Consider the following 72,089-nt stretch of genomic DNA (forward strand, 5'->3'; position numbering starts at 1 on the left):
AACTAACATAAAGTGCACTGTGGTTTGGGTAGAGACAGCATCACAGGGGCAATGAGAAAGAGAAGCAACTCAGGAACCAGCCAAGGGAAAGGCAACTAAATGATGAACCATATTTAATCTTAGCCTTGTCAAGTAAAATCTATGCTGCAAATTAACAGACCATATTAAATGAATTGTCGTGCCTGAAGCGTTAAACGTTTGCATATAACTGATGATTAATCTCGATCTGAGAGATTTTTCAATTCTGATCTCTTTTCTTTGGTAAGCAAATATCTCTTTTACCCTCTCTTTAGTCTGAGTGCCTATGCCTTCAGGATCGTTGAAGAGAATGCTCAGGCCTAGGTTACAGAAGGCATGTTTAACATACGCCAGCCATGGAATAGCAGACATATTGTCAAGATTTAAACAATCCTTCAAAACTTCCCTCGAAAAACCAGATCTAGGAGTACTACATAACTTCACCCAAAGTGGTAAGGAAGTTCTAAATCAAGCCCTATGTTGTTGGCAAATGCACAGTATGGTCTGCGTTGATGGAGTACATTGCTTTGACATTGACCTGAATGTATGCTTAGACAAAAAGTAGGCATCCAAAATATTACATGGGGGGGTGTGAGACACGCTTTTGAGTAGCATCCCACAATGGCTAATTTCAAGGGGTTTTCAGTTCTGCTTTGAAACCATACCATTACTTTATCTGTACTTTCCAATTAATTTCTCTTTTTTTCCCATAGGAATGCTAAAGTTTTAGCGTTTCTTGAATCATAATGTTTTAATTGTATTTTTAGTGAATTTCTGGGTTTGTTTAAAAGAAAACACACAATAGCATTCTATCATGCCTCTAGTCCCCATACCACACAGGTGTCAGCTGTGCACAGCAGACTTTGGGTGCAGGGCCTGGCCTGTAGCTATGTTTAGCATCCACCCATTCATGTGTCCCAGCGGTTGGATACAGGGCTTGGTCAGGTTGTCCAACTGGCCATAAATGTAACCCCTCCTGCACATGATTTTCAGCTATGCACATTGGATGTTAAATGCAGGACCTGTACCTGACTGCTGATGCATTGAACGCCACTTTATCCGGCTTATGGACGAGGACATAGGGGGATGGACGGGTGTCCTGAACACTGTCAAAGCCCACCTCCTGCCTGCTATTGCATCCTAAATGGTTGGATGCACACCCTGTACCAAACTGAACTTTTTCCCCCTGGATGGATCTGCACAAAACATTATTAAAATTGAGCTGGATGTAGAGATTTGTCAAACAATGCCAAACTTATTAGCAAACCAAACAAGCATTTGCAATGCAATAGGTCTCGCAATTATAAGAGTTTGAGCTATTGGCATTGTAAAATTACAATTCCTTTTATTTATGTTTTGGTCTTAAAACAAACAAAAGGCATTGTCATTTACAATGTCAGTAGCATAAACTCGCATAAAAGCAGTGTGGGGAGTGCAGCAGTGTGCGGCGTGCAGCATTGTGCGGCGTGCAGCAGATGTGGGCAGTGTGCGGCGTGCAGCAGTGTGCGGCGGGCAGCAGTGTGTGGCGTGCAGCGTCATGCAGCAGTGTGTGGCTTGCAGCAGTGTGTGGCGTGCTGCAGTGTGTGGCGTGCTGCAGTGTGTGGCGTGCAGCAGTGTGCGGCGTGCATCAGTGTGCGGCGTGCAGCAGTGTGCGGCGTGCAGCAGTGTGCGGCGTGCAGCAGTGTGTGGCGTGCTGCAGTGTGTGGCCTGCAGCAGTGTTTCGTGTAGCGGTGTGCAGCATTGTGCGGCATGCAGCAGTGTGCGGCGTGCAGCAGTGTGTGGCGTGCAGCAGTGTGTGGCGTGCAGCGGCATGCAGCAGTGTGTGGCGTGCATCAGTGTGTGGCGTGCAGCAGTGTGTGGCGTGCAGCAGTGTGTGGCGTGCAGCAGTGTGTGGCGTGCAGCGGCATGCAGCAGTGTGTGGCGTGCAGCAGTGTGTGGCATGCAGCAGTGTGTGGCGTGCATCAGTGTGTGGCATGTAGCAGTGTCACGGTTGCAGCAGTGTGCGGCGTGCAGCAGTATGTGGCATGCAGCAGTGTGTGGCGTGCAGCAGTGTGTGGCGTGCAGCAGTGTGTGGCGTGCAGCAGTGTGTGGTGGCATGCAGCAGTGTGTGGCGGCATGCAGCAGTGTGTGGCGGCATGCAGCAGTGTCTGGCGGCATGCAGCAGTGTGTGGCATGCAGCAGTGTGTGGCGTGCAGCAATGTGTGGCGTGCAGCAGTGTGTGGCGTGCAGCAGTGTGTGGCGTGCAGCAGTGTGTGGCGTGCAGCAGTGTGTGGCGTGTAGCAGTGTTACGCGTGCATCAGTGTGTGGCGTGCAGCAGTGTGTGGTGTGCAGCGGCATGCAGCAGTGTGTGGCGTGCATCAGTGTGTGGCATGTAGCAGTTTTGGCCTTTAAACAACATGTCCTCCCCATTTGTAGGGTTTCTGTGCTCTGTGTTAGGCAGGCTAACCATTCAAACCTGCTCTGTAAAGCTTCAACATGATAAAAGCCCCGGCACCTCTTTGGTTACAAATTAAGCACTAGGAAAGTGGCTGTAGCCAAGACACTATTAAATTTTAGTTTATATGCTCTGTGTTACGCAAACTAAATAAAGACATATACAGTGTAAAGCTGCTGCCTCATCAAAACACCGGCACTTCCTTTGTTACAAATTAAGCACTAGGAGGGTGGCTGTAGCTACGTGTTTGCAGCTACACACAAATAAAAATAATAACGTAGCTCCACTTTAGGTCATATTTATGTTTGTGTCTATAGAAATATCAACTAATTTGTCCACAATCACAGGCTATTAAGCATATTCAGACATTAAAACCTGGTTTCAAAACTCGTAGGTTAGCAGTAGTGGCCTTTAAAGAACATCCCCTCCCCATTTTTCCGGTTTGTGTGCTCTGTGTAAGGCAGGCTAAACAAAACAACATGCTGTGTAAAGTTGCCACCTAATCAGAGCCCCGGCACCTCCTCTGTTACAAATTAAGCACTGGGAAAGTGGCTGTAGCCAAGCCACTATTAAATTACAGTTTATGTCCTCTGTGTTACGCACAATAAAAAAAAAGTATGGCGTGCAGCAGTGTGTGGCGTGCATCAGTGTGTGGCATGTAGCAGTGTCACGGTTGCAGCAGTGTGCGGTGTGCAGCAGTGTGCGGTGTGCAGCAGTGTGTGGCATGCAGCAGTGTGTGGCGTGCAGCAGTGTGTGGCGGCATGCAGCAGTGTGTGGCGTGCAGCAGTGTGTGGCGTGCAGCAGTGTGTGGCGTGCAGCAGTGTGTGGCGTGCAGCAGTGTGTGGCGTGCAGCAGTGTGTGGCATGTAGCAGTGTCACGATTGCAGCAGTGTGCGGTGTGCAGCAGTGTGTGGCGTGCAGCAGTGTGTGGCGTGCAGCAGTGTGTGGCGGCGTGCAGCAGTGTGTGGCGTGCAGCAGTGTGTGGCGTGCAGCAGTGTGTGGCGTGCAGCAGTGTGTGGCGTGCAGCAGTGTGTGGCATGCAGTAGTGTGTGGCGTGCAGCAGTGTGTGTCGTGCAGCAGTGTGTGGCGTGTAGCAGAGTTACGCGTGCAGCAGTGTGTGGCGTGCAGCAGTGTGTGGTGTGCAGCGGCATGCAACAGTGTGTGGCGTGCAGCAGTGTGTGGCGTCCATCAGTGTGTGGCATGTAGCAGTTTTGGCCTTTAAACAACATGTCCTCCCCATTTGTAGGGTTTCTGTGCTCTGTGTTAGGCAGGCTAACCATTCAAACATGCTCTGTAAAGCTTCAACATGATAAAAGCCCCGGCACCTCTTTGGTTACAAATTAAGCACTAGGAAAGTGGCTGTAGCCAAGACACTATTGAATTTTAGTTTATATGCTCTGTGTTACGCAAACTAAATAAAGACATATACAGTGTAAAGCTGCTGCCTCATCAAAACACCGGCACTTCCTTTGTTACAAATTAAGCACTAGGAGGGTGGCTGTAGCTACGTGTTTGCAGCTACACACAAATAAAATAATAACGTAGCTCCACTTTAGGTCATATTTATGTTTGTGTCTATAGAAATATCAACTAATTTGTCCACAATCACAGGCTATTAAGCATATTCAGACATTAAAACCTGGTTTCAAAACTCGTAAGTTAGCAGTAGTGGCCTTTAAAGAACATCCCCTCCCCATTTTTCCGGTTTGTGTGCTCTGTGTTAGGCAGGCTAAACAAAACAACATGCTGTGTAAAGTTGCCAGCTAATCAGAGCCCCGGCACCTCTTCTGTTACAAATTAAGCACTGGGAAAGTGGCTGTAGCCAAGCCACTATTAAATTTCAGTTGATGTCCTCTGTGTTACGCAAAATTTAAAAAAAGTATAAAGTGTAAAGCTTCTGCCTCATTAAAACACCAGCACTTATTTGTTACAAATTAAGCACTAGGTGGGCGGCTGTAGCTACGTGTTTACAGCTACACACAACAAGTAACATGATACCTACAACAAGTTAGGACTATTGGCTTTGTCAATCGTTGTTAGTTGCATAAGATAAATTAGCAGTAACTGTGGCTTGTATATAATATTGAAAAAGCATCCACTTGAAGCCCTAGTGACACCACGACAATGTTACTGCTCCTGAGTTACAAAAAGAGGCACAAGAATCCAGAGCAGACATGGCGAGTAAGTTGGCTGAAGAGGTGGGGGTGGCAAATGGTGTTCACGGGCGCTTTAATGTCCTCAGTGGCCGCGCGGCTCACTGAAAACATCAAAGCGCCCTCGAAATGTAAGTGATCGGCTGTGTGACAGGCGAAAGTGAAAGACGAGTGCTTTCAGGCTGCCAAATGGTGCGCGCGCCCGGCACACATGCACAGTAGTTGGCGGCCTGAAAGCACTCGTTTGCACTTCCAAAAGTGCTTACTATAAGTCTCGCCAGAGCAGCGCTAAAGCGCTGTCTCAGGCGAGACCTAAAAATGTCTTTGAATGGAAAGTGTGGCTGAACCATCACTACAGAATCCCTACTACCGATATATACATAATTAACGGTACAGCATAAACATTGTATGCTGATGCACAGGGACTAGTATGCTCTTTAATGCCATTGTTGAGTCTGCAGAGGGGCCATAACTCACAGGAGGCAAAGTGGGACATAATGCGTCTCCTCTTCGTCAACAATAATGATAAAGTGTAAATTACACTGAGTGGATCTGCATGTATACTTTATGCCATGCTGGTCTTTGATGTGCATTACATATAAACAAAGGTACTTAACCTTAACCCGAACACAAGAGGCTAAATCCCTGAAGTGAGATCGCACACAATAATTAGGGCTTGCGAGTATGGCCCCAATTGTTTTCATCTGTAAAGTTATTCTAGAACGGAACCTGTGAGACATTAAACTATGTTTTCTGAAGTGGTTGCAACATATTGTAGTAGAACATGGAATCTGATGTTTGTACTTTAGTAATACATTTGTAATGCATGTTTATCAGTACAATTGTTTCAAACAACATGTTATTTGTTCCCATTTATTTTCACTGGCATGGCATAAATATATTCATTCATCAGCCAAAAACTAATAATAAGCAATATTTTAAAACACTTTGACTGGTGCACATTACTTGATAGCGGATTAGAAAACTCACTCTTCTTGGAAAGGTTCTACCTAGCAGTAAACATTATAGAATGAAGGGAGCTCACACAAATGAACATACTTGGGTCTGGAGGTAAAGACCACTGTCAGAAGCCTCTAAATAACCCTTTTTGTTTCAGGGGATAGGGATACGGCATCAATGATTGGCAGGTAGAATAGCAGACATTGGAAAAAGCTCATTCTGTTTTCCAAAGGCTGCTGTTTTAATGTAATCAACAAACGAGAATCGGAGAACAAGTGATACTGGAGCTATGTCTTGTTAGCTGTCATGTTTAACTTCCAAAGACTGCAGAGGCAGGTAGCTTGTGGACACTCCAGACAGAGGGAACATCAGGGTGGCAGAGCGGCAGAGCAGAAGTATCAGCCGGGTAGACTCATGTCCAACTTTGCAGCTAGTTTGGCCTTACATACCTCATTGCAAGGTTATGATGATCAAAAGCCCCCACCTGAAGGAACATACATCATGTTTGGTAAATGAGCACACAAACCACCCTTCTATTAACAAAAAGATTGTGGATGTTTAGCGATAAGGCTTTGCAGTAATTATGACAGAAAACGTTTCTGACTTTGACCACTAGATTTCACCTTGTTTCCAAGAGTATTGCCAAATTGTTGCTTTACATTTTTTTTGGATAAAAATTATAGCTGGTCACCTGAGGAATGGCCAGTGGTGCCAGAGAATCATCAGCATCGAAGGACCACTAGAGTTCAACTTTTTTCCCGAAGTAATGGCAAAAAGTGGCTTTAAAATTTTTAGATAAAAATAACAGCTGGTTACCTCCAGGGCACAACTGGTGCCAGAGAAGCACCAACATTGAACAAGAAACTGATGTTTTTCAATCTTCTGTGCTAGGTGAAAGGTGAAATTAAAGATTAAAGATTTTGAAAGGTACAATAGATGATAAAGGTCTACCTTTTTTCCACAAAATGATCTGCTGTGTTTTTGAAGTGTTACACTGGAGATAACTGGATGACATGCATGTTTGGATTTGATCTAGGGAGTGGTCAAGGACTGAGCCTAGATAGGGTCAGCAGAGAGCTGACCCTATCTAGTTTGTTAACATTTTGTTAAGTTTGTTAGCATACAAATGTGTATATAATGGTCTCCCCTTGAAAATGTTAGAGAGCGGTCACAGGTCAACATTAAAAAGTATTGGAGATAGGAGCGACCCCTGAAGAATGTCACAGTACAATTTACAGATTTCAGAAGTTAAAGGATCTAATGTGACCTACAGGCAATGGGGATCTAGATACAATTCAGCTGAGGCCCACACTCAGCTGGAAACCGCTCTACCAAAATGCGATGGTTCCTCATGTCAGAGGCTGGAGAGAGATTTAGACGTACCAGCAGAGTTGAAACCTCAACTATAAAATTCAGGATGTTGTCAAAAAATTCCACAGGGCATTCTCTTTCAATGGCGAGGACTAAAGCTAGAATGCACAGGAGACAAGGTAGCAATCAAAGAAATAGTTGGGCCAGCATTGGAAGATTTCTGACTGGTTGAAATGTGGACAGTTCATAGATGGAAAGCTTATTCTTTTCTGGAGCGACGTCACTATATGTTTTTTAAGTTGGATGGCCATGAAAATTACGTATGGATAGGTTAATAATATAGGTTATATTCATGGTAAAAAGTGATTCTTGTTCCTGCAGCAGCCATGTATTTGTGGGCTCCCTAGGTGAGTTGGTAGGTTTAAGTACTATTAAAGGTCCCAATATCCTCAAAAGACGGTTCCTATAGGCTACTGTTCACCTTTGTGAAGACTTGCCTCTGATCAAGTAGAAATCGTTGATGACCTGTCACTGTTTACAAGTTCTATGACAGAATATTGGTACTAACAAAATTGTGACACCAGAATATCTTTTGAAATATACCAGAATATTTTCTCAAAAATATCATCCACAAAAATATTGAGTTCATGCATATTGTTTCCACTACATAGTTTCTAGCTGATATATTCCTTGTATATTTATAACTTCCTTTGCCTAGGCAATACACTATTGTCCCATGACTTGGAGGTTGGTGACACTTCTCTGAATGCTGTATCTTAACCCTAAATGAGAGATTTCAGCATAGACCCCATTTCTAACATCAGGCCTTTAATCTATTTTTAACATGCATATTGTGCATGCCATATTTCACATTCTCCATTAACGTGTGAAGGGGATTAGCCTTGAGATTGCCTAGACTACCAAGATATAAGTCAGAGGTACCTTCGGAAGGCATTGGTCCATCACTGTTTATGAGTATCTGTGTCATGGTACAGTGGGGCACTCAAATACTTTTTTATATATGTCTGTGAGGCCAGTGGCTGCCTTAGACTACATTGAAATCAAATATTTTCTGGCACTAGACCACCCCAACCTATTTCTGATGAACTGAGACTGGGCTCATTCCTAGTAGCACTCCTATCATAACCAATCTGGCTTCTGTAAACTACAGGCTCTTGCACCATGACAGAACCACTGGGGTGGGAGGTTGGGTAGGTCAGCTTTTTCGACTCTGTCTGCCTATTTCAGTACTTCCACACCAACCCCATCTCCTATCAAGTTTGGGAATTTGTGTTTGCTACATGTTAGTTTTCCCCACAGAATTGTACCATCTGGGCATTAAGATATTAACCATCTGGACAAAGTTAAAACAATCTTCTGGTTTTCTTCATCTTCTGGCCATTTTGGCTGCTAATTACTACTCTATAATCTTTAAAGGATTAGCAGATTTTAATATCTGACTAGATGCACCATCTGAGCACCATGACTACAACTTTAAATTGTGACCTAGCCAATCTTATTTTTTCTCTTGAGCTCCATGGGTCTAAGCACATTCACGAGCAATCTCTTGTCACTATTGTCCACAAAGAGCCCTGTGTGCAACATCACTCTATCATACCTGGGATCTGGTCCAATTACATTTTCATTCTATTTTCACTAGACTGATCAGAATGTACAACAGGGACTTCCTCACTCAACTATCCTATCTTTACAAAATGTGACCACTTTGTCAGGGAAGACTAATTGAAATAACCCCTTCTTACTCGCCTAGAGGTTATGATTAATAAGAAATTACATTCAGAACCTCCCTTTCAGACATTAGTTCCCACTTATGACATTACTACCACGTAAATAACTTTTTCTTAATTTCACAATGACTAAAGGCTCATTATGGAGTTAAAGTTTATGAAAAGCAGTACTGATTATTAAAAAAGATAGGGCCTACACAATCCCACCATTCAAAGAAGAATATCAAATGTATTTAAAAGCATAAAAAATGTTTCCTGACATACAAAAGGTCTTCCTGGCATTCTGAAATTAATAAATTCAACAATCAGACAGCCGCACTATTCATACTACTTACACCCACTTTTAACAGTGCTAGCATTTTTTTACAAGTGATTCCATCTGCAAAGCTGCTACATGGTACAGCCTTGGTGAACAGGTAAATGACACAAATATTGTTTCAGATGTATCAAGCTGCAAATATATTCTCAAAAAAAATTGTCAAGTCAAAAATCTCCAAGAACAGAATAAAGAAGGTAAGAGCATCATTTTATGTATATAATAAAGCTGTTCAAAATGCCATTTTATCTAATATCTTTTACGCTAATATAGATGTGATAAATATTGTTTTTAAATTAATTTAATATATTAGTATTATATTAATCTTAGGTAGTAGCAATAATATTTACTTGATTTCTTCAGTATAGTTTGTCAGTTTTAAAGTGCAATACATTTTTTCCTTAAATTAGTCATTTATAATTAAGTAGTAGGTTGGTGGGTTTGTAGGGGACTAGAAAGGTAAGGTATTTAAATGATGAATTTATGTTTTTTTTATTTTAAATTATTTGTTATGTCAATTATATATTTAATTATAAATATGGAAATTGTTTGACTGCTTAATTGTTGTTTCTCTGGTTTAATTACAAATGTATCATTTATTAGTGGGTTTTGGGTTTATAGGGAAATATAGCGAGAAGACATTTAAATGATAAATTAGTATTTTTGCTTTGTTTTAAATTATTTTTTAATGTTTGTTAAACCTTTAGTTTGCAGTTAAATACCTAACCTATTGAATTGATTCATAATGTTTAAGTTTAAACAATATATTTATTCAGCTTGAGATGACATACAGTAGGATAATACAAAGCAATCAAACAAGAAATACAGAAAAAGAGACAAAAAACAAAAAAAAAAGGAAGAGGCATACAATGCATAAGAAATTACAGTCTGATTATTTATCAACTATACATATTAGAGGAAATATAATGGAATACTTTATATAAATGAGTCATAAAATCATGAAAGGGAAGTCAGGGAGGCTGTAGAACTTCCTAGAGAGGTGAGGGGGCAAACGTTGTGATAGCAGAATAATCGAGAAACTGAGTAACAGGTGTCCAAAGGGCCTTTCGTTTTAAAACAAGAGATAAAGGCTGCATATATGCAGTATCCAATCAATGATTGTGATAAACTGCAAACCACCACTCCTTAAAAGATAATTGTGTGAAATATTTCCAATTAAAAGTTATTTGTTAAAAAGTAAGTGCTAATAACAGGTCTATGATCTGCATGTTAAATGGAACATTGACCCAAACCTCTGATACGCTACCTAAAAATACATTGGAGATAGAGAAAGGAATAGTACTCTGGAAAATAAAAATACTTTGACGCCAAACTTGTAACCAGAATGTAGAGACTAGGAAACAAGTGAAAAGTAAGTGTTTCAAGTCAGCTGATGACGCAGAACAAGTCCAAGATCTTTCTCCCATGTAAGTTCAGTCTTAAACTTGATTCTCACAGTGGGAGCCTCAAGTAAAGGGGAATAAATAAGGCAAGCCTTAGGACACATAGGTAAAATAACAGCCAAATGTGTGGGTGATGAAGTACCAGGGGACAGAATAGATTTGAGAAAATTAAACGCTTGAACTATAGCCCCCTGTAAAAGAGGAAATTTGACTTGGAAAATAGACAGAAGGCTAAAGAGATCCTGAACTTGAGGAAAAGTAAGTAATGAGTCTCGATCAAATCATTGATGCACCTAAATTAACCCTTTAGTTCTCCAGGGATGCCACCTGAATAAATTGGTTATTCCATATAGCAGAATTAAGAAATGAGCCCAGATCCGTGGGAGAATGGGAAATTACAGAAGATAACAATTTGCAGGTAGTATTTATAATAGGAGTAGACATTTTTCGAGGTTTTTGCATGAAGGTCAGGAATTCTGAAAAAGAATAAGGAGATAAAAAAAGCTTTCTCCAAATCAACCCATAACAGAGTATATAGCAAGGAGGGTGCACTCCAATGAGAAGACTGTCGTGAAAGGAAAGACTTATGATATTTGGGGAAATCAAGAAAGTACACTCCACCTTCAACTTTAGGTCGTTTTACATAGCTAAACACATATGAGGCTTTATGTTATTCCAAAGGAATGCAGATAGTATTGAATTTAGTTTCTTGTAATGCTTGAGAGGGACATGTAAGGGAATATTAGAAAGAGTAAACAGAATAATAGGAACCAGCATCATCTTAATGGTGTCAAGACGACTCCACCAAGACAGGTAAAGAGGATGCCATTTACTATTTAGACATGAGATTGTCTGAATGCAATTGTTGATAATAATTTAAATGGAAGAGGTGAGGAAGGAAGATAATTGGAGGCCAAGATATTTAAGTTGTTTAGATTGCCATTTGAAAAGGGAAGAAGAAAATCATGACTAAAAGTGAATTCTTTAAGGGGCAAAATTTCGCATTTGTCGGTATTCAGCTTATAACCTGAAAGAGATGAATAAGAAACAACTTATGACGTGAAAGCAGGGAGTGAAGAATGAGGTATAGATATGAATAGTAAAATGTCATCAGCAAACGCAGCCAATTTAATCTGTTATGAATCATGGATGAAACCATGAATATTAGAATTCTGATGAATCCGAGATAGAAGTGGTTCTAATGTTAAGTTAAAAGGGAAGGTGGAAAGGGGACAACCCTGGCGAACCCCTCTGTGGAGGGTAAAACAAGAAGACGTCAGGCCAGTAACACAAATGTAAGCCTTAAGGGAAGTATAGAGGAGAGAAATGTTAGCAATACATTTTGGTCCAACACCAAACCATGCTAAAGTATGAAATAAATAAGACCAAGTAATTTGGTCAAAAGCCTTTTCGGCATATAAGGCAATGGTCGCTAAAGAATCAGGCAAACTTGCAGACCTAGAAATAATATTAAAAAACAAACGAGTATTGTCCGAAAGATATCTACCCTTGACAAAACCGGATTGTTATTGTACTAAGAGATCAGGAAGAAACAAATCTAATCAAAAAGCTAATGCTTTAGAGAAAATGTTATAATCCAAGTTAACTTAAGTGACCCTCGGCCTTCTCTTTTTTAAGGGAAAGCAATTCAAGCTGAAGTTCTATTTGAGTAATGTCTGTCTTCAGGGATGAGAAATCATTTTGAGAATAAGCTGTCTTAGAAATAGAGGATAGATAACTTGAAATTGCAGAATCTGAGGGTAGACATTCCGGTGTGTAGAGATTTGTGTAAATTTGTTGGAATTGAGCTAGAATATTCTGGTATCGGTGGTGAGAAGCACCATTATCATCAATAATTGATTAAATGATTAATCATTATTTTGTTTAATTTTAAGATAATTAGCTAGCAACTTTCCAGATTTATTTTGGGCTCCATAATCCTTAGTGCTGAATTTGAAAAGGTAAGAGGCAGCATTATCAGTAGATACTTTATTAAAATGAAGTTTGGTTTTGATTAGTTGATTTAGAGAGTGTTGAGAATGGGACATATAGTAAAAATGCTCTAAAAGTTTAATTTCATTAAGAATTAGTTTAGACTCTAATTGAGATAGTCGTCGTTGTCGTTTTAAAAACAAAATTAATTATAAAGTCTCGAACTGAGGATTTAAATGCATCCCATACAGTATGAAAGGGAACATCTTCCATCTGATTAAAGAAGAAAAAATCTTCGGCAAAAGCAGTAAAAGAAAAGGTGAAGGAGAAGTCCAATAATAGTGAATTATTAAATCTCCATCTTGTAGGAATAGTAGATTTGGGCATGATGTCTAAATGTACGGATACCGGGGCATGATTGGAGATCAAAATGGAACCAATATCCACTGAATGTAAGGATTGAATTAAGTGGTGTAAAAAAAAAACATAGTCGATTCGAGATTGTATACAATGCACTGGGGAAAAACATGTGTACTCCTTTAAAGTGGGATTGCATAAACGCCAAGCATCAGTAAGGTTGCATCTTTGAAAAGCTTGTGTGAACGTTTTTTGTGACTTGTTTGGATTATAGTGAAATGAGGAGTGTCTATCTAGGAAAGGATCAACAGGTAAGTTGCAATCTCCAGCCAGAACTAGATTGTCATCGGGATACTGCAAAAGCTTCTGTGAAATTAGAGACCAAAATTGACAATCTGGTATATTATATCCATTTATGTTAAAAAGAGCAATTGGAATCTTATCATAATACGCTTTAAGTAATACCCATCTCCCCTTCTCATCTTTTTCCTAAGAAACCACCTGAACGTTTAAAGATTTCTGACACAATATTACAACTCCGTGTTTTTCCCCATAGCAGGCGAAAAGAAAACTTCACCCACCCTTCACCTCCGCAATTTGATAGATTCTATTTCCGAGAGATGATATTCCTGCAAAAAAAGCGATGTGAGCATTACGTTTTGATAGATGAATTAGAACACGTTGTCTTTTAATTGGAGAATTCAGACTCCTGACATTCTAGGAAACCATTGTCGAAAAACAGATTGAAGAAAATAATCAGACATTAAGTGAAAAAGAATACAGCAAAACCACAGAAGGCGTAGAAAAAGGATTTTTCTACAAGAAATAAGACAAGGTAAAAGATCCAAAATAAGAAAAAAAATTGAGAAAGAAAGAAGGAGGAAAAAGAAAAGAAGAAAAAGAAAGCCATATAGAGAAAGCAAATACATTGAACACTAATACAGCATAGACAAGGCAAACAAACAACCAGAAAGGATACCTAACAAAAATCTGATGAAGGTAAGGGTGGGACCACATGAAGAAGACATCGCATCCAATCCAGTGGGGGTGTCATGGCGTGAGCGGGGCAGTGTGACAAGCCATGGGGAACAAAGACAACCATAACAGAGAAAACACCTATAGGGTAAGAAAGAACAATATATAACCTTAAATCGAAAAAGACGCCCTCAATTATTATACTGGAACAATAAAACTCATCAACAAGAATAACATACTATACTCCTGACAAGATGGGTCTTCATAGGTTGTTGTTTTATTATTGTGGGTGACTTTGAAAAAGCAGGGATGGAAAAGTCCAAACTGGGCTCCCATGGAACGAAGGGCAGGTCTCATACTCGGAAAGTCTTTTCTCCAGTCTGCTGTGGCCTTGGAATAGTCCTGAGAAAAATTTAAAGCATGCCAAGAAAAGGACATTTGTTTAAGGCAACGAGCAGCAAATATAACTTGCATTAAATGCGTATATTCCAAAAAGTACAGGATGACACCTCTTTTGGGAGATGAAGCAGTCGAAGGAGGGCGACCCAATCTATGAGCTCTCTGGATGTTTAGTTGCAGACTTTTTGGTAACTGCAAAATCTGAGGCAAATATGATTTGAAGAAAGAGATGGAGTCAGCCCCTTCTGTGCCTTCGGGAAGGCCATAAATGCACAGGTTATTCCACCTTATTTGACCGGTCTCTGTAAAGAAGAAACATGTAGCTGCAGGGAGTTCACTTTAAGAGCTGTGTCATTAAAATGCGTGATTTGTTGCTCTGCTGAAGACAAACGTTCCTCCATGAGTGACCATCTATCACTGAGAGTTTGCAATTTAGGAATGGTGTCCTCCATAAAATGGGGCAGAGCTCTAATTTTTTCCAAAAAGAGGTGCAGAGAAGCTCCAGGTACAGATTTTATAGGCAAAGGAGGGTCTTGTTAAAGCCTCTTCATGTGTGCCTTACTGACATGTGTTTGAGATTAAACTGCAGATGAAATATGCGAAGAGACCAAATGTGACCCTCTATTTTAAGTGAGATTCTCCATTGCGACAGGAACAATCAATGCCGACAAGTGCGTAGCGTGTTTGTGATTTACCTACTGGAGATTGGAGTATAAATTGAAGAGCTTTTGACCTGCCCATGTATTAGAGTCACGCAAAATGGGCGTAACAGCACAGCCAGTGCAAGGTACTATTGCTCCACCACATATACTCCTAAAACTGAAGCAGCAGCTAGAAATCTCAAAACTAACATCTCAGCAAATAGGAGACGCAGAGCAAAGACTGAAATTCCTCTCAAAACTTCCACAAAAGGCTGCTACAAACCTTTTTCATGCTGGCGTAATGCCCGAACAGTTGAAGATTTTTTTTTAAATTCAGTAGAAAGCTATTTAAGCGAGGAAACATCCATTACATGAGAGAAAAAAACTTCCCTTAAATGGAGAGTCAACTCAGGTATAGAAAATGCCTTTAAGGGAGGAGTTTGCCAGTCATTTTTGATGAGGAGTAAGCTGGCTCCTCTCGCAGCTAACATGGCGGCTGGTTCTGAGGGAGAGCAGCAGCCCGCCTTTGTTGTATCGTAGAAGCCTCGCCGCATCATTAAAATTATGGAGAGCTGAACCACTGTGCATACCCCATCAAGAACGTGCCACACAGTGAAAAATGAAGCAGGGGGGGTCACCGCCGCACTGCCCACATCCACACCGCTCTCCGGAGCTTCAAGGAGACACGGCCATCATCAGCCTTGATTAATTATTTTAATTACTGAAGTGTGTGTTCTAATTTGTAATATGTTATTTAGATTTTCTGTAGTTGAATTACTAATTTATAATTTAGTAGTAGGTTGTTGAGTTTCTTGGGGAAAACGTTTCCTCATCGCCACACTTTTCATGGCGGTGCGACTGCCATGAAAAGTGTGGCAGTGAGGAAACAAAGGGGACCCTACAGGGCCCCCTCATGCCTCACGCCATGTAGATGCACACAGGGAGCACAACATGTGCCCCCCGTGTGTATTCACACCAGTACCTGCACGGCATAGACTGCAGTAGTCCATGCTGTGCAGGTACTGCCTTGGACGTTCCCATTGCAGTGCCTATTTTATAGGCACAGCCCTGGGAACACCAAAGAACTGCCCGCCAAACAGGAGAAAACTACTGATCTGGTGGGCGGTTCCTACATGGGTTTGGCAGTGTGGGAGCAGGCGGTCCCACTTCCGCACTGCCAAACTCTTAATAAGGCCCTTAGAAGTCAATACAAATTAACTATCTATTATACAGAAGGTGATTATAGAAGGAGTTAGGAGAAGAACTGAAGCCCTCAATAGGTTAAATGTGTGCTTCTGGTCTTGATGTTAAGCATGATGAAAATGCTAAGGCAAGAGACATTGGAGTTTGACAGTTGAATGAGATTACACAGTCAATACATTGATCATCCCTCTCATTGAGGCACCTCTTCTGGTGGCATCCATCAAATTGGTGAAAAGCCAAAGAAACTGTCCCACAGCTCCCTGGTAATCACAACTGTTAAAAGATTTCAAGAAGAAGTTCCGGAAACAAGAAAAAGTTTGCAGGAGTAATAATTTCTTAGTGAAAAGGGCAAAATGCAAAGCATTTATTCAGGAATATAAATCCCTGATAAAAGCAGAAAATATTAAGTTCTTCTCAGATAAGATTAGATTGGCCAGCTAACTCTCCTAGAGAATTATTCCAAATGGTTCATATGTTGTCACGCCTGTCCCCTGTTAGTCCAATACTCCCAAGTAAACAGCTCTGTGGTGATTTGGCAAACTTTTTTAAGAAAAAGGTTGAGGATGTCTATGATAAGTTAAGTGTGATCCAGAGGTAAGGGTGTCCATTGGACAAGGAACATCCTTCGGAAGAAAATCGTTTGACTTTCCACAATTTTCCACTCCTGACACCTGAGCATGTAGAGGAGTTTATATTGACCATCAAATCAGGGGGAACAGTAGATCCATGCCCTGCTAGAGTGCTACATGAGATTGTGGGATGTATTGCCAAACTTCTTGCTGCACTGTTGAATACTGCTATTAGGGCATTTCCTAAGAAATGGAAACAGGCATCAATCCTTACATTATTAAGAAAAACCTCTTTAAACCCCATATGAAAAAAGAACTGCCGCCCAATATCGCGTCTCCATTTTGTAGCAAAACTTTTAGACAAACATTTAAATAGTTAAATCTCAGAATTCATAAATCAAAATGAGATCTTGGACCAGGCCCAGTTTGGGTTTAATAAATCCCACAGTATGGAATCGGCATTGGTGGCAGCCATGGAGGATATTTGAGACATAATAGATAAAGGTGGGAAGGCTGCGGTGGGCTTGTCCCCAGCATTAGACACTTGACAGAAGTAGGAATTGGAGGGTCAGCTTTCAGTCTTCTCTGTTCCTTCTTCGATAATAGGAAGCAATCAGTTGCCCTAGGAGATTTCTCTTCTAAATCCTTTACCTTACTGTGCAGCTTCCTACAGGGGTCATCATTAAGTCCCATGCTATTTAATATGTATGTGGCTCCTTTAGCCGAATTGATAAGAATGTTCGCTTTCTTCACTATATCCTATGCAGATGATACCCAGATAGTGGTATCTATCACCAACAGCATAGAGGAAGGAGCTGAGCGATTTACAACTGTATGAGAGCCACAGTGAAATGGAGTGAGAAATGTGGGTATTATGTTTGATTCCAGACTCATTTTTGTGGAACAGACCAACCAGATTATGTCATCATGCTTCTTTGGGGCCGATTCCAAACCGGCCGGAAAAACTACGAGCCGTAGGCGAGTTTTCCGCCCGACTCGTACAGCTGTACGAGCGAGCAAGTACGATGCAAGCTATGTGAAATTCACCGACCGAGTCATTTCCGGGTCCGAACCGCTCTCTAAGTCTCGATCATAAGCTAACCGTGGCATGCAATGGTTGCGATTTACGACCGAGCCTGTACGATGCATGCGTGCGAGCCGTAGTGTCCGGCTCACAAAACGTCCGGGTGGTTGCCTTTGGCGGTCCGCATCGGACCCCCTGTCACCCACAGCCCTACGACTTGGACACAGGGGGAGACCCAAGGGTCCCCCCAACACAGACATGTACGGTGCAGATGGCACTGACGCGTACCCACTGTAGGGGGGTGCCCTTGAGCGAGACGTACCCATTCAGTCAAAGGGAGCCCATGTAGGTATCGTACGACCGGCTACCATTGACTTCTATGGGAGTCCGACCGAACAGAGTCCGGCAGCATACGGCTGCATCGTACTCGCTCGGTCGGACTGCAGGACTCCGTCTCGGTCGGAAAACACTCCGGATCCGGCTCGGTCGGAGTGCTTTCCGACCCAGATCGGAATCGGCACCTTTGTGTTAAAAACCTTAAAGAAGGTTCTCCCCTTTATACTATATGATCTAAGGAAGACTTATCATTACTCTATTTTTTTCGAGAATGGATTACTGCAATGCTCTCTATCAGGGCATGCAGCAAGGGCTGTTACAAAAACTGCAAAGAATTCAGAATGCAGCAGCATGTTATGTTATGTTAAAAGGATTTATACAGCGTATGGCTGCCCCAGCCACGGGACGTCCCAGTGCTACCCAGGTACGCGTTGCAGGATGAAAAAGCATAGGGAGTAAAGTTAAGTCAGGAATAACCAGGTTTTTATTGCCTTTCTAAAAGCTAGATGGTTCCCAATACCTCCGATGGACACAGGAAGAGAATTCCAGAGTCCTGATGCCAATCTCTTAAAAGAGCGACCCCCGGCTCTTGCTCGTAGGACTCGGGGGGTGCAACCTAAATACTGATCGGCTGAGCACAATGTACGTCGCGGTAAATACGGCGCTAGCAAAGCACAATGTCTTAAACTGGATTCTTTTATCAACAGGCAGTCAGTGTGGCTTAGGTAAAAGCTGTGACACTGAACAAGATTTTGGGAGAGCAAAAAGAGTGCGTGCTGCTGCGTTTTGTACCCTTTGTAGGCGCTGAATCCCAGATTTATTAGAGCCTAGGTAAAGGGAGTTACAGTAATCTATCCTAGATAAAATCGTAGCTTGGATATTAGTCTGGCGTGTTTGCTAGTCTAAAAACCCTAAAAGGGGCTTGAGTCCTCGCAGAAGCCCAAAACAAACCCCGCAACCACTTTTGTTTGGGTTTCAAAGGACAGCCCACTGTCAACTCATATTCTCAAATTTTTCACTGCCTCCTTTGGCAGGGGTGCAGACCTCAACTCATCAGGCCACCATTGCTCTGACCACAAATTACTGTCTCTCCCAAGCAGTAGACTTTCAGATTTACTGGCATTTAACTGCAGGCAGTTTGCTGCCAGCCAGTCTGCAATAGTCAGCATGTCCGCCTTAAATTTAAAGAGGTTATTTTTGCATTTTTTGAAAATTGAAATAACCAGTTGGGTGTCATCAGCGTTAGATCCTTTGCTTTTTGCTACCACTGCGGGGGATATTAAAGAGTGTAGGGCTCAATATTGATCCCTGCGGATCTCCGTAATGGATGGCGGACTCCTGCGAACAGTGGGGTGGTACATTGACCTGGAATATTCTACCATCCAAAAAGGATCTGAACCAGGCCAAGGCCACACCTCCAATACCTATCCCCTGCAGGCAGGGCAATAGGATCTCATGGGATACAGTATCAAAAGCGGCGCTTAGGTCAAGGAGTTTCCTTCAGCCAAACTGCTTTGAAGTTGCTCCGTCACTGCCAACAGGGTGGATTCGGTACTGTGGTGTGATCTGAAACCGTTTTGTGAGGAGTCCAATATGTCATTGAGCTCTACGAACTCTGTGAGGACAGCGTTCACATGAGATTCAGTAGCTTTGGCCAGGAAAGGGAGCCGAGATATAGGGCGATAGATTTCCGGCTTGGATGGCTCCAATGGAGGTTTTTTTAATAGCGGTGTTACTGTAGCATGCTTCCATGCGAGTGGTACAGATGCTGAGGTCAGGGATACTTTAATCAGCTCCCTACAGACTGGTAGAAGATGTTTTTAAAGTAAGCACGCTTACTTTATAATATTAAGAAGCTTCCTCCAGTTTCGACCACTTTAACTAAACCTCACTGGCTCCCTGTTAAGAAAAGAGTAGCCTTTTAAGGCACTTCGCACAGCCCATAATGTTTTTCGTTTGACAGGTCCTGAATTGTTAGAGGAAAGATTTTCTTGGTATCTAACTAAGAGGGACATGCGATCTGTGGCCTCAAGGAAAGTTGTTAAAGGCACACAATTCATGGACGGATGGCATGGGGAGCAAAAAAACGATGGATTTAGGCTCAGATCTCTGTACTCGGGTGAATGTATGACATTGTTCTGCATTCTGCCCATCAACTGTTCATTTTGCGTTTGTCAAAGAAAGTTGTAGCACCAAGAATTTATGTAGCCTCTTGCTGCGTCAGAGGTTTTGTGTACCATACTTCAAAGCTTTTGAATTCTGTGCCTGAGCTGCTGAGAGGACAATCCAATCTGCAGAAGTTTCAGAAAAAGTTGAAAACCTGGCTTTTTACTCTCGCATCTTAACCTTTGACTAGGCACAGTATAGAGGATTAGTAGCAGATGTACAGTGCCAAGACGCCTTTGGGCGTATGTTGCACTTTAGAAATTTAAAATCATATCAAATCAAACCAGTTCATTTGTGAGTGCAACAAGTCCTTTCCGTAGTTCTCAATGCTGAATGTGTTCCACAAAGATGCGACATTGCAGGCTGGGATCTACAATATCTTTGTGCCAGTGGTTTTCAGGGACAAATCTACACTGTTTGTCGCTAGACACTGATGAAGTAGTAGAGGGTGAGGGCTCAGTGAGCCAACAGGCAAATATTTTATTGCCCAAGAGACAATGTAATGAACTGTTCTAAGAACAATGATAGTTGGTGCCAAGAGGGATCCCTCTTCATTTCTTGTTTACTACTTAAAGATTCTGGTCATAGGGCATCCAGAAACTTACATGTCATTCTGCCGATAATCCACATGGTTGGCTGCCATCATCAAGTGACCTGGAATCCCAAGACCTTCTTTGCCAGGATGACACTTCGATTTCAGTAAACAGACTGTTCACCTCAATCAAAGACACGTAAGGCAGCTTAGAGGGATGGTAAGAGACACCATGACTTGAGATACTAAGACACTTCTAGAGCACTTTTGAGGTCAAAAGCAGTTGTTTAGGATCATCATGGATTTAAAGAACCCGCCAGACCTCGCACAAGCCATCCTTATCTGTTTCTGGGTGATGATTAGTTTTGTTAGTCTGCTAACAATATTAGGATCAGTGATGCTGTTTACTTAACAGCAATACCAGACCACACACTTCTGACAGTGTCTTAGTTGTGAATTCTACAATACATGTTCTCTTCTAAGGTGGTCACCAGCTTTACTCGTTTGAAATACTGACCATAACCCTGTAACAAGAGTTGGTGCCAAAGATCAAGGGCCTCATGTAGGTACCTCAATACCGGTCGGTAACGGCCGAAAATCGGTAAATATCCCGTTACCGACCGGTATTGAGGCACTTGAGATGTAGGTGGCTGATTTCTGGATTCGGTATTTACCGAATCGGAATTTTAAGAAATCGGTAAAATACCGAATCGGTAAATACCGAATCCAGAAATGCAATGTAGGGGGCACTCAAGTGAGTGCATTATTGGTGTCTGGATTCGTTATTTACCACCAACTACAAGTTGATGGTAAATGACGAATACCTTACAAAAAGCATTTTTGTGCTATTTGTAAAGTGCCATGTGGCAGACATACATGCCCTTAGGGCATGTATGTCTGCCACATGTGCACACATGCACGAATCAGGGGTGCAACAGGGTGTCAATGTGACACCCTGCCACCCATAATAATGCCTCCCCTATTACCGATTCGGTATTTACCGAATCGGTAATAGTAACTGGCTTCCCATTCATTCCTATGGGCCTCCAGGCCCATAGGAATGAATGGGAAGGGATGCATTATTACCGATTCGGTAAATACCGATTCATAATTACCGATATTTACCGAATCGGTAATAATTACAGATTATTTACCTACATACTATTTACCGATTCATAAATACCGAATCGGTAAAATTCGGTATTTATGAATTGGTAAATAGTATGTTACCTACATGAGGCCCCAAATCGTCTAATTCGCATATGTACCATAATTCTCCCTAAGGGGCCGATTCCGATCCGGGTCGGAAGGGCACCGAACGCGATCCAGCTGGAAAAACTATGAGCCGTACGTGTGTTTTCCTGCCGACTCGTACAGCTTTACGGGCGAGCCAGTACGATGTGAGCTACATGCAATTCACCGACCGAGTGGTTTCCGGGTCCGAACCGCTCTGTACGTCTCGGTAGTAAGCTAACCGTGGCGTGCAATGGATGCGATTCAGAACCAAGCCAGTACGATGCACGCATCGGACAGCCTGTGCGAGCCGTAGTGTCTGGCTCACAAAAGCTCCCGGAGTCGGACTTCGGGGGTCCGCGTCGGACCCCCTGACACCCGCAGCTGTACGACTCACACACAGGGGGAGACCTATGGGTCTCCCCAACACAGGCATGTACGGTGCGGATGGCACCGACGTGTACCCTCTGTAGGGCGTGCATTTGTTCAAGACGTACCCATTCAGTCAATGGGAGCGCATGTACGCGTCGTACAACTGGCTCCCATTGACTTCTATGGGAGTCCGACCGAACCGAGTCCGACAGCATACGTGCGCATCGTACTCGCTCGGTCGGACAGTAGGGGCTCGGTCGGAAAACACTCCGGATCCGACTCGGTCGGAGTGCTTTCTGACCTGGATCGGAATCGGTCCCTAAGTGTCAAAAACATATATGCACGGTCATGAGACACTCTCTTGCTGTTAACCTCTTTCTGGGTTAGACATAAATAAAGTAGTTACTTTTCAGGCGTACAGTGGGAACCCACGTGTTAAAGATTACAGTTTGAACTAAGTTAAAAAATATGGGGGCAGGTTTACAAGCCCCTTGTGCCACTTTTGTGTCACTTTTAAAATGGGAAAAGTGACGCAAAAGTGGCGCAAGGGGCTTGTAAATCTGCCCCATAGTTTGGCCAGTTTGCATCATAAAAATGCTCTCCCATTGCACGTCTTCACATATGAGCGACCCTTGACCTTCCCTGGTAGGTCGCTCCCCCCCGCTGCAGCTCCGCCTGCACCCCCGCTGCCATCTCCTGCCGCCGTTGTAGTCGAGGCCCTCCACCACCCGCAGGCTTCCACCTGCGCCTCATCCCTGGTGGCCAGTGGTGGCCTTAGGTTCGTATCCACTTTGTTGTGTGTGCCTGTAACTGTCTGCCCGCTCCTCTTCTGTGCCCCCCTGCCCCCCGCTCGCCGCTTTGCTTCTGCGCCCCCGTTTGATTCTGTACCCCTCGCCAACTGTGCCCCATTTATTTTGTACTCCTTGTGTTGACTTCTGTGACTTCTGTGACTTCTGTGCCCCCCTTTTGATTCTGTACCCCTCGCCAACTGTGCCCCCTTTATTTTGTACCCCTTGTGCTGACTTCTGTTCCCCCTTCTTGAGTCCATGCCCCGTGCCTGTCTCCTTTCCACTGTCCCCGCTGCTGCTTCCCCTGCAGCCCCGCCCCCTCCATGCCCATTCGCTCCACCCGACACTCGCCTCCTGCCTCCCAGCTGCTCCTCCCTCCCCACCTCCCCATATATGGCGGCCGCTGCGCGGTGAGGAGAGCGACCCTTGACCTTCCCTGGTAGGTCTCTCCCCCCCGCTGCAGCTCCGCCTGCACCCCCGCTGCCATCTACTGCCGCCGTTGTAGTCGAGGCCCTCCACCACCCGCAGGCTTCCACCTGCGCCTCATCCCTGGTGGCCAGTGGTGGCCTTAGGTTTGTATCCGCTTTGTTGTGTGTGCCTGTAACTGTCTGCCCGCTCCTCTTCTGTGCCTCCCTGCCCCCCACTCGCCGCTTTGCTTCTGCGCCCCGTTTGATTCTGTACCCCTCGCCAACTGTGCCCCCTTTTATTTTGTACCCCTTGTGTTGACTTCTGGGCCTTCTGTGACTTCTGTGCCCCCTTTTGATTCTGTAACCCTAGCCAACTGTGCCCCCTTTTATTTGGTACCCCTTGTGCTGACTTCTGTGCCCCCTTCTTGAGTCCGTGCCCAGTGCCTGTCTCCTTTCCCCCCGTCCCCGCCGCTGCTTCCCCTGTGGCCCCGCCCCCCTCCGCGCCCATTCGCTCCACCCGACACTTGCCTCCCGCCTCCCAGCTACTCCTCCCTCCCCACCTTCCCATATATGGCGGCTGCTGCACAGCCGCGCAGCAGACGTGCGCAGCGGGCGCGCCGCTGGCGCGCCTAAGGCAAGCCCGTCTGGTCCCGTCCGTGCCTGGACCGCGCCCAGTGCCAGAACCCCTGCCCCCCGCACCAGCCACGAAGACCGCCTCCGCTACAATGCCAACACCCTTGTTGCTCTCAACCCAGGAAGGACCCACACCTGCTGCAAGGCCGCCCCGAAGCGCACCCACGGTCCCTTCACCTGCCTGAACTGCAGCTTCTCCTGCCTCGAAAGCGCCGAGACACCCGCCCTGACAGAACCTAACCAGATTAGATGCATCCTGATCAACACCCGCTCCGCACACAAACACACCGTCGAGCTCTGGGACCTACTCGACACCGCTTCCCCGGACGTCGCCTTCTTGACCGAGACCTGGATGAACGAAGCCTCTTCGCCAGACATCGCCATGGCCATCCCCGACGGGTACAAGATCACCCGCAGAGACCACACTAACAGGGCCGGAGGAGGAATCGCCATCATCCACAAAAACACCATCAGGGTCTCAACAAACACCAACGACACCCTCAGCACCGCCGAACACATGCACTTCCAGATCCACACGGACCCCAAGACCACCCTAAGAGGCACCCTCGTCTACAGACCACCAGGACCCCGACCTCAATTCTGCGACTCCATCGCCGACCTCATCAGCACACACGCGCTGACCTCCACCGACTACATCCTCCTCGGAGACCTGAACTAATATCTGGAGAACAACAACAAGAACAACTCCTCCACCCTGATCAACAACCTCGCCAACCTCGGACTAAAACAGCTTGTCACGACGCCGACCCACATTGCTGGTCACACACTTGATGTCATCTTCTCCTCAAGCCCCCACGTCACCTTCAGCCACGCCTCCGAACTCACCTGGACAGACCACCACTGCATCCACTTCTCCTTCCGAAAACCCCTCACACACCACCGTGCCATACAGACCCCCCGCCTCTGCAGGGGCAAAGTCACTGAAGAACAACTACAGACAAACCTCGCACTCAACCCTCCGACCAACCCCACCAACCCCGATGATGGTGCACTCACCCTCGAACGCTGGATGAACGACTGCGCCAACACCGTAGCCCCTCTGAAAAAAAACACCAACAGAGACACCAGCAAAAGAGCCAGCTGATTCACCCCGGAACTCCTCGACTCAAAGCGCACCTGCCGGAAATTGGAGAACATATGGCACAGCGACAAGACGCCGGACAGCCGGACAGCCGCACTGCCCACAAAGACGCCATCCGCAACCACCACCACCTCATCAGGACCGCCAAAAAGACCTCCTTCACAGGCCGCCTTGACAACAACGCACACAACAGCAAGGAGCTCTTCAACATCGTGAAGGAACTCTCCAACCCCAGCTCCAGCGCCAACGACATCCCTCCATCGCAAGCCCTGTGCGACTCCCTCGCCACCTTCTTTCACCGAAAAATCACTAACATCCATGACAGTTTCAAACCCCGGACAACCCCTGCAGGCCCCATCGCACTGGACCCACCGCACCCCACCGTCCACGACTCCCTGACAACCTGGGCCAACGTGAGCATCGAGGACACAATCAAGACCATGGGCACAATCCACTCCTGATCCCTGTCCGACCCTCTCCCACACCACATCTTCAACAAAGCCGGCAATTCCATCGCACCACACCTGCGCAACATCATCAACCTCTCCTTTGAGACCGCTACCTTCCCTGAGAACTGGGAGCACACAGAGATCAACGCCCTACTGAAGAAACCAATGGCGGATCCAAACGACCTCAAGAACTTCCGGCCCATCTCTCTGCTTCCGTTCCCAGCAAAGGTCATCGAGAAGATAGTTAACACCTAGCTCACCCGTCACCACAAAGACAACAACATCCTGGACCCCTCCCAATCAGGATTCCACAGCAACCACAGCACCGAGACCGCCCTCATCGCCGTCACAGACGACATCAGGATCTTTCTAAACAACGGCGAGACAGCGGCCCTCATCCTCCTGGATCTCTCCGCCGCCTTCGACACCGTCTGCCACCACACACTACGCATGCGGCTCCAAGACGCAGGGATCCGGGAGAAGGCCTTGAACTGGACCACCTCCTTCCTCTCCGGCAGAACTCAGAGAGTCCGCCTCCCCCCGTTCCGGTCCGAGGCCTCTGAGATCATCTGCGGCGTCCCACAAGGATCCTGCCTCAGCCCGACGCTGTTCAACGTCCACATGGTACCACTAGCACGCATCGCCCGACAGCACAACCTCAACATAATCTCCTACGCCAATGACACGCAGCTGATCCTCTCCCTCATCAAGGACCCTCTCACCGCCAAATCCAACCTCCACCAGGGAATGAAGGCAGTCGCCGAGTGGATGAAGGAAAGCCGACTTAAGCTGAACTCAGACAAAACGGAGATCCTACTCCTCGGGTCCAACCCCTTAGCATGGGATGACTCATGGTGGCCCGCATCACTGGGGACCCCCCGGCCCCCACCGACCACGCACACAACCTGGGAGTCATCCTCGACTCAAAACTCACCATGACCAAACAAGTCAACGCAGTCTCCTCCACCTGCTTCAACACCCTCCGCATGCTCCACAAGATCTACAGATGGATCCCGACAAACACAAGGAAAACAGTCACCCAGGCCCTAGTCAGCAGCAGACTCGACTACGGAAACGCCCTCTACGCCGGAGCCTCGTCCAAGCTCATCAACAGACTACAAAGAATCCAGAACGCCTCTGCACGCCTGATCCTCGAAGTCCCGCGCCGCGACCACATCTCCCCCCACCTGAGGAACCTGCACTGGCTCCCCGTTGACAGGAGAATCTCCTTCAAGCTCCTGATCCACGCACACAAGGCACTCCACAAAACTGGCCCAGCCTATCTCAACAGTCGGCTCTGCTTCTACGTACCCAACAGGAAACTCCGCTCCGCTGACCACGCCCTGGCCACGGTCCAGTGCATCCGTAGAACCACTTCCTGAGGCAGGTCCTTCTCCCACCACGCCGCCAAGACCTGGAACACCCTCCCCCTCCACCTACTACAAACCGAAGACCTGCTGACCTTCAGGAGACAACTCAAGACTTGGCCTTTCGACAAGTAGCAGCAGCACCCCCCCCCCCCCCCACTCCCCCCTCCACTCCCAGCGCCTTGAAACCCTTACGGGTAAGTAGTGCGCTTTACAAATTAACCGATTGATTGATGGATTGACTTACTAACCAATTCTACCAAAGTATGCCCACAGGCTGCGACGGTAAGGAAAGGTAAAGCAACAGTCTCATGGCACCTCTCAGTGGTGGAGCCAAATAACAGCAAAAGGCATCAAAATTGCCTTGGTATCTGCTTATGCTGCGTGCTACAGAAACCAAAATATCATTTTACGTCAAACACTAAAAGTCCTTGCACCGTTGCTGCTGTGGCGATTCAGAGCTGGCAGTCAATAACATTTGAGCTACAAATAGCACGAGAGGTCACTTGCTCAGCTATGTAAGGCTGAAACGTATGTTTTTCCGTCGGCCATGAGATTTTAATCCCACTCCACTGTGCCATGGGTGCTGGCATTTTTATGCGGTGCTGTCCAGATCTTTTTCACTGCACCGCTGCCCCCGTGTATTTCTGCAACAGTAACACGAAGTCAGGTTTGCTGGCATGTTTACAAAGTGCACGATCTATATTTAATAATTCATGTGGCCCCCGCGCCTGTGGCTGGACTGTCAGCGTGGGAAGCCTGCCAGGTATCAAGTGTCTCGAGGGCTCTTGGGTGCTTCAGCAAACAGGTGGAGCCACCATGTGCGCATTTTAACATTTTCTTGTCAGTTCCAAGGGAATCCGAGGGGGGCACGGCGCAGCGACCCCTGTGAAACTGTCTTACCAACCCACAGAGTGGCGCCTGGGGCAAAGGCGGGAGGGGCTGAACTGCACCAGCGCCCTTCTGGAGAGCGAATGTTCCCTCACCTTGGCACTCACCTCAGCACTGCATCCGCACCAACCACATTTTCTAGCCAGTTGGCACCAGTGCAAGAAACTAATAATTTCCTATGACCTTAAATTTCAAACAGAGGAGATAACGAAGCAGATCAGCTGTGATGAAAAGGAAGATAATGAATGTGCTGAGAGGAGATTTGTTTGGTCTAAATTGTTCTCATTGTTCCGAGGGAGACGGCCATTATCGACCTAACCGCGTGCTGGTTCCATTTAGAGAAAAAAGTCTCTGCGGTTTTATGATACCGTAGGCTGCCTCGGAATAGGTGCTATCACAAATCGATTTTATCTTGAAGTTCCGTGCTTTTACTTCTAAAGGTCATACCATGATAACGGCCTTAATTCAGTTTTTAACATGTAGTCTTAGTAGCATAAAATATAGTGATTTTATAAGGATCAAGGCTTAATGCAGAGTAAATTGTTCACAGGTGGTTCTTTGGTTTTGTACCTCTACAGAAAAAAGCAATAAAGGAGTCATATCTAAAGATGTCTCGGTGAGGGATGGCAAATGTACGATTTTCTCCCTTGTAGTAGCGCCATTTCGTTCTAACGAGGCAGAATACATTTCTTCGTGCAAGCTGTAGGGGACGACATTCCTGATTGTACAAAAATCACAATAACAAATGTTACGAGGCAGGACAGTTTTACAGTTCCCACAAGACATTTTATGCTCAAGTCAGTTTTGTTTTTAATAATATGAACAAAAAAGAGGAATTAACAATCTTTATTCTACTGGGCACTTTCTTTTGGATCAAGGAAATAATAGCATTGGACTGCCCCTATTTCGACCCATTCTTAAGCCTAGTGCAATGGGGTAATACACCTTTATTTCCCAAAAGAAGCACAGTGCACTTTATTTCATCTATGGACTAGTGCAATAAAATGGAATCAACAAGAAATGTTCCCTACTCTCATACTCTATGAAAAATGCATGTGCGTACACAATACATATGTAATTATCAATTTTCTGCTCATTCTGTCCTAAAATCCTTCTCCTTATCTTAGTTATAAATGACTCTCATCCACTGTCATTGAAGAGCAGTATTCCTTACTGTGGGTTTATGCACACCAAGCACATATGTAGTACCGAAGCAGCTTTAAATACTGCACAAAGCAATACCAAAGGGGATGATGGACAGAGTGTTGAACATTGCAGGCACTCACCCCCAGTCAACTGATCTGGCATCCTGGGACCGGTTTCGGGTTCATAACCCTCATCAGCCAGGCTATCTTGAATCCAGTGGCAAAGTGAGCAAGGGACCCACGTCTGGGCATACCCTGTCAACTTAGGGCGAACAAAGCAATACCAAAGGGGATGATGGACGGAGTGGTTAACATTGCAAGCACTCACCCCAGTCAACTAATCTGGGTTTAATCCATCATCATTCTTTAGCTCACTCCGCCACCCCAGTTCAGAGATGGCCATATGCAAATCAGTCTGACCCTGTGCCTCATGGGAACAGTCCAGATCGAACTGCCAAGTCATGTCTTCCCTGGACCGAAAATAAGCATCCTGGGACCGGTTTCGGGTTCATAAGCCTCATCAGCCAGGCTATCTTGAATCCAGTGGCAAAGTGAGCAAGGGACCCATGTCTGGGCATACCCTGCCAACTTAGGGCGAACAAAGCAATACCAAAGGGGATGATGGACAAAGCAATACCAAAGGGGATGATGGACGGAGTGTTGAACATTGCAAGCACTCACCCCCAGTCAACTGATCTGGGTTTAATCCATCATCATTCTTTAGCTCACTCCGCCACCCCAGTTCAAACATGGCCATATGCAAATCAGTCTGACCCTGTGCCTCATGGAAAGAGTCCAGCCCGAACTGCCAAGCCATGTCTTCCCTGGACCGGAAACAAGCATCTGGGGACTGGTTTTGGGTTCATGACCCTCATCAGCCAGGCTATCTCGAATCCAGTGGCAAAGTGAGCAAGGGACCCACGTCTGGGCATACCCTGCCAACTTAGGGCGAACAAAGCAATACCAAAGGGGATGATGGACAGAGTGCTGAACATTGCAAGCACTCAGCCCCAGTCAACTCATCTGGGTTTAATCCATCATCATTCTTTAGCTTACTCTGCCACCCCAGTTCAGACATGGCCATATACAAATAAGTCTGACACTGTGCCTCATGGGAACAGTCCAGATCGAACTGCCAAGCCATGTCTTCCCTGGACCGAAAATAAGCATCCTGGGACCGGTTTCAGGTTCATAACCCTCATCAGGCTGGGTCCAAACTGGAATGGCATGGTGAGCAAAAAAACTATGGATTTAGGCCCAGATCTCTGTACTGGGGTGAATGTATGATATTGTTCTGCATTCTGTCCATTAATTGTTCTTTTTGCATTTGTCACCCCGAGTGGGACGGGTATACCCAGACGTGGGTCCCGTGCTCTCCATGCCACTCGAGTCAAGCTATCCTGACTGATGAGGGCTGAAAGCCTGAAACCGGTCCTAGGATGCTTGTTTCCTGCCCATGGAGGACCTGGCCTGCAGTTCAGGCTGGACTGTACCCATGGGGCACAGGGTCAAGACTGATTTGCATATGGCTGGGTCCAAACTGGAATGGCATTGTGAGTTAAAAAAAATGATGGATTTAGGCCCAGATCTCTGTACTGGGGTGAATGTATGACATTGGTGTGCATTCTGTCCATCAATTGTTCTTTTTGCATTAAATACCGCACAGGCAGAAATGCTAAGCAGATTGAGAGCTAGGGGTTACTCTGAAAGTACTCTGCTAAAAAACAGAATAGGCAACAGAAAAAGGAAGACAGAACTATTCCACCACTGGACTACACATGAATATGAGAAACGAGATTGTAGGTTCATAAGACATTTAATAGTCAGCACGATGAACTGTGAAGAGCATTACATAAATAATGGTACCTCATTCGTGATGATACTGTCATTGGAGCAGAAGTACAGAGGAAACATCAGATCACATACAGGAAGGCCGGTTCAGCTAATGACAAAATGATTACAAATGATGTCAAATCCAAGCAAGACCATTGGCTGAAACCTAGTAAAGTCTTTACCACATGTATTAAATGCAAAGCCTATGAACATGGTATACACATCACAGAGGTAACCACCAAATCCAAAGAAAGGACAAACATTAAAAATGCATTGTCGTTTAAAACAGACCATGCCATATATGCCCTTCATTGCCCATGCCCTAATAAACATATAGGCAGTTCCCTACTGCTGGTGCATAAGCATATCCTGCAGCACTTAAGGGCAATACAAAAATCAGGATGAGAATTACCCCACTGCACAACATTTTAAGATGGTCCATAACGGAGACCCCAACCTACTGATATATAATGCTATAGACTGTATACCGAAGACAGTAAGGGAAGGTTACAGAGAGAACTACTTAGGAGGTTGGAATCTAGATACATCTTTAAAATTGACACAAATGAGCCTAATGGACTAAACATAGACAAGTAAATGTATACTTGCCTCTAAAGCTGCCTTGTACTAATAGCTTTGTTTTAGTTTGTTACACTCTTTGCTAGCAAACCTAATTTATATGTTTTTCTTTATTTACAGGAAAGTAGTCAAGAGAGCAGCTGTTAGCTTTAAACAGTGATTAGAAGTGGCAACCACATATGAATTCTTGCCTACTGGGGCATTAGGCGGTTATAGCAGAATGAACTACGCACAAGTATTTCTTTATTAATCTGGAGAAGTGCTTTAATTTTGGAGTTTAATTTCAATTTTGTCAGATGTGTGTTGCCCATTGGATTGCAATTTGCTCAAACCACTTATGATGATGTCCTTGGTATGGATATCGTGGATAAAATACTTACAAGACACTCATGCTGTATAGAGGCAGGGGGAAGTTATTCCCTCTAGCATAGCATGTGATTTTAAGTTTTGCACAAGCTTTCTCTTAATTTTGTTTGAATCATTTATGTGAAAAATATTTGATTTAAGCAAGTGCCAATATTGAATTTAGAGTTTGCCCACTGGGGCAGTATAATTATGTTTACCAAGCATGTATGCATAGCAGTGGGTGTGTGAGAGAGTGTGTGAATGTCTCAATGGGTGTGTGAGTGTCTGAGCGGGTCTGGGAGTGGCTGCATACGTTTCTCACTAATTGCATGAGTGTCAGTGTTTCTGGGAGTGGGTGCACATATCTGAGTGGGTGCATGAGTGTCTGAGTTAGTCTGTGAGTGGGTGTGAGAGGATCTGAGGGGGTTTTTGAGTGGGTGTGTGAGTCTATGAGTGGGTCTGTGAGTGAGTGTGAGGGAGTATGAGTGGTTCTGTACGCGGGTGCATGAGTGCCTAAGTGGGTCTGTGAGTGGGTGTATGTGTCTGAGTGGGTCTGTGAGTGGGTGCATGAGTGACAGAATATGTCTGTGAGTGTCTGAGTGAGTCTGTGAGTGGGTGTATCAGTGTCTGAGTGGGTCTATTAGTGGCTGTGTGAGTGCCTGAGTGTGTGAGTGGGTGTCTAAGTGTCTGTGTGGGTGTATCAGTAGCTGTGTCAGTGACTGGGCCACAACGGATCAGCACCTGCCCCTATATCCTCAAAGAGTCCACAGTTTTGCACAAAATATCTACCCAAGTGGAGTACTTTCTACTGTTTAATTACTGTGCTACCTTCTTGAGTAAATGTCCAATTCGTATTCTACACTACAGCTGTGTAATGAAGCATGAGGAAATGTCACCAGTGTCCTTGTGTGCATTTTGGCAATGTGATTTTTCCTCATGTGTCAATATCCAGAAATTTGTGATAACATGAATCTTTACATAGAGAAGACGACAAGAGTACAACGAGGTAAATCTCCATCAAACAAGGGTCCTTCCTCTTAACTTTATGAAGTAAGTGCGTCTTTGTTTGGTGGAGATGTCCTCATATTCCTCAGCATGAAGAACGTGTCTCCACAATCGGAAAGAAAAGCGTTGGGGTGCCTTTTGGTAAGCTGTCCACCATCCTGGTAAAAGGTGCGAAGACCATTGCAGACTACTAAGGAGGATGGGGCAGGGCCAAACGGGCAGAGCTTCAGGTTATTTTGCACATTTGCATACTCATAGTCATTTAAAGGGAGAACAATAAATTCTGTTCTCACCAGGTAAGGACAAGAAAGAACCAACTTGAAACAGTCACTACAGATTGCGCTCCAATAGATCAACAATTCATTTACCTCAGTGAAGCATTTCAGATCGTCTTTCAATGTGGAATTGCCAAGAAAACACATTTGCTTTGTCTCTGTCAAGCTCAGGAGGTTAGGATAATTTGTGCTTTACAGAAGTGAAGCTTCAATTGAGGCACCTGCTATATTTATTTATGTAATTGTTTCCCGTTGAGATTTAATTTCTCTAAAAATTCAGCATGTCCTTCAGCCAGCTCCCCCTACGACAGTTCTCCTGTCCAGCTTGCCCACTGTCCACTACCCTCTGCAGCCTGTCTATCTTCTTTCCTCTGTTTGTCCTCCTCTACTCATTTCTTACTCTGTTTTGCCTTTTTGTTAGTTCTTCTTCCCTCTGTTTTGCCTTTTCTGCTCATTTTTCTGCCCTCCATTTTGTCTTTTTTGCTTGTTTTTCTGCACTCTGTTTCTGCTTTGTTTTGCCTTTTCTACTAATTTTTCTGCCGTTTGTTTTGCCTTTCTTCTCATTTTTCTGCCCTCTGTTCTGCCCTCTTTTGCTCTATATTGCGTTTCCTCCCCTGTGATTTGCCTTTTTCTGCTTGTTTTTCTGACCTCTGCTTTGCCTTTCCTGCTTGTTTTTTTGCCCTCTGTTTTGCTTTTTCTGCTTGTTTTTCTTCCCTCCATTTTGCCTTTTCTGCTTGTTTTTCTTCCTTCTGTTTTGCCTTTTCTGCTTGTTTTCTGCCCTCTGTTTTGCCCACTTCTGCACTGGGATCGCCGTATTAAAACGGGCAGCGTTCCTTGCCCATGGCGCTATCCTTGAATGGACGGGAGCAGACAGGCTTGGCTTTAGTATGCCATCAGCGCATCCGCGCATCGCCCCTCTTTTTATGTGCAGTTGGGTACTTGGAGTCAGCGCTAGACCGCTGACCTACTCCTCTCTTTGGCAAAAACAAAATGACCGTCGGGAGAGAAGAACGATCCCCCTGCCTCCAGTGAGGCAAACAAGAAGAGAATAAGTGTGGGCTCTAACATGCTCCACAAGGAGAGTGCAAACATATGTGCAAAGGATGTTAAAATTAATAAATAGCAGCAGATAAGATTTCACTTTAAAAGTCCCCCCATACAGAAGTAAAATGACCCCTCAAGTCGCTGCGCAAAATTAAAATTCAATAAAAGGAGGCCATGTATTAGTAAACCACACAATACATGTATATCAGTAAAAAGAAGAGTGCAAGGATTGCTCTGAACTCAGTGGGAGCTTCGTACCGAGACATATATAGTGAGGCAGGGTAAACATACCTTGCCCCCCTGGGCCTGCTCCCACCAGGCTAAAAATTGCATTTGTTTTTAATCAGCACCTTTTGTTATTTAACAAAAATGGGGTGCCCTAGGGACCCCATCACCCAGTACTAATTGGTTAATTGAGAGGATAGGGGCTATGCCCTGTGACCCCATCATACAAGCACATGTAGAAGCACCAGGGCACCCACCAAAAGAAAAGTGTGGGCTCCCACCAGGGGATACAGCAGCAGCAGTGGGGGCCCTGGGGCTCTCCACGCTGCCCCCACCATAAAAGAACCCAGAGGAGGGCATGTCCCACGTAGGACTGGAACACCGCAAAACTAATATAAAACATGGAGAAAGAATATTAAATGAGTGGCAGGAGCCGCTCATGAATTATTCACTGCTTTGAAGAAGTGCCCTGTAATACCCTATGGTTTTTTAAAATTCAATTTCTATTATCCTGGTGGTGTACCTAGAAGAGGCAGGGGCACAACCAACCATTTATTTATTGTTTGTGGGGGGCTGCAGAGAGTACAGCAGCCCCCTCACACCCCAAACAAACTGTTAGTCTCCTGGGTCATTGAATCGAAGACCCAGGCAGGATTACAATATATTTAGAGCACTCCTAGCTGTATGCTCTTCAGTGAATGTGGTGGGTTCTGTTGTTATACTTTTTGTGCTTTATACTCATGTGCTGACCCCTTAATAAAGCCAATAGGCCCACTTTTAATATGGTGGTGTTGTGATCATTTGATAAAGTCAAACTGTCTACTTACTCAAAATGACACCCTTTATAAAGTTAAATCAATATAGGACTTGGTGCTCTCTAGTGGGGCACCCACAAAGTTTTTACCTTCTCTCCTCCTGTTTTCTGAACTCGTTTCTGCTTGCTTTAAGGACTCTGTGTATTTTACCACTGCTAACCAGGGCTCAAGTTCTTGTGCTATCTCCTTGAAACATGATAACATTTGCTTCACCAATCGGCACCTTTAATTTACTTATAAATCCCTAGTATAGTGGCACTACATGTACCAAGCACCTGTACAGTAAATGCTAGTAGTGGGGCTGCAACCCCCATTGTGCCCCCACTAAAATACCCTCTTAAAATATGACTTAGGGCTACCGCCACACCCTCTGTGCAGTTTTAAACTGCCCATTTGACATGGGAAAATTAAACCTTTTGACAGCCTTAAACGTTACTTTTTAATACATATCCATCAATGCGAAGGTAGGCCCTAAACAGATCATAGGGCAGGGTACATTGTATTTGAAAAGTTGAACATATACGTTTAAGTTTTACATGTCCTGGTAGTGAAAAACTCTTAACTGCTCCAAGACCTCGCTCGCCCGTAAGGTAGCGTTGGGTTGCTTTATTACATTTATTAAATGTTAATTTTTGTTTGGAACTACGAAATATTATGTCTGGTCTCTAGAGAATTGTAATTTAAAACCCTTTTTAATTCTGCAAATGTCACTTTAAAAAGTTGGCATTATCTTGTTCCAGCCTACATACTGTGTTCTGCATCACTTGACTAGGTGTAGATGTCAGCTGGCCTTTTGGTATTCCTCCCAAACAGTATCACAGAGGGGGACTGACGTTTGGCAGGATGAGCCATCTTGACAAGATAGGTGGGGGCGGAGGTGTCACATACCACACTTGCACGTCAATAGGGGTTGCCTCCTGCACTCACAAAGAACTTCACACTAGACTTTTATTGCTCCAGACATTTTGTGGCCTCGCAGATGACGGAGGGAAATTCCAAAATGTGGGGAGAAGTCTAGAAGTTTCTCCCACTTCAAGGCTGGCACCAGGTATAAATATTCAATCCTGAGACCCACTCTGCAGTAAACTCCTGGACCTGTAGATACTACAGAAGAAGGACTTCCCTTCTGCCAAAGACTTCCTACTGCTTGACCCATCCCCTGCTCTCTGAGAAGGAAGACTAGTGAGCACCCTAAATACCAGGCAGAGTGACTCCTTTTCTGAGATACAGGGACACAACAAGCTCCGGAAGGCTATCTGCAACTGTCCATCTGACCAGCTGCACTGGATGTGCCTGAGCCCTGCTGGCCTCAGCTGGTGTGAGTTTCTGACCCTCAAGTTGTGTCTCCTTTGGCTGGAGTCAGTTGAGCTCCTCCTGTGAAGAAAAGGAGAAACTCTGAAGTTTTGCACTCTCTGCACTTGTGAACGGACCCATTTGTTGCAAGATTTAACCAGCAACAGCCGTCAAAACGAGATCTGCTCTTCGCACGGCAGCATCAGCAGCCCGTGGTGACCACCAAGGCAAAGCTCCTGCAAAGACTGTCTGCAACACCCAACATGATCATTGCTCCACAACGATAACTTTCTGCGACACCCAGCCTTCTATTTGCGCTACTGCGATGACCCTCTGCGATGTTCTCCCCGCTCCTCATGACCTCATCCTCTGCAAATTGGACTCTTTGCGCTGGACTTGGAGAAGGTACATTTTCATCAGGACCAACCTGGTCTCTGCAGTTGTACTTTGCCTCATTGCTGTCCGCCCGAATTTATGACTTTCCCACTGTCCAAAACCAAAGGGGTTGATGGACGGAGTGTTGAACATTGCAAGCACTCACCCCCAGTCAACTGATCTGGGTTTAATTCATCATCATTCTTTAACTCACTCCGCCACCCCAGTTCAGACATGGCCATATGCAAATCAGTCTGAACCTGTGCCTCATGGGAACAGTCCACCCGAACTGCCAATCCATGTCTTCCCTGGATCGGAAACAAGCATCCTGGAACTGGTTTCTGGCTAATCAGCTGTCATCAGCCAGGCTAGCTTGAATCAAGTGGCAAAGTGAGCAAGGGACCCACATCTGGGCATACCCTGCCACATTAGGGTGAACAAAGCAAAACCAAAGGGGATGATGGACGGAGTGTTGAACATTGTAAGCACTCACCCCCAGTCAACTGACCTGGGCTTAATCCGTCATCATTATTTAGCTCACTCCGCCACCCCAGTTCAGACATGGCCATATGCAAATCAGTCTGATACTGTGCCTCATGGGAACAGTCCAGCCCGAACTGCCAAGCCATGTCTTCCCTGGACCGGAAACAAGTATCCTGGGACTGGTATCTGGCTAATCAGCCGTCATCAGCCAGGCTAGCTTGAATCCAGTGGCAAAGTGAGCAAGGGACCCACGTCTGGTCATACCCTGCCAACTTAGGGCAAACAAAGCAAATCCAAAGGGGATGATGGACGGAGTGTTGAACATTGCAAGCACTCACCCCCTGGCAGTTCGGGCTGGACTGTTCCCATGAGGCACAGGGTCAGACTGAATTGCATATGGCCATGGATTTACACATTGCATCTACATTTTAAATGATTGTAGTCGGTGATCCATTGTGATCCTTGTGATCTCTTATGATTGTAAGTATTCTTTGGTAATTTCACAGTATCTGCATCTCTTACAGATAACGTGAAATTGCTCACTCTTCACTTCTGCTGATTTGGTCTTGGAAATCCAAAGCAACATTTTGAGTAATGTTTGGATTTGTTCCGATATTTTGCCACACTAATGTGATTTAGGTCAAATAGTTATTTCCTTGGTCATTTTGTTGCGATGTCACATGCAATATAACTCAATAAAATGTAAAATGGATTCATCAAAGTCATATTCAAACTTAGGGGCATCTCTGATCCAAAAAAGCATATGAATTTGTGATACTCTTTTCCCCTAAAGAAATCAAGTATCTCTCCAACAGGATTTTTCTGTTTGTTGGTAACATAATTAAGCGTAGTTTGAAATTTGAGGTTTAAATATCTGAAAACATTGCCAGCATCCAAAGAACATAGAAATTGATACAAGTTCTCTCATGTGTACTCAGCACAGCCTAAATTAATAAACCAAGCAGATGGTCCTAAATTTCTGAGCATACACTTTAATTCGCCCTGTCTTCTTTATGAATATTCATTTGTCATTCGTTGACATGTCATAATGTGGATCAAGTTATATTCCAGATTCTCATTGTTGTTGTGCAACTTTTCAGAAAAATCCTCTGATATTATATACTTAAATCTAGTAGACACTCCATTAACTAAAACCACTAAGGATTCCTTTGTTTTGCATTCAGTTCCAAGAGTGGTTATGTTTTAGTTGAAATCTAGTGGTAGAAAAAGAAAATTCCTTTTCATGCTCATACTAATTCATGCAGCTGAAATTTTGCTGATTTTGGCTCCATTCTAATAATGGTTTGAAAAGGATGGACAGTTTGAATTAGAATGCTCCCATATAACTGTAGTTGATGTAGTTCTGATGGAATTGGATACATTCCCAAATTGTTATGAATTCCATGTGTAGGCATACATTTATGGTAGAGTTTTCCACCACAGTAATTACAGATGACATGGTATTCTAGGGTTTGCATCTTTCCTCTGCAAATAGAAGCCATGTCAGATCTATCCATTTAATGCTGTCCTCATTTTTAGTTTTCTAAACCAAATCTATCTACTTACTTGTTTTTTTATAATAAGTTCTTCGGCAACAGGTGCACATCTGATTAGGGATTTCAGGAATGGTTTCTTCAAATTGAAGAATATCCATTTCATAATTGGATAAGTCCATTAAAGGATTGTGTGATCCGTTGTCAGTAAAGGCAACCTCTGGACAATTATTGTTGTAAGGGAGTGATTCTAAGTCTTAAGATTGAATGTAATCTGCAATTCTTGTTCTTTTGCTGAATTACAATGAAGTGGAGCATAAATTAGTTGTTCCATTTCAATTGATGGTGTTTTCACAAAGTATATTATTTGTACAAGTTTTCTTATCATTGAATGATATCATTTTAATATGATGCAATGTGGTTTTGAGCCCAGCAAAGAATCTCCTTGTAGTTTTGTGAAGGGGCAAAACAGACAGACGTCCATGGTTTGTAGCAGTTTGATATTTTTCAGTACTGATGACCATTTACATGTCAGTAGAAATGTCTGTAGTTTCACAAGGGATACAGGGCCATAGCCAGGAACATAGGTTTTGGGGGGCATGGCCCCGTGAAGAAAACTACATAAAAGTAGTAAACAAAGGGTTCACGAGCAACCTTGATTGGGCTCATAGGACGTGGTCTTTGATATATAGGGATAATTTTTTAAATATACTACTAAGCACTGCATTTTCTATTGTAGATTTCAATTTTTTATATTATTCTCATGAGGACCGTGTTTAAAAATATGCAGAAATGGTGGCTAAGTTTTAACACAGATCAATTATTTTCTATTGTATTGAAAGATTTTTATATTTTTCTCACCCACAGATATTTGGGTAAATTCATGGAAAAGGTTGCATTTAATTTAAATTTGTCATATATGAATGTAATGTAATGTAAAGACAATGGTGCATTGGGGTGGCTTGGGCTTTTTGATTTTCTGCTTGACCAACGCACTGTTTGCTTCTGGGCACATCACTTTATGTTCCAGTGACCTAAATTATTAGTAAATGCAAATGGATAATAGTAAATGTTAAAATAAGATCGGCATGTGGTACTGTCCAAATCACAATGCTCCCAATCACAACTTTCTGGTCTCTGTAATCTGGTTTCCTCTCGCCCCCCATCGCAACATAAAAAGGGCCTCATTTTAAAGATGCACCAGCTACATAAACAAAATGACCATTGCAAAGCCCTCCACTGCTTCCTGCATCTTTGTCTGGGCTCAACCAAATATCTAAAAAACTAGATTTATTTATCAGCACACTCTTAAATTCTTCCTTCACCCCAGTGGAACTTACTGAACACATACAGAATTCACCCTTTCTCACTCAAAAACTCACACTTGAGATTTACAAAATGGGATATATTTTGTCTGCTAAATATTTGGACATACACGAGTTAAGACAGCCCAAGAGCACCCTGGGCATACAGCTGACATAGTTGCAGTCAATGGATGAGTATCAAGCTTAAACTCCATTAATCTGCACAATATGTGCAGGCTACACAGTCAGATAGGTCTCTAGTGCATGGTTATGCATGCTGCAAAGTTCTGCAAGTGTGTACTCTCTGGCAAATATACAATTTACAGCTTTTTATATATGTCCAATATATTCAGCTACTCTATGATATATGCAGAAAGTGCACATTCTCTGTCCTATAGACAATATGCAGGTCTTTAACGTGTATCAGTTGTCCTATAAATGTGTTTTCAATGCCTCAGACTGTGTCAGCATGAAATACATATAGCAAATAAAATGGCAAAGTGAGTTAACGCTCACCCCTGATATCTGTTGTGATCTGTAGGGGACAAATTTGAATCTACCACGGCCAAGTCAGTCTCCCATCTTTCCCAGGTCAATCAAGTGACTACCAGTAACTTGAGTAACAGGAGTATCTGTTATTTACAGCAAGTAGCCTCTTTAGAAAAGGGGTATGAAACACCATATAACAGTCAGATATTATTATTATTCCACATGAGAGCACTAGCCATATATGGCAGGCATTCATATTGTTGTGTACACACACACACACAGACACATCCACATTGCATATGCATATTCAACTTTAGGAAAAAAGTATTTGAAATAATAGCAAAAAAAAAGGTTCTTCCCTAAATGGATGGAACAAGCCCTTCGGACAGACATAGTGGAACTAGTACTACATACATTCACTGTCTAATAACCACATTGTATTAGAGTCTAGATTTTGCTAACTTGATTGTTCCATTACACATTTTAAATTCTTGCCATTTGAATCTGCAGATGTTTGTGTCACATTCTAATGCAGGCACCAAGAGCAGGCCTCTGTCATAATGACTTCAAGACCGCTTACATCAAGCCAATCACTAGTGACCAATCTGCAACAGGCCATTGTTGGCATGGATTTTAACCCTAGAAGATCTTCATGTTTGTGGAACCTTCCTAGAATGGATCTTGTCTTATCTCTCCGAAAGATAAAGCATCATCTTGTGCCCACTGTATTCTTCAATTCCTTTCTGCACTGACTAGGGATGCCTACAATATTTCATCAGCTTTCCACACCTCCTCAGCCAACTCATGGAACTCATCTAATCCTTCAATCAGGCCTATCTCAACCATGCAGATAACACTTGCTGCATTCTGAAGCTTAAAAACCTGACCTATTTTACTCTATCCGAGAGAATTGCCTCCAAGCCTCAAATGAAGAATACCGATTAAGTGCCTGAAATCAAACTCATCAGAAACTGTGGGAAATTGGAAAATTACCACCATACGACCATCTGGGCTCAGGAACTGGATCACTTCCAATGACATGCAAGAAACCTGAGAGTTTCCATGGACATAAAGTGATCCAGTTGCTGGACGCTGAGCAAAAAGCGACAAACAAGGGCTTCCTAAGCAGACAGTAATTCCTTTATTAGATGCATGACCTGATGACAGCTTGTAACGTCCACCCCTCTCTTTTCCCTGTCTCTTCTCTGAACATTCTACTGATGACAAGGTGAGGTTCCATAAAGCACTGTTCAAACCAATCATTATACATCTCTCCTTTTCACACAATTTTACAACAACAATAAATTGAACACAAGAAAAAGTGCTAATTAGACATTGTTAACATGAACAGTAATCTAAAAATAAAAGTAAGCATTTACAAAACACAGATAAGAAATAACAGATATGCATATGGAAACTGTTGGACTGGAAAACACACATCAGTTTAACAATTTGCAAGGACATTTCCTTACTCTGGTGCTACAACAAAGAGGCTTGCTATGGTCACCCCCAGCAATTGAAAGATCAAGGATGTTATCAGAATTATCTGTAACTGACTATCCAGGTCTAACCCTAGCTAGCTTCCCAACATGCCACCATTGCCCTCCTATCAACTTTGCTGCACTCCCTCTTAACTCTAGAATTTTCACTGGCTCACGAAATTTTGAAAGACCCTTCCTCAACAAGTGTGCCTTAACTCTGATCCAACCGCCTACATTCAGACAGTAGCAAATAATCCTACAAACCCTCAACCTGTCATGTTTGGTTAGACGCAAATCTGAAATAAGTTTGGCAGAAGTCCACGTCTGAAAGAGGTACATATCTTATGGACATACTTTGACCATCCAATTAGGACAGAGTTCAGAACAAGCTTTCTTTCCTCGCATTACCTCAAAAGGAGATAGCCCAGTTGAAATATCAGGAGTTGTGTGGTAGGGCCACAACGTGCACCCTCACAGCACCACAAACATCAAGAGTGGTAAGCACCCTGCACACACTCAATCAGCACTTTGTTAAAGCGTTTAAGTAACCAATTGCTTTCAAGTCTATATAATGGTTTTCTGAAGTGTTTAAACCCAGATTGGGCCATAAAATAAATTAGGATTTATGAGGTGAACTGAACACCATTGTCAATAGGTAATATCACAAACATATTTTACTTCAGTGTCGACAGAATCACAGTCTTCATCACATTAAATGGGAAGCCAAGATAAACAATCAGCTTGCACATTGCAGGGTCCAGGAATGTATTCTATACGGAAGCTATGCTCCAAATGCTTTGTAGCCAGTCTGGCTAACCTTGCTGTAGATTTTTTAAACTCTTTTCACTGGAAAGAATGTCTATGATAGACCTGTGAAACAAATTATTGACAAAAGGGTGGCCCCAGATTTATGAGTGAAAGTTCTCAATCAACTCCCCATACACAAGCCAGCATCTTTTTTTCAATCACAGAGTATCTGCAATCAGCTGGACGAAGTGTACGGGAGAAAACCCAATTGTTTTCTGCTTTTGGTTGTCAGATTGTGAAAGAACTGCAGCAAATCTGTAGGCACTCAAGCCAACAGTTATGTGACAAACACTGCCTTCTGTAAAAGGTTGTAGGGCAGGGGCTTCTGATGGTAGTTTCTTAATTTTGTGGAATGCTGTCTCACATTCTTAACGCCGTAGAAAATCTGAGCCTTTCTTTAATAAAGGTCTAAAACATTCAATCTTGGTAGCAAACATGTGGAGAAATTTGGAATAAAACTCATACATTCCAAGAAACAACTTATGCTGGTTTATATCCTTGAGTGAGGGAGCATTGAGGATGCTATCCACTAAACATGGTCTTGGCTTGATACCATCGGAAGTCAACACATGCTCCAGGTACTCAACTTCAGAGGATCTAAAAATACACTTTTCTCTGCAAAGAGTTATACCATGTTCCTGCAGTTGCTCCAACACCCAGTCCACAGTACTGTTGTGTTCAATCAAATACTAGCCATAAATAAATATGATGTCCTAAAATGCTGCAATGTTGCAAACCCCTTTCACGATATTTGTGATGACTCTCTGAAATGCTGATGCAGCAGATGCCACTTGAAAGGGTAGGTGTCAAAATTGGTAGGTGCCAGTGGGTGTGATGAAAACTGTGTAGAGCATAGGATCAGGATGAAATAGGATTTGGTGACAAGCAGATCTTAGGTCTAGCTTTATAAATGACTTGAATTGACCCACTTGAGACAACAAATCCTCTATTCTGGGAAGAGGGAAAGATTCAACCCAAAGAGCTTCATTTAGTTTCCTAAGATCAACACAAACAAGAAGCTTGCCACTTCTCTTCTATGCTAGGAGTAATGGAAAGTTGGAAAGTTGCACTCTTTATAAGCATGATATTTTTTAATACTTGCATGTTGCGTTGGGTTTATTGTGTGAAAAGGGTAGATGTGTGGTGGTTGGTCTGAATAGCCGTTTGTGAAGCCTTGCCTTGTTATCAGCAGAATGCTATGCTGTGACAAGGAGAATGCTTAGAAGAACAGTGCTGTATGAATTGCTATCTAGAAATAGGTTTCTAATAGTTTCATTGGGGAAAAATATATGTCTAACACAGGGTTAAAAAATAAAGTTACACATCATTCCCCCTTTCATGTAGGTTAAAATATTTTCCCTCTTTGAAATGGCCCTATGGCTCCCCCACCTTTATAAGGATCTGGCACCTGATTTCTATAAACAAGTATTGGGGGTTTATGCTGCGGCTGCCATAGAGATGCTCTGAATTTGTCTTCACGAGGAGCAGCCCTCAGAACCATTCAGTGAACTAATTCCATCAAAAAAGTCTTTTAAGTGCAAATCTCATAACTGTGGAAAGTGTTTCTACAGAAGGCAGCAACGTAATGCAGAATCCACTGTAGTCACCTATTGAATGACTATCCATCTAAAGGCATCAAAACAACCTTTTTATCTTGTGTAAATACTGAAGTCTTACAACATATCACAGTATCACCTCCTTTTTTGCTCAAAAACGAACTTTGACTATGTACAAACTCGAATTGATCTATTTCACTTTGTTAAGAAATGAAAACTGAAGAAATATTTTAATAACAAATCGAACACTGCACAGAGCACGTCAGTCAACGTGCAGGGCATGGAACTCTTGACTGCCGAGGATATGGCATTGCTCCAGGATATGGATCAGCTACAAGGAGGCGGACAGCAAGGAAGCAGACCAACAGAAGAACTGGCAGCAGAAATGGTATGGACATCTATGGTTGTACCCAGACTCCATTCAAACCCCAATCTATCTTTTTACCCATCATGCCAAGAGACTGTTTGGACATTTTTGCTGAAAATGTGATCAAAGAATTTAAGCAATTAGTAATTGAATCCAGTAAAGAATTTCTACACACAGAACACAATCGTAGATTGCAATACATGTCGGTTATCAACAAAATAAAGGAAAGACATGATATTGTCGTTAGGTGGTCCGACAAGGGAGGAAACGTAGTACTTTGGCCACTTGAGACGTGTAATAAGTAAGTACTCAGGCAACTGCAGGACAGGGTGTGCTATTGTAGGGTTGGCCCCATGAGCATTCAAGGCATCAAAGAGAAATTTCATACAGAGCTGTACAAGTGGAGAGGTATAGGATTGATTTCTAAGGGAGAAGAGGTGTAGGATTGATTTCTAAGGGAGAATTTTTTTTCTTAAAAACAGATTACCCGGTTACGCCCATATTATAGCTTATCCGCAAGGTGTATAAGAATGCCAGTAACCCACCTGGTAGACCCAAAATCTCTGCCATGGGGGGTTTGTTTGAGAATACTTCCAGATACATCGACCACTTCTTACAGGAACACGTATGCAAACTACCCTCATATATAAAAGATACTGGAGACTTCCTTAGGAAGATATACAACGTGTCTTGGAATGACCAGTATGCGCTCATGACCCTAGACGTTGTAGCTCTTTAAAGGAGCATTAAACAAACTGATGGGCTAAGGGCTTTGGCTTACTATCTGGGGTCCAGACCGATGCACTTGTACCAACATACCCAAATGCTACTCAGCATGGCAGAATGATGTCTGAACAACAATCTCTTTATGTATGACCAACACACATACAAGCACACAAAGGGAACTGCCATGGGTACCTGCTTCGCCCCCAGCTATGCAAATGTGCATATGGGCTGGTGGGAGGTGCAGGTACTTAAGACCAACTATGCCAGGGAATGGACAGAGAATGTTATTCTCTGGACCAGATACATAGAAGATCTGTTTATCCTATGGAAAGGCTTGTCCGAGTCAGCACACAGATTTGCTCATGAGATTAATGACAATGATTTAAACCTTACATTTACATGTAACATCAACATTAGGTAAATACACTTTTTAGACCTGGTGGTATTTGTAGAAGACAATAAACTGCAATCCAGAACATATAGAAAGCCTACCTCTTGCAATTCCATCTTACATGGCAGAAGCTTGCACCCAATCAAACTTAAAGAAAGCATTCCCTATGCAGAATGTTTACGTATAAAACATAACTGTAGCAATGAGGAATCTTTGGGTGGAGCTACAGAAGATCTCTTTAAGAGATTAAGATCACAAAACTTACAGTCCTGAAGTTTTGATATCAGCACAAGCTAAATCTAGACCCATAAAGAGAGAAGACATGCTGTTTGGCCCAAGCACAAATAAGAAGAAAGCAGCACACCTAGGTATACCACGTCCCATCACACGTTATTCTGCATACCATGCAAAACTACGTAATATTTTCTACTGGAATTGGAGCATTGTGAAAAGTGATCCCATTATTGGCCCTGTTATAACTAGAGTTCCCCTCATTTCATTCAGGAGGGCCAAATCAATGCGGAATGAGCTGTTTTGTAATTCACCCTGGGCCAAGAGAGGTTCTGATTGGCTCAGAGTACACAGGGGTTTCCAAAAATGCTCTAAATGCAAAGCGTGTTGTCCTGGTTGCAATATGAAATCCATACAGACACCCCTTAGATGCACAACTTTTGAAATCAGAGGCACATACAGTTGCAAGATTGAATTTTTCTGTATATGTGCTTGAGTGAACTTGCAAGAAAAGATACATAGTAAGTACCATACACCCGGTCCACATCAGGTTAATGCAACATCTAAGGGCTAAATAGCTAACGACGACCCAAGTTACCCTGTAGCCAGACACATAAATCAATGTCATGGAGGCAATGCGAAGGATCTAACATATTGTGTCATCAACACCATCCTCAAGAGCCCTAGGGGAGCGAATAGGCGCTCTTGCTCAGGCGGTTAGAATACAGGTACATACTCATGCTGAACTCAAAGATCCCACAGGGGTTAAATTCAGACGAAGCACTATCAGTTTACCTCTAGCTCTCTGTTTCTCTCGGAACCCGGATGTTTAGAGTAATTATATACAGAGGGTTTCACACTCTTCCGTCTACACTTTGTTTTATTTTCTCTTGGTATAGTAAAGTGTTGGTTTGGCTGTACAGTCAATTGTCTTGATTAGTTTATGAGTGAAGTGTGTATAATGGCAGTACACTCTCTTTATTTCATGCATGTAAATTATGTCTTGCTAGAGTAGGCCCACTAGGGCAGGAACAGTACTGATTCCATTCACTGCAATTACATTTTTGTAACATGTATTTCACACTGTAACTATTTTCAGCACGCATATTACCCTGTCTGAATCGTTCATAATGCTGCCCTAACCACCATGGTTTAAATATAGCAATTTTTTCCACACAAAAGTGGAGATGAGTGGGCATTTTTGGGCATCTGCACCAGACTGAGAGACTACTATCTTTAGGCCTTTGGGTAGTATGTTCTCTCTTTCACTCTTTGCGTTTAAAATGTGGAAATCTTACGGCCATTTACCACCAATACTTTAAGTATGATATTGTTTTCAAGCACTACATAATGACTGACGTTAAGTTTTTTTTTAATATTAACTTGTATAGAATGTTACCAATTCACTTATCTTTTATGTCCATGATGTTTTTTGGTTGTTTGGCAACTATGGAGAGTGATGAAGTATAAAACGACATACTGCAATGGCGCCCGATGTTGTCAGCAAGGCGGTTTTGCCGTCGAAATGCGTCAGGGCTTTCTAGTGCATTAAACTTTTGGTGTCCAAACCATAAGCGGTGTCGGCGCCTGCTTCTTTGCTGAGGAGTGGGACTGGTTGTATATATATATATATATATATATATATATATATATATATATATATATATATATATATATATATATATATATATATATATGCAGAACAGGTATCTTCAACTTCCAATTAAGGCGAATAGAGAGATACGGACCACTGGAAGGTATGGCTGTTAATATTTATTTTCCTCAAAGATGGCGCGTTTCGGACTGGAACAGTCCTTGTTCACATACAGGGGAAATGTTGTTCGCCATTTTTTAGCCAGTTGAAACACCACGTGATTAATAGACATAGTAAAAATACCTTTAAAACATTTCCTACGCTTTGTATATGTATGTTGTCTGATTTTCATCAGCTGGTAAAAGCACATTTGATATAACAGTAAAATACCGTAAAATATTGCAGTTTAAATATATATATAGAAACATAAATACATAAATATTTCAATAAATATATAAATATTATTTGTTATCCATAAATGATATTGTTCCAACAGCAAAAGTAATGAAACCACGAATTAACATTGGTTAAAAACATAGTTAAATATTTTATATGTGCAAAATCGCTATATGAGTAAACCTGAAAAAAATATAAGTGAAAATAAATTAAATAATTTACACTTAGTGTAACCTAGAATATAATCTAAAACAGACTATGACTCTATCATACATTTATCAATATTTTTGCAATGTGGAAATGTTTTAATGGAATCTAAGGATTTATGTATTATTGAAAATTTCCAAAAATACCAATATTATCCTAAATAAAGTGCCAGTGCTAACTTAATAATTGTGATAAAAATTAATTAAAAAAAAATATTCTCCAAATATACGTAGTGTACTAAAATAGTTGTTTGATGAGAAGCGTAAAAAAAGTTTTTCCCAGTTTTTCTCTCATTTTCGTTTTCTATTTACACTGCATTAATGCATATACACGAGTATTTAAATGGTCATATCCTTATATTTGACAGGTTTATAAGTTTATAGGTAATGGTGAAGGTCCTCAGTATTATTTAACCCATTAGGGACCTTACTATCCAATTCTAATATGGTTGCAGTTTCCAGTTTGCGCAGTATTTTTTCCCTATCTCCACCTCTGCGTGGTTTTGGTACCGCTGTGATGACATAATAATTTAGGCAATTAAGATCATTGTTGTGTTCTGTCTTAAAATGTCGTGCCACAGGGTACATTGGGTCATTATTCACAATTGCTCGTAAATGCTGTAATATTCTGACATGCACCTGTAGTTTAGTGCTGCCTACGTATCGTAGGCCACAGGAGCATGTCAGAACATAGACCGCAAATTCAGTCCTGCAACCAAAGTTGCCCTTAATTGCAATTGCTGTGGGGCTGAATGGGGTAAAATACTCAGTGGTATTCACCCCAAACTTACATGCCCGGCATGAGGAACATCTGAAAAACCCTTGTTTAGTTGTTAACCAAGTACTAGAGGTAGTGAGTTCTGGGCTACTTTTCACAATTTGTGTGCGCATCGAGGGCCCTTTTCTAAAGGTGATGGTGGGTTGGTCAGAGAGTCTAGAGGCTAGTACGCCATCCGTCATTATTATAGGCCAATTGTGTTTAACAATCAACCACATTTTTCTCTCCTGTTTGTTATAAGTAGTAATAAGTCTAGGTATTTCATCTTCTAAACTTACATCATTGTCATCATTATTTTTCGGAAGTAAAGAATCCCTAGGTCTCAGATTGACCTTGTTTACTGTCTCTTGTAATCTTTTTTCATTGTATCCTCTTTCTCTGAACCTGCTCAAAGATTCTTCACAGCATGATTCAAAATCTTTATGATCAGTACAGATTCTTTTGAGCCTTAACAATTCCCCATAGGGTATATTGTCAATGAGGTGTTTGGGGTGTGCACTGCTGGCATGCAATATAGAATTGCCAGCAGTGACTTTTCTATGCAGTGTAGTGGCAATTTTTCAATTTTTTACAAACTCCTTAACATCCAAAGTAAATTTCAGGTTAGCAGTGTTTTGATTGATCTTATGGACAAAATCAATGGCATTTTCAGTGTTTCCACTCCATACAATAAAAATATCGTCAATGAATCTAAACCAATGGCGTACATGGTTGTTGAAGTCATTAGAGTGCTCATGCTTGAGGACCTGCTCCTCCCACCAGCCTACGTGCAAACACGCATAGCTGGGAGAAAAGCAGGCCCCCATTGCAACGCCTCTCTTCTGGACATATACCTCATTACCAAAAACAAAGAAATTATTGTTCAGACACCACGAGATTAACTCCATCAATAATTTGTTATGATTATAACACTCTGCTGGTCTAGTGTCAAGAAAATATTTAACAGCATTTAAACCAGTACTGTGTTGAATGCTCGTATATAAAGATTCTATATCTAGAGCAATGAACATCAGATCTATAGTCCATCTAATATTTTCTAGTTTAGTCAAAAAATCTCCAGTGTCCTTTATATACGTGGGAAGTTCTTTGACAAAGTTTTGAAGAAAATAGTCTACGTATTCTGTCACATGTTCTCCCATACTGCCTATGGCTGATATAATTGGTCTACCAGGAATCGGTGAACAATTTCTGTGGACCTTGGGGATGAAATATAACCTTGATATTTTAGGAAAATCCACCTTCAAATATTTATACTCGTCGTTAGATATCATTCCTTCCCGTTTCTATTTTGACAGAAGTTTATTCAAAATTTCTTTGGCTAGGTAACTGGTTTTTCCATAGCATGCTGTATCATCCAGATGTCTATGGGCTTCTATGACATAATCTTTTCGAGGCCAAATCACAATATTTCCACCTTTGTCTGACTTGGTGACTACTATTTCCTGATTGTCACTCAGTTTTTTCATTAGATTGCTGTATAGTTTATCTTGATGTGTTTTAATTCGTTTTTTGTGTTTCACCTGATGATGCAACTTTTTAATTTCTCCTGTAACACATTCATGAAAAATATCTATAGCATCTTTTGGCATAGTTGGAACAAAGGTAGATTTTGCTTTGAATGGGCTCATACCCGCTCCTTGTTGTCTAATGCTGGCATCCATGAGTATTTCTTGTGTTGATGGAGTACTGGGCATATTATTGTTTCCTACATCATCCTTGCTGTCCAAATCATACAAGGTGCGAAGTGTTGAAACATCAGATGCTTGGAACGTCGTAGTTGTTGTGTTTAGGATGGCTTTTTTTGGTTGTATGTTTTTTAAGCCATCCTTTATAGCAAAGAATTTTTTCAATTTTAACTTACGAATGAAACAAAAAATATTCACCCTAGTGCTGGTATAATTGAAGTCACTTACTGGACAGAAGGATAGTCCTAAAGCAAGCAGTTGTTTTTCTGCTTCCAAAAGAATTAGGGTAGAGAGATTGATTATAGTGTTATCATTTACTTTTTGTGTCACTTATTTTTTCTCTTTGATTTTACATTTTCTCTTTTTGCGCCTTTCTCTCCTTTTTGTTGTTCGTCTGGTTCTCTTTGCTTCTGCTGATTCCGAGGTCTTAATGTTTGACGGCGGTCTGACGCTAAAAAATCAAACTCTTCCGCCAGATCAAGTATTCTTATGTTTCTGTGATCACCCAAGCTACTGATACCATTTTCTGATGCTGTATCACTGGTAAGAGACTCTCCTTCAGAGCTGGATGTAGCTTTGTTTCCAGTGTAATTGCTCCGTATTTGGCTGGTTGCTGCCTTCGCTGGTTTAACGCTGAATTTAGTTTTTTTGGCTTGTTCATATTTGTGTGCAAATGTATAAATACGTCCCTCCTCATAATCAGTTTTATCTCGTGCAAATTTGAATTGTTTGCGCATTTTGATTTTCTCCTCTTGTTTATTTAGACGATCTTGAATGTCTTTTCTTGCTTTAATTATGAAGTCATTGGGTTCTAATTTACTTAATGATTCTTCAATCTTTGCAATTTCTATAAGTAAAGCTTGTCGATCGATTTCTGCATACTTAATAAGTATTTTAACCAAATACATTGATGCGTGTAAATTACTCTCTCCCCATTCCTTTAACATTGCTGGGTTTGGGTCCTCGTAGCTGGGAGCCAGAAGAATTCTAAGCCCTCTTGGGATGCGTTCTGCTTCCACATATTTAGAAAGGGACTTATGCTCCCACCATTTCGTGACCTCACTCTTCATGCATTTTTCCAATCTTTTAAGCAGTGTTTTAGCATTTTCGTCTCTATTAATGGGAGCGATATTCGTGCCCCGGTCATTTGGCGAAATTGTAGGTAAATTGCCAAATAATTCTTCTGCTGCCGCTTCTCGCACACGAACAGCATCCGCTGACATTATTGAGGAAAGTTATTTCAAATGTATATCACGGGCGGGTTCAACACCACTCTTGGCGTTGTATGTATATATATGAATTTGAAAAAAGTATCAACATTAATGAGATCAACTTGAGTTTTACAGCAACAATTGATAATCATACCATCAACTTTTTGGATGTAGAGGTCTTTGTAAAAAATAAGAAACTGGAAACAAAACTTTTTAGGAAAAAAACAGCAGGAAACTCGGTGCTTCACTTTACGAGTTTCCACCCAAGACATCTGATAAATAGTATCCCCTATGGGGGAATGTTAAGAATCAAACATATTTGTAGCAATCTAATTGATTTACAAACAGCACAGTTAGAAAGCAAAAGATTAGATTTTTAGCAAGAGGATATAACATCAAAACAATAGATGCAGCAGTATCCAAAACCATTAGACTAGAGCGGGAGGCTCTTTTAATAACCAAGCCAAATAAATCAGAAAAAGACAAGGAAGCACACCAATTGCGTTTGATTGCTACATATAATCTTCAACATAAAACAATCAGAAACATAGTACAACGTAATTAGCCGATAGTGCTAGACGATCCGGCTTTAGGAAGGCTTTTACCAAAAACATTGGGTGTAGCATACAGGAAGGCACCTTCCATGAGCAGTAGTCTAGTGACTAGTAGCCCTGAGGTGGTAGAAACCCAGAATTGGCTTACGCAAAGAAAAGGGTTTGTCACATGCAAAAATTGCAAAGCGTGCCTATATGGCGTAAATAGGAAAACATATAAGACACCCTTCAGCAACAGGGAAGTGGAAATAATTCGAGCTTTACACTGTAAAACGGATTATCCTTGAATGCAAATGCAAATGCAATCTTAGATATGTGGGCAGCACAAAATTCCCTGCGAACAAAAGAATTCTACAGCACCTCAGAGCTATAACCAACAAAGACCCTTTCTATCCAGTCGCAAGACATTTCCAAGAAACACATAACAGTGACCCAAAACACCTGTCTTACTATCTCATAGATTCGGTGCCCAAAAACAGAAGAGGAGGGGACAGAGAGGGCATATTGCGCAAATTGGAAACTAGATACATTATCAATCTCGATAGCAAGATGCCTGGAGATCTTAATACCACAGAAGACCTTTACACTTTTATTTAAAATGTCCCCTCTAGCTCACTAGCATTTTATATAATTTGATTTTGGCGTAATCTATTGCGAAACCTCAATGGCTTCATTCATCACAAACTACTTTGAATTAAGGAGATATACGTCATTACCCACTAATATGGAGTTGGAGTAACTTAACTTTGAAACAATCCTCAAGCCAACCCATAAGTATCCTAATCAGATATACCAGATGGCAAAAAACAAATAGAAAACTGTGGTAGTGTATTCTTGTAACCACAGGCTGCCACCAGACCTTAACCAAAAACAACTATGGTTTTTTTAATCACAAAATGTATTATTACTCTTACACTTTAAGGCAGGTTTTACTACTTGCTTTTACTATTTTAGGTCACTTAATATATCCACAACTCAAATGTGAGTTTACATAATCAAGCACTCTTTTGCACTTTAAAATAAAAAACGGCACCAGTACTGATTATAACAACCAGCTTGGACAGAAGTGACAACTGACCAAGTTAAAAAAACAATCTTTAAATAACTGCTATTTGCATTTATGCAAATATTGATGACACGTCATTTTATATACAATGATTTTAGCACTTAAATAATATACACGCGTGCAATTGCAAAGCGTGCCTATATGGCGTAAATAGGAAAACATATAAGACACCCTTCAGCAACAGGGAAGTGGAAATAAGTCGAGCTTTACACTGTAAAACGGATTATCCTTGAATGCAAATGCAATCTTAGATATGTGGGCAGCACAAAATTCCCTGCGAACAAAAGAATTCTACAGCACCTCAGAGCTATAACCAACAAAGACCCTTTCTATCCAGTCGCAAGACATTTCCAAGAAACACATAACAGTGACCCAAAACACCTGTCTTACTATCTCATAGATTCGGTGCCCAAAAACAGAAGAGGAGGGGACAGAGAGGGCATATTGCGCAAATTGGAAACTAGATACATTATCAATCTCGATAGCAAGATGCCTGGAGATCTTAATACCACAGAAGACCTTTACACTTTTATTTAAAATGTCCCCTCTAGCTCACTAGCATTTTATATAATTTGATTTTGGCGTAATCTATTGCGAAACCTCAATGGCTTCATTCATCACAAACTACTTTGAATTAAGGAGATATACGTCATTACCCACTAATATGGAGTTGGAGTAACTTAACTTTGAAACAATCCTCAAGCCAACCCATAAGTATCCTAATCAGATATACCAGATGGCAAAAAACAAATAGAAAACTGTGGTAGTGTATTCTTGTAACCACAGGCTGCCACCAGACCTTAACCAAAAACAACTATGGTTTTTTTAATCACAAAATGTATTATTACTCTTACACTTTAAGGCAGGTTTTACTACTTGCTTTTACTATTTTAGGTCACTTAATAGGTCCACAACTCAAATGTGAGTTTACATAATCAAGCACTCTTTTGCACTTTAAAATAAAAAACGGCACCAGTACTGATTATAACAACCAGCTTGGACAGAAGTGACAACTGACCAAGTTAAAAAAACAATCTTTAAATAACTGCTATTTGCATTTATGCAAATATTGATGACACGTCATTTTATATACAATGATTTTAGCACTTAAATAATATACACAATATTTTATCATGTTTTATTATTCAATTGGTCATATACCATTTTTTATGTACCTATTTATTGACTGAAATTATTTATTGGTTACATGTTGGAGTCAAAAGTGTTTTAAAATCATCAAGCAGTTTATTTATGTATTTATATATTGAATATTTATATGCAAATGTTTATTGAAATAGATTGAATGTAAAGAAATATTAGGTTTCACGGTCAGTATGTCTTCACTGTCTATTGGGCCAAAATCGTTGCTGCTGTTTTTTGCACTATGCACTGTCACTTTAAGGATTATAAAATTGTGGTTGAAGCCAAAGAGCGCTGTCATGTGATCAAGGTCCAGGAAGGACCGAAACGCGTCATGGCCGACTAAAGAAATAAACTTCTGCACAGAAACGTGGTCCGTGCCTGCTTTATATTCCGGAGATTGGGGATTGCAACGAGCAGCAAATCAAGATATATATATATATTTATATATATATATATATATATATATATATATATATATATATATATATATATATATTCACTGAAAAAACCATAGGTTTCACACACGTTATAGTTAGGAAATAGCATTTAAAAAACCTTGCTAATTCACTGAAAAAACCATAGGTTTCACACATGTTATAGTTAGCTGGACATTTTACTGATAAAAAACCAATGAAATTCCCCCGTTATAGTTACTGTAGGCAACTATAACTCACGCGACCGCAATCCTCTGCTGATGCTAATACTGTATTTAGACACTTATTTGCCCATGTCTTCTTCCATTAAATTTTAGCTATACATATATTGCAAATATTTTTTTTTCATAAAGACACATATGTCATCAGCAGAGGATTACGGTCGCGTGAGTTATAGTTGCCTACAGTAACTATAACGGGGGAATTTCATTGGTTTTTTATCAGTAAAATGTCCAGCTAACTATAACATGTGTGAAACCTATGGTTTTTTCAGTGAATTAGCAAGGTTTTTTAAATGCTATTTCCTAACTATAACGTGTGTGAAACCTATGGTTTTTTCAGTGAATTTGTACGGTTTTTTAAATGCTAAGTTACTTTACGCCATTTGTGGCGTGCGCGCCCACTTAACGCAGTTCGTTCCGTGCACGGTTTTTATCAACTTTAATAAGCCCTGTACATTTGGTGGCCTTCGGCCACCAAAAGCACAGGGGGTGAGGTCAATGTGGATAGTGTTTTTTTTATTTCGATTTTATAATTTCATGTTGCCAAAATTACGTTTTTTTTCTCTATTAATAAGCCCTGCACATTTGGTGGCCTGCGGCCACCAAAAGCACAGGGGGTGGGGTAAGTGTGGATAGTGTTTTTTTTATTTTTATTTTTTTACCGTAAGCGTACGGTAAGCTTACGGTAAGCGTACGGTAAGCGTACGGTAAGCGTACCCCGCGAAATTGCCGAAAAAAAAATAAAACCGTTTTTGCTCTTGGGGGATGTTTGGGGACTCCCTCAACATGACTATGTGGGAGGGAGTTGTCAAAACAGCCCCGTAACATGTTTTTGGCCATCATGTTTGATAAACAACACTCAGTGCGAGAGACAAAATGGCGGACGCCGCTTCCTGGTTTCGGCCGATTCGAATGTTTACTAAGATCTAAGAGCCAATCAGAATCGCGCTCGCGCACGCCACCGTAAGCTTACGGTAAGCGTACGGTAAGCGTACGGTAAGCGTACCGTAAGCGGGCTCAGATATATATATTGATTTAAAGGCTATTTTCTCAGAATCTACTGAACAGATTTACACCAAACCTACAAAAGGCACTTCCTTGACCTAGGGACTACCTCTCTGCCAAATTTCATTAAATTCTGTTCAGCCGTTCGGGCTGTAGCTCTGTCTAAAGGTCCTATGGAAAAATGCATGGGAAAAACGCGTTTTGGGACCCCCCTTTTATCTCAGCCCCCGCTTGACGAATCCCCCCGAGACTTTCAGGGTAGGAGCGGAGCGTAGCGCCCCACCTATTTTGAGAAATTCGCGAGGATTCGTCGACCGGCGCCAAAGTTATTCAAAATAGAATGTTGAGGTTTTCCTATGGAAACGTGGTCCTAACTATAACTACCTACTGGCGACCGCCAGTAGGTAATATATATATATATATATATATATATATGTATATATATATATATATTCACTGAAAAAACCATAGGTTTCACACATGTTATAGTTAGCTGGACATTTCACTCGTAAAAAACCAATGAAATTCCCCCGTTATAGTTAGTGCAGGCAACTATAACTCACGCGACCGCAATCCTCTGCTGATGATGTCAAATATTACATCACTGTATTTAGACACTTATTTACCCATGTCTTCTTCCATTAATCTTTAGCTATACATATATTACAAATATTTATTTTTCATAAAGACACATATGTCATCAGTGATGTAATATTTGACATCATCAGCAGAGGATTGCGGTCGCGTGAGTTATAGTTGCCTGCACTAACTATAACGGGGGAATTTCATTGGTTTTTTACGAGTGAAATGTCCAGCTAACTATAACATGTGTGAAACCTATGGTTTTTTCAGTGAATTTGCAAGGTTTTTTAAATGCTAGTTCCTAACTATAACGTGTGTGAAACCTATGTTTTTTTCAGTGAATTTGCAAGGTTTTTTAAATGCAAATTTTTTTTTGAGATTTTTGGTAAAAAATCATTTCCAACCTATGTATAAAATAATATATGTACTATATCCTGCATTATGGAATGGTTAATTTTTTTAAAATTAATGTTTACATACAGTTGTACATCACAGTTATTATCTTCTACAACTCTTGAAATTTTATTTTTTGCATTTTTTGCCGTGCGCGTACGGTAAGCTGATGCTACGCGCTCCGTACGTCATAAGTACGGTGCGCTTACGTGATACGATGCGCGTACGGTAAGCTGACGCTACGCGCTCCGTACGTCATAAGTACAGTGTGCTTACGTGATACGTACGTGACGTACGCGTACACGCATGCGCGTTGCGCGGAAGCATCGTCGCGGTTACGCAGGGGCGTGTAATGCGCATGCGCGAGTGCGTCTTACGTACGCGCTCCGTAAGCGCTCCGTAAGCGTCACGTTTGCGCATGCGTACTTGTTTACGAGCGCGTACCGTAAGCTTACAGAGCGCGCACGGTAGGTCATGTGATCCACAAAGAACACTTTTCATTGGTTGAAACTACTTTCAGTTCCAGAAACTTCCCACACCACACCCATTCCCCTCATTACTGCTTGAGATCCCCTAGGAGAAGGAGCTGAATTGACATTGAGATACAATGGCAGAGCAGCAGACCTCTTCTGAGAGTGAGCCTAGCAGCACCATCATCAGACAGAGAAGGAGGAAACAAAAGGATTCTTTTGTGTGGGAGTATTTTACTTTTCCAGAGGGGCAGAAAAAGGTCAATACTCCATTGGTCACTTGTGACCGTGTTTTATCCAGAGGAGATCCAAGGAAGAAGTATTCCTTTGGAAATCACTCTATGATGAGACACATTAGGAATAAACATCCCAGGACCTTTGCTCGACATACTGAAGAAAACTCTTCAGTAAGTCACCGGAGCCCAACCTCAGAAGCTCAGCCGAGTACATCATCGGCAGCTCAGCTGAGCCCTTCCTCTGAGGTGGGAGCATCACCTTCTTCTGCTCCTCTGGACATTAACCCTCGATTTCAGAGGGTTTCACTGAGGTGTACAACGTGTTGTGGTCTTATTGTTTTTGGGGAGACCAGTGTTTCCCTTATTAACAATAAGATAGACCAGCACGTTTGTAGACGCTCATAATATTCCCATTCTTTCTTTCCTCTATCCCTGTATTAACCCAACGGCTCTTTTAAGAGTCAACCTTACCTCACATTTTTTTTTTTTTTTTTAAGCTTTCCTTTTTGAAAAAAATGTTTTGCCGTGCGCGTACGGTACGCGTCATCGCGGAATAGTTACGCGAAGTTCGCAGAATTTTTCTCGCGGAATTTCTCCGTTTACGCCGTGCGCGTATGCTGCGCGCATTCAGCGATTTTTTGAAAAAAAATTACAATTAAGTTTTGCCCTTGGGGGTCCTTCTGGGACCCCCTGACAAAGGCTAGGGGGTCAGGAACTGTCCACCCTGCCCCCTTTTCACGTTCTCCACCTTTGTTTTTCACCCCCTCAGACTGCGAGAGACAAAATGGCGGGCGACACTTCCTGGTTTCGACAGATTCGAATGTTTACTGAGATCTAACAACCAATCAGAATCGCGCTCGTGCACGGCGGCGTGCGCGTACGGTAAGCTTACGGTACGCGCTCGGAGCGCGCCTATAGATATATATATTGATTTAAATGCTATTTTCTCAGGAAATACTGAACAGATTTACACGAGACCTTCAAAAGGCACATCCCTGACCTGACGGCTACCTCTCTGCCAAATTTCAAGTAATTCTGTTCAGCCGTTCGGGCTGTAGCTCGGACTAAAGGTCCTATGGAAAAATGCATGGGGAAAACGTGTTTTGGGACCCCCCCTTTTTCTCAGCCCCCGCTTGACGAATCCCCCCGAGACTTTCAGGGTAGGAGCGGAGCGGAGCACCCCACCTATTTTGAGAATTTCGCGAGGATTCGTCGACCGGCGCCAAAGTTATTCAAAATAGAATGTTGCGGTTTTCCTATGGAAACAGGGTCCTAACTATAACTACCTACTGGCGACCGCCAGTAGGTAATATATGTATATATATATATATATCATTGCTCTTGTCTTCTTTGCCTTTGCACTCAAAGGGTGCCATTCGTCACAGGGGCATACCCGCGCTTTCAATATTGCAGCTCCGTAACATTATCTAATCCAACAAAGGAATGCATTCTCGGGCGTGAGCTCTTAAGAATTTATTTTGAACTCTCAATTGAGAAAGGCGACTGCTGAAACGCGTCTGTGTTGTTGATTCTGCAGAGTTCAAAATAAATTTGAATTTTCTAGTGAAATTCTGCAGTTTTTTCAAGTCCTGTCTGTTTAACTCTCTCATTTACCACTTGCTCAGACATGGTAAATGGGAGCAGGGAGAAGTGGTGGGTTGCGACATGAGGGTTTAGTGGCTGCCAGTGGGCTTTCTCAATGTGGGAAGAGCTGTAGGTGCTCCACCATGGTGTTGCTGGTGTTCTGGTGGGGCGCTTACATTGTGCGAGCCTCCACCTCTGCCCTGGGACTGTGCGTGCTCTCTCTGGCACCTGGTGTTGCTCCAATAGGTTAATGGCCACAGTGGTGGAAGGGTGGTTGGTCAAGAAGTAGTCTGTGGGCTAGAATTTCATTGCTGTCTTCCCTGATCCGATTCCTTTGGTCAAAGCCATGGCTTCTGTGGGAGGGAGGAAGGAGTTTGGGAGCGCTGTGGCATGTGGAATCCTGGTGATACTTGTAAGGAACGAGTGTGAGGCTCCCCACAGCTCACAACTCAATGCTGCAAATAAAACAATGTGTAGTGACTGAGTCCAGACGTGTAGAGGCTCTTTAGATGTTTATTAGTAGTAAGTTACAGGTAATCCAGTTCAATCCAATACAAGATAGTCAAGACTAATCATAGACCCCACCAGGAGCAGCCAGTGTGGTGTTCAGCCCTTCTCAACTGACATCTCAGGCTCCCAACATTCTGTACTACATCATAGAATGAACATTCCACTGGCAAAACAAGAGATGCAGTGCATAACAACAAAGCCAGGATATTACATATCCCCTTTTCTTCCATATAAAACAATGAAGAAAGAAAAGAGAACAAAGAGATAGAAGAAACACAAAGAGAAAATCAGAAACATCGCAAACCATTGAGAAAACAGAACAACCAAAAGGAGAAGCGAAAACATAAGTGAAGAAAACAGAGAAGAAAGACAAAAAGTGAGAATGCCATAAGAATGACAAAAAGAGACAATACCATCCCCTTTTCCTCACAACAACAACAAAAAGAAAAAATACCAAACGACTACCTCCAGATATACCTACTGGCCAGGCAAGTATAAAAAGAGACGAGTCATACAAGACACTAACAAAGTGTGGGAGAAGAAAACCTCCAACGAACAAAAAAACACCACAGTGAGAGAAAAACCAAGAAAAAATAGAATCCAGAATTCACAGATGAATCAATAAAAGATAACAAGAGGAAAACTGAGCTGTAAAGGGAAATGCTGAGTCAAATTAAGATAAATCACACAAAATTCCCATTACATGAAAATTTCAATAAAATGTCAAATACAACTTGTGTAGCGTAACCAAATGAGACGAGAGGTGTCCGTGTATGGACAACTAGTGTGGAGCTTCCTCACTGTGCACTAAAGCAACATAAAAGTTAGCTTATCAGGTAGGAACCCGAGTAGATGGGTAGGAACCCGTGACAGTGTGCACTGAAAAGAAAGAAATACCCTGGTGGTAAATTCTTGTGCACTGAGCAGATGGGAATGTGACCCATATGTGACACCTCATGAAGAGGCAAACATGATGTGCACCGTAAAAATGGGAATGTAACCCATATGAGACACCTCATGCAGAGGTCATAGTTGTGCACCAGTAGAAGAGCAAGAACCCTTACGTAACACCACTTGTGAAAGTAAGGAAAATGTGCACGATAATGACGGGACTCAGAACCCTTGTATGACACCCCGTGTGGAGGTAACAATGTGCACAGTAACGACGGGACTAAAAACCCCTGTGCACAGTAATGACGGGACTTAAAACCCATACGAGATACCTCGTGTTGAGGAACAGATTGTGCACTGAGTGAATATAAAACCTTAGACACTCTGTGTAGGGTAAAATGTGCACTGTAACAAATAGGACAAAACCACTAAATCTATAGTTGTGCACCGTAGAGAATGGGGAATACCCATGACACACCTCGCATAGAGGCAAAAATTTTGTGCAATGATCAGGAAGCTAGGCATCTGTGAAGAAAACGAACGTTAATGAGTAAACCTAACACATACAAAGAATCAAAAATGGTACAAAACTGTAACACCCTTGCAACATACACCTGCAGCCCCTCTCTTTCACCAGCAAAAGAACAGAATATAATTGTAAAAACACCTTTGAGCATAAATGAAAATTGCAGTACGGCAAGATGTACAGTGCATGGAACATAAGCACTTAGTGACACCCTGCTAGATAAAATGTGGCAAGGTCCCAAGAAAATAATAAATTAAAATAAATTACATGGTCACCGTGGCCTGGAAACAGCTGAAGAACTGTGCTGAGCTTCGGTGAAAAGTAATGAAAAGAAATGAATTAGTACCTTGGTTGAAGATTTCGTTCCCCAGAAAAAGTAGAACTGTTGCAATCACCACACATGCTGGCAGTACCCACCGCGAGGCACAAATCAGGAAAAGAGAAACCTACAATAAGTCACATCCAATAGAAATTAGCTCCACAAAATGCAAAGATCGAGGGCATGGAAATGCGCAAAGACTCCAACATGGCAGGACGTTCTCCAAATCACCGCGGTAGGGGCGAGATTGAAAATGAAGAGGAACAGCCGCGATTGACAAAACGAAGGAATGAAGCCAATCGCAAGATGGCGGCACGCACTGGTGACGCTGCGCCGGATGGCTCCCGGTCTGAGGCATAGAAATGGCGGTGAGAGCGCGTGAAGGGTCTGAGTGCGCTCGAGAGCTATTTAAAAGTATGAGGAAAGCAGTTAAACTGCCATTGAGGGGCGCATCAAAGAGCAAACAGCAAAGTGTAAATAAATAAATAACTCACAGTCAATGTCTCGAACCACGCAAAGGGAAGTGGTCGATGAGAGGAAATGTCAAACAGATGTTAAGGCAGGCAACTCTCACAGACACACCCAATTATACAAAAAAACGATATTATCCCAGGTCAAAGGAAACACTGTCCCTAGGCATGCAGACACATAGGTCTCTCCTTGAAGATGGGAGCAGGGCAGAGGAGACTCTCGGGCAGTGGGCAACAAGAGGCCGAAGCACTAGTCACAGGAAGTGTAGATTCCGTCCAAAAGCAGAAAGGTAGCAGTACATGTAGACAAGCAAAACCCCTCCAAAATCAGCAGAAAAAGCTTGTGGCAAGATAGTGAGGAAGAAAAGATCGCTGCTGTGGGAAACTGCCCTTCAAGGACACACTTCCTCCAAAGGATGGTACACACTTCTAGGGAACTGTACGTTGGTGGGGATCAGCGCCAAAATAGCAGAAGATACAGATTTCCTCCAAGACAGGCAGATAGCAAGACAGGAAAACACTCTCCTTGTAGAAGCACAGGACGTTGTGCAAGCATCCAAAAGAGGCTGCAGTGAAACAGTCATTCAGACCAGTGACTGGTGCACAGGTACAATGGTACACATCTTCTCCACTGTCACAGCAGAAGCAGTAGGAAATGGCACATACCTGAGCGCACACACTTCTTCACCAGACAGTGTGCAGACGTAGGCTTACCCTCACAGAAGGCTCAGCACCACTAGAAGTAGGCTTTGTCTGAAACTTAGAGTTGCACTCAGGAGAGTAGACAGCCTTAAGTAGAAGAGCAGTTTTTTAAGTTGAACAGACTGCTCTGCGTAGACAGGAACTGGCACTTTGTGTTGAGGGCGACCGATGGGAGGTCACTGGTGGGGTCAAGGGTGCCAGTTGAGATAGGTGCCAGCTTGAGATACTGATAAGTCTGTGGTAAAAGTTGATTGAAGTTTGAAGAGCAGGTTCTTTAGAAAATCGTCGCCAAAATTCTGTAGTGACTGAGTCCATACGTGTAGAGGATCTTTAGATGTTTATTAGTAGTAAGTTACAGGTAATCCAGTTCAATCCAATACAAGATAGTCAAGACTAATCATAGACCCCACCAGGAGCAGCCAGTGTGGTGCTCAGCCCTTCTCAACTGACATCTCAGGCTCTCAACATTCTGTACTACATCATAGAATGAACATTCCACTGGCAAAGCAAGAGATGCTGTTCATAACAACAAAGCCAGGATACTACATGGCCACAGTGGTGGAAGGGTGGTTGGTCAGGAAGTAGTCTGTGGGCTAGAATTTCATTGCTGTCTTCCCTGATCCGATTCCTTTGGTCAAAGCCATGGCTTTTGTGGGAGGGAGGAAGGAGTTTGGGAGCGCTGTGGCGTGTGGAATCCTGGTGATACTTGTAGGGAACGAGTGTGAGGCACCCCACAGCTCACAACTCAATGCTGCAAATAAAACAATGCTTGTCCCTAAAACTGCAGTAATGTTTTAATCACAAAATATAAAAGTAAAAACACTGTTCTGGCGTCTTCTGTTTGTTAATACTGAATATTCTATTTTTTTTTAAAAAGGATGTGTTTTCAAAGATGAAATTGGGGTGCGTTTATCTAAAACTATATTCAACCACTTATGTTTAAAATGAATTAATTTGGCGGCTGAACGGGGTGAAATGTAATTGCAGAAAACCGTTCCAGGTGTTTTCCTAACTTACTGACCTGTATGCAAAACAAGCTTCCTATCTAGATTTCTGGCAGCGAAGTAACTGTGAAATATATTTGCCTACTTTCCTCTTTAGTTCTTTAGTACTTAAAGAATCATTGAATGCGTACAGGACAAACATTATTTAGTCAAATTATTCGGGTTGATTTATGTAGTAAAGGGTGTTTGTATGTGCTGAATATGAGGTGTGCTTTGTGTAACGTTTTGTATGATTAAGCGCGGGAACAGATGAGTCTGTTGAATTTGTTATCGCTCTCATTATGCAGGCCCATTAAATCCTGATGGGGCTGGTAGGGGGAGTTGCCGACCCCATTGGAAAAAATATCAAGAATCCCTAGAAGAGATAACATTGCAGATTGCCTTACCCTTGGTGAATAAATATTTTTTTAGACTGGTGTTTTACTCTGATTAATTAGCAACTTGAATGGATTTGCATTACTCCTCCTTAAGTAACTAAAACTGTCTGTAAGTTTTCAAACCTAAAAGACTTGCTGAGCAAATACAAACACATTGTTTAAAACCTGAAAGGGATTTAGGTAGACGTCATTATAAAAGATAATACTGGAGGATAAGTAGCTGAATGTATTACAATGTTAAAAATTAAATAAATTGTCTTAAAAACGAAATAACATCAGAACAGATAGCAGAGATAAATATATTCCTTTGATTGTGGATAGTTATTTGCAAATATCTACGTTGAGGAAACTAGACTAATAAAGGAAATAATACTAGCAAAGGACAATAGAGCTATACTTGATCCACAGGTAAGAAGAGATATATTCAATACCTACTTTTTCATATGTTAATGGTTCTGGCTCATACATGCAAGCTATTGAAACTCGACAGTGATGGTATGCAAGGCACAAAAAGAACACCATTACTCACGTCATCTGCCACGTTTCCATGTTTTCTCTTGCTAGAGTGTTTTTTTTGTGTGTAATTTGCAAATGGGTCATTTGATCATGGCGGGCAGTCAAACTTCACCCCTTTGAAGGATCTGCGCAAAACTCTCCATGCCAAACCACAATCAAATGAACTATTTTAGGCAGCACCAAAGATACTAGGAAAACAAAAAATGCAATTTCCGTGGCAATAGTGACTTGATAGATCGATAGATAGATAGATAGATAGATAGATAGATAGATAGATAGATAGATAGATAGATAGATAGATAGATAGATAGATAGATAGATAGATAGATAGATAGATAGATAGATAGATAGATAGATAGATAGATAGATAGATAGATAGATAGATAGAGTTCTTGCTCAAACATATAAAACCTCTGAAATTCAACAGTTAGGGTTATAAACGCACAATACAAGCCATACATCACAGCACCATAGCTCACAGGCGTAAATGGAGTTATTTTTACCTGAAAATTCTGTTATGAATATGGCTTTTAGTGTCTAACACAAGACGTCTATGCCTGGCAAACTAAAGGTGCTGATCCATCTCGTAAATGGAACAACTGAATTAAACAACAACAAGCAAAAGAGAGACAAGTTTATTATATTTTTGAGACACAATATTTGAGAAGAAACTGTACTGTTTACATAAAATATGACATTAGTTTTCAACTGCACTGAAATTGATGCTGTATTCTAAGGAAGGTGAATGAATGAGGGCCCAGTTTTACTATAGCTTTATGCCGGGTTTGTGTTACTTTTGTAATGCAAACCAGTGCAAATTGGTATGCTGGGATTTACTATCCAACACAAATCAGTATTTGTGTGGGCGAGTTTCCTAAAGTGAGGCAAAGTTGCCCTATATACTACTTTCCGTTATTTTGCGTCAAGGGATGTTGCATGGGTGGTACACGGACATTTCCATCCAATCACCCATGCACCTTGACACAAATCCATATCTACAAATATACATAGACAGGGTTTTGCACCAAAATCCTATGCCTCTTCGAGGCAGGAGTAATAAAAAGAAATGTTTTTCCTACTATGCATGTGTGATATGCATTGTACAGCACACATACACAGCCAAAAAAGTTTTAAACATAGTTTTGATATTGGAAGGGTCTCCTTCCAGTATAGCAACAATCGCTTACAGAATGCACGCACCCTTCGAACTATGGTGCAAGAGTATGTGCATTGGCGCATGGCAACCTAAAGTGCGCCAGCACTGGGAGAGAAGAAAACAGTACCATATATTCGTAGATATGATGCTGTTCCGCTCTCTCCCTTTCACACAACGAAGCACATCGCAGCAACTTGTGCTGCATTTCAACAATTGTTCATAAAGCTGGCCCGCTATGTCAGCCTAAACCTCTATATGTAGGTTGATATTCTTTGGACAAATTTGCAATGACACAGTGTGAGTTCTGACCCACCTAAACTCCTCGAGACTTTTTGAAGTTAGATTTCAAGTTTTTGGATCTCTGCCGTGGTGAGTCTGGCACATTGAGTTTCAGCCACCGAGTCTTTGCAGCTGGGGTAAGTGGCTCTGTGTTGGTTACCAGTAAGCACAAGTTCACACATGTCTACACACGTGTGCAGGTTGAGCAAATAGGAGTACTTTTTAACTCAGTCCGGTATCTGTGCACAGGTAGCCTCTCACCGATGGGACCCTAGATAAACTGGCTATGGCCTGTGCAGGCCTTACCATTTCATTGCCATTCGTAAGGAAATATCCTAATTTTTGTATGACAAGAGTGTGCATCTTTAATGCTTTACTGTAAGTCTGTGGTGCTTTACTGGACTTACTGTGTAGGTGAAACCTGCACCATATATTACATTTAGATTGGCTCAACATGCACTTCCTCTATGTTTAAAAAGGCTGTATGCAGAAAGATTAAATTACTTTATTGTATAAATATTTTATTTGTGTAGGATTAGTGAAAACCATTACAACTATTAGAAACACATACAAAAAGTGTACAATCTCAAGTCAAGTAAAAATAAATCCTTAAATAGAAACATGGCAATCAACTTAAAAAGAAGTTTTATTATAACAAAAATGTTAATCAAAAACCCAAATTTATAGCAATAAAGTGACTGTGCAAGGGGTAATAGCAACGAAATGTGCATGTAAAAAGTGCCGTCCAACAATGCCACATAACACAAAGATCACTGTCACATGTTAAAAAGCACATATGATTTCAAATTGTTTTTTTTTTTTTTAAATAATAAGATCAAGTCAATTAGAAATGCACTCTGTAGTGGATACATGGTGGTAGGCTAAACAAACATTTTGTGATTACAAAGTGCTGGTCCTGGACCCCAGATAGACAGCGGTAGGATGTGAGAGCCGTCCCTGTTGTGTAGCGCTGGGGTCACCGTCACAAGGTGAAATACACACAAGGATTCAATAGTTTCACGATACAGCAGACCTCAAGTCAAAATAAAAGTACACCCGCGGCTAAAAGCATCGCTATTAGCTGACCCAACGTTTTGTTGCAAACGGTGCTTGTGCAGAACGCAAGTTGTCGACAGTAAAGTGCCGGTGCAATCGCAGCGAAATGTTTATTTAAAAGTGCCATCCAATAATATTGCCTAACACTTAGGACGCAATCACACGTTAAAGAACACACAGAGGTTAAAGGTGGCAACAATACTTCTTGTGCAATCAACTCATCTACCTGTGCCTCATACTGATTGCCCACAACAACCAGCCAGTGACGGTGGGGGAGAGGAGTGAAAGAACACAAGGTGGAAGGGCGTGGGCATACACACATGTTGATGGATGTACCAATGGCCAATAAAACAAGGAGGTTGCTGATGGTACAGTCTTGAGGCAGTGGATCATGTTTTCGAAATACTGTGAACACACTTACCTCCCCCCCCCCCCCCCCCCGCAGGTAATAATCTACAGTGATTTTTGTGCTGCTTCACATATCCTGAATTTGCTGTATTTTACTCAGCTCGACCTTAATCAGATTTGGGTTTCGAACTATCCTGCCGGGCCGAATCAATTATTCTGCTGGCCTGCAATTAGAGCTAAGTGTAGGCCAGATTAGATAGGATGGACTGCCTCCTGGCAGATGAAGAGAGCAGGTGAGAAATCTACTCAGCTGATTCACTGACACTTCACTGAATAGTCTGGGAACGTCCCTCCTAAAGACACAGGGAGACTGCTTTCAAACCAAAATGTGATTTTTCTATCTTGGGAAATCCCAGGATGTTGTGCAGGCAATATACCAACCTATGAGCTGCTCTTAGAGAGTGTCTGGCAGGGGGTGGAGAGATGATTAGGCTTCTATGAGGGGCAGAGACACCCATGTTCAAGAACTTGCCACCTTCACTTTTAAGCCCAAGCGCAAGACAGAAAATCTGTGGAGGTACAGTATGAATATGTAATTTTTGGGCTGGAATAAACAAGCGTTGCAAAGATCAACTGAATCATGGCAATTTTGCCAGCGAATAAAGGCACTGGAATTATAATCAGAACAGAGTGTTTGGAGGCTATGGCATAAATTTCCCAGTTACGGCTGGCATGGATCAGGGGTGGGGGGCGGGCTTGGGAAGGGTGAGGGACGTCAGGGGGAAGCGGGTGTAAAAAAAAAAAAAAAGTACCTTCTCACCACTTCCTCGCCGCGTCTCTCCTCCGTAGTCCCTTGCTCTGGCCAGCACAGGAGGCACACCCAGGCTCCCCATAGCCAATCACAACACTACAATGCAGCGTTGTGACTGGTCTGAGTGCCGTGGTTCAGTGCTCAGCCAGGAAATGGGAGCCTGGGCATGTTCTCCATGCAGGCTGTAATGCAGCTATTCGTGGAGAACATGCAAAGTGCGTATGAATGTTTGGATGGCCAGTAATGGTGAAACATTCACTTACAGAGTGTGCTCAACACTCCTCCAGTTCCTGTAGTCAGAGCAGTCCAGCCAGCCCCACACAGCTGCTGCAGCAGGACAAAATAAAATGATATTAATGCGAGTGACTATCATTCTATTTTTCCCTTATTTCACTGCTAAATAGCAGTGGGGCGGCGCTCCTCCACCTTCAGTAAAGGAAAACAGAGGTCTTCAAATAAGAGTTTAAAATGGTGTTCTTCATTGCTGGTACAAAATTTAAAAATATTTTCTGTCTCAGAATCATCCATTCATGTAAATAATCTCTTAAATAAGATATATATGTAGATACACCATAAAGCCGTTTTCAAATACAGTTTCACCACCAAATCCCTTTTTTCATCACATAGAAATTAAGGACAAGTATTTTCTTGCCTATTACATCCACCAAAACATCCAATTCATCTGTCATCACCGTATGAAAATGTTCATTAACATTTTTACTTAATTTTTTGTAAAATGTCCACTTTCTACAGCAGGTATCATGAGCAAGACTCATACTCCAGCGAACTAATGGTACAAGGATATGCAAAAGTATGCAACTAAAACATATTGGGTTGATGTTGTGAATCACATAGCCCTCCATATTCAAGCTTACCAGTTAAATAAACATTTCTCTTTTCGGAGGCTTTGTCATGCTTGCTTATCTACTCCTGGGCATCCTTTCTACTTACACCTTTTCGCCTCAGGATTGGTCTAAGATAACTCACCCGTAAAGCATTAAAATGCCTGAAGTGAAGGAGTAAACGCATCAAATTTCCTACGCTTCCTAATATACAATTGTAATGAGTTGTTCTGTCGTTTTATTTAGTCACCTATACATACATCCTGACAGGTTAGCAAATTCAGTTTCATTTAAAAATAAACTACCAATTTTGTAACTTACTATCGACCGTTGGGGTATTCTGGTGCTTTTCAGGTAGGTACAGCTTGCATCGAGGGGCCGTACTCAAAAAGCCAGGTCTTCAGCTTCTTTCAGAATTCAAGAAGCAATGAGGAGGCTGTATGTGGTGTGGGAGGTTGGTCTAAGCTTTAGGATGTATGTGTGAGAAGTCAACCGCCTGCTCTGCTTTTGCATATGCGGGGTCTGCTAACAAAAGTCTGGCTGAGCTGAGGTGTCTATTGGGTTGATGGAAATGTATACAGATGTTCAGGTAGGCAGAACCTGTGTTGTGTGGTGCTTTATATTTGTGGGTGAGGAGCTTGTAATGTGCACACTAATGTAGAGAGCCAGTGAAGTTCCCTTAGGTGTGAGACAGCCAGCTGGGTTCTGGATGGTCTGAAGTCTTTTTGTAAGTTGACTGATGTAGAGGGCATTCCCGTACTCCAGTCTGCTGGTGATGAGGGCTTGAGTGACAATTTTCCTGGTGGTGTTTGTTTTTCAGCAACATCAGGGTGTAGAAGCAGGCTGTTGTGACAGGCGGTCACGTTCAGCGTGCTGCCTATATAGATTCTGAGACTTCTTGTTTGTGTGCTGGGAGTGGGGATAGGTCTTAGGTACATAGGGCACCAGGAGGAGACTACGGCGAGGCATCCCTCCCAAAGAATACCACTTTGATCTTGAGGCAGTTGGAATACATCCAGGTGGCTACTTGTGTCATGCACAAATTAAAGTTGCCCCTAGTGTTGCATGTTTTATCCAAGAGAGACAGTATGAGTTGCTTATCAGCATTGCTGAGTATGTCAATGTTGTGTACACAGATGTTATCAGCCAACAGTGTCATGTAGATGTTGAAAATGGTTGGACCGAGTGAGGAACCCTACAGCACTCAGCAAATGAGTTTCTAGGCTTCTGAGGAGTAAGATAGCATGTTGACTACTTGTGTTCTTCTAGTAAGAAAGATACCTTTTCCATTGGAGGGTGGGCCCATGGATACCAGCATCGTGCAGTTGAATGATTGTTAGACCTGGCATCATTGGCATGAGTCTCTCCTCCATTTTTTTCTGTTCGCCTCCTCTGTTTACGATGTTTTTGCTGGATTATTGCTTTGGGCACTGTGCCACTGCTGATCAGTGCCACAGTGCAAGTGCTCCCTATGTTAAATTGTTACATTGATTGGTGTTACCATGATTGGCTTGGTTGACTTACTGTTCAGACCCTAGTCTAGTGCACTGCGTGTGCCAAGGGCGTGTAAGTTAACTGCTGCTGGTGGGCTTGCAGCACTGGTTGTGCCACCCACAGAAGCAGCGTGTAAAATGTGTCTCAGGCCTGCCACCGCAGCGCCTGCGTGCAGTCCCTGACTGCCATGTCGACTTGGTAAGGAAACCTACTTGCCAGTCTCTAAACCTTCACTTTGCCACATTTCAGACACCTCTATGGTAGGCCCTAGGGCAGGGTGCATTGTTGGTAAAAGGTAGGTCATGCCCTGATGTGTATGGCATGACCTAATAGTGAATTACAGCCATTTTCGTTTTTCACTATTGAAGGGCTACCTGCCTCCAATAGGCCAGACTGGGCAGACTGATTATTAACTCCATTATAATCTATCTGACTCAGGGAGCATGGTAGCAAGTCGAGTTTAGTATCCCTGAACTCAGAATTTAATAACACACCCTTTAGGATGGATGGTTTTTAAATTCTATGTTTGAAAATAGCACTTTTAGAAAGTGGCTATTTTCTTGTCCAACTATCTACCGGTCTCTGCTGGTTTGGTGTGTGTGTCAGGGGCTGGGTGGCTCCAGAGGTCTGAGTGAGTCAGTGTGGGGTGAATGGGGCGTTTACACGTAGAGTGAGGGAAGAGTAGCCTGCCCTGCCTGACACAATACTGGCTCCGCCTCCTGCTGGGCGGCTGAGGACTCTGCCCTGCTCCGTGAATAGGCCAGGTGCCTCTGCCTGGCAACACCCACAACAAACCTGAGATGGTGGGAATCGCCCTGCTTGAACAAAGGGAACAAAGGGAAAAAGGGGTATAAGAGAAGGACCCCTGAACCAAGAACTCAGATCACTTCTGACAAGGAAACCTGTACCAAGGACAAGAAGCCTGCTGATCTAAGGACTTGCCTCCCCTTTCTGCCAGAGTGCTGTTTTGCTGTGGAGGAACCTGAAAGCTGCTTCTTTATTTTTGCCAAGGAACAAGGAGAGAGGAACTTGGTGTGTACTCTCTGAACACTTGCTAGGAAATCTCCAAGGACTGGAAGAGTGCCAGTCTCCTGTTGAAGTCACAGGGCCAAAGGACTTCACCATCTACTGAATTGCTGAATTGCTGGAAAGTGTTGTTTCCAGTACACAAGGGAAAATCTGCAGTCTCGACGCCAGCAGCAACGCCAGTGAGCAGTGGGTATCGGCCCCGGCTCCAAGTGACCCCGTCT

Source organism: Triturus cristatus, chromosome 2_2 (genome assembly GCF_964204655.1).
Source record: "Triturus cristatus chromosome 2_2, aTriCri1.1, whole genome shotgun sequence".
In the NCBI taxonomy this organism is placed as follows: Eukaryota; Metazoa; Chordata; class Amphibia; order Caudata; family Salamandridae; genus Triturus; species Triturus cristatus.